Source organism: Hippocampus guttulatus, chromosome 4 (genome assembly GCF_054856545.1).
Source record: "Hippocampus guttulatus isolate MCC_2025c chromosome 4, RoL_Hgut_1.0, whole genome shotgun sequence".
In the NCBI taxonomy this organism is placed as follows: Eukaryota; Metazoa; Chordata; class Actinopteri; order Syngnathiformes; family Syngnathidae; genus Hippocampus; species Hippocampus guttulatus.
Genome location: NC_141264.1, coordinates 10304639 through 10376727, shown reverse-complemented (window position 1 = coordinate 10376727; position 72089 = coordinate 10304639). Strand labels below are relative to the sequence as shown.

General features: G+C 41.9%; 3 protein-coding genes across 6 annotated transcripts; 2 read left to right on the top strand and 1 right to left on the bottom strand.

Moving 5' to 3' along the window:
* Positions 1–3387: 3387 nt before the first annotated feature.
* nap1l4a (nucleosome assembly protein 1-like 4a) lies at positions 3388–14458 on the bottom strand. 4 transcript variants are annotated; one of them, XM_086109124.1, is made up of 15 exons: positions 14382–14458; positions 13516–13551; positions 13326–13398; positions 11051–11195; positions 10549–10635; positions 9466–9600; positions 9310–9381; positions 9092–9231; positions 8079–8224; positions 6949–6971; positions 6740–6853; positions 6622–6651; positions 6207–6275; positions 5010–5033; positions 3388–4679 (listed from the first exon to the last, which is right to left on the bottom strand). In XM_086109124.1, exons 2-14 carry the CDS (start codon positions 13529–13531, stop codon positions 5028–5030), a joined length of 1056 nt encoding a protein of 351 aa, XP_085965250.1. In that variant the 5' UTR covers positions 13532–13551; positions 14382–14458; the 3' UTR covers positions 3388–4679; positions 5010–5027. The 4 variants fall into 4 exon arrangements, with proteins under 4 accessions (XP_085965250.1, XP_085965248.1, XP_085965251.1 ...); XM_086109122.1 differs by lacking the exon at positions 5010–5033; XM_086109125.1 differs by lacking the exon at positions 6622–6651.
* Positions 14459–29517: 15059 nt separating this feature from the next.
* On the top strand, positions 29518–36488 carry th (tyrosine hydroxylase). Its single transcript, XM_086109670.1, has 13 exons — positions 29518–29659; positions 30172–30375; positions 30460–30634; positions 31524–31612; positions 31706–31773; positions 31893–31943; positions 32713–32858; positions 32955–33090; positions 33527–33596; positions 33972–34028; positions 34167–34262; positions 34360–34493; positions 35703–36488. Exons 1-13 carry the CDS (start codon positions 29576–29578, stop codon positions 35860–35862), a joined length of 1470 nt encoding a protein of 489 aa, XP_085965796.1. The 5' UTR covers positions 29518–29575; the 3' UTR covers positions 35863–36488.
* A 2125-nt stretch (positions 36489–38613) lies between these two features.
* igf2b (insulin-like growth factor 2b) lies at positions 38614–46988 on the top strand. Its single transcript, XM_086108722.1, has 4 exons — positions 38614–38861; positions 39444–39594; positions 40824–41005; positions 42202–46988. The coding sequence occupies exons 1-4, from the start codon at positions 38784–38786 to the stop codon at positions 42439–42441; spliced, it is 651 nt and encodes a 216-aa protein (XP_085964848.1). The 5' UTR covers positions 38614–38783; the 3' UTR covers positions 42442–46988.
* Positions 46989–72089: the final 25101 nt, after the last annotated feature.

Sequence of the window (72089 nt, the reverse complement as noted above, 5' to 3'; positions counted from 1 at the left end):
AACCATTGTGCCAGAGAGATCATTCGGTGTGCCGTGGGAAATGATCTAAATTCCCAAATCAGGCTTAAATGTCTGATACACTAAGTCCAATTTATGTATATTTATTCATCTGTTTATGCCAGCGACCTACAGTGACAGACAGAACAAGGAAATGATCTTCCAGTGCATGGCAGAATTAACCTTTTTGCCTTTTCTAAAAGAATAATACCTTCGGTTGCTGCTTGTTTGCGGGTCTTGGTGTCTTCACTTTGTGGTATACTTTGGATTGCAAGCTGTTCCTTTTCCTCTCGTGCTTTTCTCTTCCCTTTGTTCTGATGAAAGCTGTGCACGGCATTTGTTTCTTTTATTGAAGACCACCAAGCATATATACAGTGTGTGTGTGTGTGTGTGTGTGTGTGTGTGTGTGTTCGCAAGAGTTGTACTTAAAAGCAAATGCATTTACAATATATTGATTGTTTGGCCGAATGTTGTCTTTTCACAAACTCAGAATGAAAAGTCAGCATTATCCGGTCTGCTGAGGGCTCTCTCCTTGACGGCAGACACATACACGTTCAATCACAAACCATCTTTAACTGTAGCGTCTGCATAAGAGTGCGACCCGTATGTCAACACCAGCAACTAGAAAATCACAAGCGATGAGCTCTTCATCGCGCTCGTTGACTTCTGAAGGTCACGGCAAGGTCATCTGCATAAGTGACCCTCTATCACCTCATCCTCTCTGGAACTCAATTTGGCTCGCATCGCTTCCGACCGCACACAAGAGTCACACACAAACCTACTTATTCAACTGCTCCGCGCTCACATTCAAACAGTTCAGAAATGGTGCCAAGCGCACCTTGGAGCCAAAGAGCACGACAGTGGCTGCGACTGCAGCTGCTCGAGATGAAGAGAGCACCCTCTGTGAATTGTGCTGGTATGAGGTACAGAAGGTGGCAACCTCCCTCAATTTTTTAAAAAAAACGTATCAACACTAAAAAAATAAATAAATAAAAAAGCTATGTTGTTTTCCTGATCCCACTCGCTGGGTAGGTGAGGATTTTGAGTAGATTGGTTTACTTTCATTCAAGGTGGGGTTAATTCTTTTGACCTGGCAGATTGGGTTGAAGAGCGGATTTGGGCAGGCTGAAGAGTGACCGAAGATGGTCCTCCTTCTGGACAGTTTTGTGTGCAGAAGGTAACTGACTCAGTTTGTGGATGAACTGAATGGTGATTGAATCCCACAAATGTAGACACCAACAAGATCCAAAAGAAACATACTTATTTAAGAGAACAGGCACAAACAGAAATTGCTGGTCACAAGGAGCCAGGAAAAAAAAACAGGCAGTAACAAAAAATACTTTCAAAACGGTATCAAACATATCTTAGCATATCTAATTTCAGATTCAGATTCAGAATCTGAAATTAGAAGCGGCATCCTGGTGACCGCTGACAGGGGAAAGTTGCTTCTTCTTGAAGAAAAAAGGTTGGTAGCAAAATGCTTCTTTTTAACCAATGCTATTGATAAAGCGGTAACCCATTTCTTGATATCTTTACAATTTGAGCAAATATGTGTTTTGCTTTTCTGACTTCCGGGTTGAGTGAACGCTGGCGCGTTTTGGCTGCCGCTGCTCAACCCGTATTGTTTTGTGTTTTTTGTTATTGTAAAGTGTCCTTGGGTGTCTTGAAAGGCGCTTATAAATAAAATGTATTATTATTATTATTATTATTTTGACAAAATCTGGACTGAGCTGTTGTCGATCTGAGCCAGACGTCTCATTTTGTCACCTCAACTGGTTTTTAGTATGAACACACCCATCGGAGAGGGGATTCTGCACAAGGTGACATGATAAGAAAGGACAAAACTTAGGTTGCTAAATGAGACACAAGCTCAGGCCGCCTCCACCTCCAGAAACCTCAGAGCACTTGGCCATATCTCCCATGATGCATTACAAAGGTCTCTCACAAGAGCGGACACTCTCTTCTCTATCTGCGGGACAGAATTCCTGGCATTCTGGTTCTCTTGCATGATGCTTGGCAGCGCAGCAAATTCTTCAAGGGTGATGTCGGCTTTGCTGTGAGTGAGCAAGACCATGGTCCACTCCTGTCCGGTTGCTACTTGTTGACATGTGAAAAATGGTCAGTCACCCCGGGTAACAAGAACGTACATTTTTTTTCTGGATAAAGATGTTAATTATTTCAATGTTTTGGGACACTTCATACATCAGATGCTGGGCTACGGTCTCCTGTTGACCCTAAATCGATGGTGGGCAAACTACGGCCCGCGGGCCGAATCCGCCCCGTTGGTCTTTTTAATCCGGCCCGCCGAAGGTTGGTCCACAATTAAGGTTCAATGTGAATGATTGCATTCATTTCAATTGGACTTGTAATGGCAGGCATTTCACCACCAGGTGGCGCATTGACTTGAAGTTGCAGAACACAGGGGGGGGGGGGGGCGGGGCAATCTTTTCGACCACCTAGTACCTCTGTATCGCTCTACTTCTACTGGTCTGATCACAACCCATCTGCAGCGATGCACAGGCTAAAATAGGTCATCAACAACACTTTTGTCATTTTAAAAAAGTATATTAATACCGTACTTTCATGCTTTTGTTCTGTTGATGTTTGATATGGACTGTCAACAAATGCAGTTTTTTTTTTAATGTACCATGGCTCGTGCTGACCTGGCCCTTCTGTCAAATTTTAAAAGTCAATGCGGCCCCCAAGCCAAAAGGTTTGCCCACCCCTGCCCTAAATCATAGTATCAAGACATTTTGGACGATTGCATGCTTCCATGACTATGCTCCCAGTGCATGAGATAAAAGGCGGGCTGATGAGTTTGGTGCAAAAGAATGGAAGAACGGGCACTCGGTAGTGGTGAAATAAGGTCAAATTAACTTAACTTAACCAATTAACTTGGTCCAGAATTGGCTTAAGAGTGTCGTATTTTTAGGATCATCCGGCAATTTCCCATCTTTGTAGTCCAGGGGTCACAACATGGTGACCTCCGGCAACAGATAGGTAGCTCCCAAGGATCACGCGTAGCCGGAAATTAGCTCACCAGTGAGGGCACACGATTTTCACTGAATATCGTATAAGAAATCACTTGAAAATGTCAACTACGGCAGATTTTTACAGAAGTGTTGCATTTTCAATTTTTTTGTTTCCAAACTATTGAGATATAACATGACCGGCATCTTCACAAATAGCATTAACAGAAGGTTCATGTGATCCAAATTTTCATAGCGTCTATCAAACTGGTGCACCTTATCACTGACCAGTAACCAAGACGTAGCTAGGTTTCAAAAAGGTTGGCGCCCTGATGTTATCTAACACACATGAGCAGATTTCACTTTGAATTTGACCTGAGTAGCTAAACCGCATGATCTAAAGACATTCACAGACACACACTTCTCATTGGTGCACAACTTTAATAGAATATCTTAACTCTGTACAAATTGAAGAGAATAAAGCAAGATAAGTTAAGGCCATTTGTTAGCACAGGACCCTGTGAGATACATTTGAGTAGGACAACCACGACTCAGATGCAAGCAACCAGCTCAATACAATCGAGACAAAAGAGCGATTGGTTGACCGCTTCTGATGACCTCCCAACAGGGGGATCCAAACCAAACAAATTCAATCGGAAGGGCAGCGCAAAATACATTGGCAACGCTGTTTTCAGCAAATTATTCAAAAAGAATCCCATATACAACAAATAGTTGAGCAACTTTAAATGGTGATTACAATGTGGAAGTGGGGAAACAATACATGAAGATAACATTCAATTTGGCTTGTTTGGGGAGCAGAAAACATCCAAACAACCTGCATACTGTCAACATTTTTGAAAGGTTAGAGTTCGCTTCCATCTGCCCTTGTGCTGTGATACTGACTGGACTGATCTTGAGTGGAAGCATAAAGCGCTTTACTTTCGGAGGGCGGTGATAGTGGCGTCCATTCAAGTGCTCACGTTATGTGAAATGCTTTGTTAAAAATTGGCATCTGACTGCGGGATCGCATTAAACACCATCCCATAACGTTTAAATGTTCAAACTTGGAACATGGCAGTTATTTTATTTAATTTTTAAAATAAGAATTAACCCTCCACAATGCGGCTTCCTGAAATGCATCACCATACTGCTGCCTGAAACCAGGATAAATAATTAAATGACAAGCACAAGTATGAAAACTAAACTAAATTAGTTATATATTGTACAACAACAAAGCCCAGCCAAAGTCAACTTTGCTCAGCGGTGCCGAGGTGAATTAACAACTTTCACGATGTTAAAAACAAAACAAAACAAAACCCCTGAGTAACAGATCCATGAAAATTTAATTTTGGGTGTCTTTTACATTCCATTTTTCCTCATGAGATTCTTGACAATAATGTACTCAAGTCCATCTTACCAAAAGATGGCAATTACCAGGACACCTCCGTTTGAAGTGAGAAAGAAGCCAAACAAAGAAGAGTGGCATGGGCAGCGGGCGGGGGGCCTAAATAAAAACAAAGTCATGCACAAAACAAAAATTCAGTTTGGTGGGTATCTATTGCGTTGGGATGACCGTTCATAGGAGGACAAGAGGGGCAGGCAACAAGATGAGAACTTGCTGATTGGCTAAATTGAAGGATGGCAGGTCTCCTTGTGCATTGCTCACTGCAGTTACTGCTGCTTGCATTCAGCAGGCTGGGCGGGCACTTCTTTCTGTATGACACAAACATTAAACTCAGACAAGCAGCAACCGCGGTTTGGCTTCAAGGGAGCCACTGGCTGACAGCGAGAAGCAGCTAAAAGGAAATGCGACCGATTAGAACCTGGATTGTGCGGCACGGGGGTTGGGGCGCAGCCTGACAGAAAACAGAGAAAAAAAGAAGAGGAGCAGCAGGATGCGAGTTATCACCGAAACAACCCTTGATTACAGGAAAACAGAAGCCAAAAGAAGTGAGCGCAAAGGTCTGAGGATCCATACAGGCAATTTAGAATGGATGGAGAACGCAGAATGGGGAGGGCGGCCATCCTTAAGCTCTTCCTTACCTAGAAATGCATGATTGATTAGGCCTGTGGTGGGAGGAGAGACACTGTCATGCACATGTTCCACAATCACACCGACACTTTCAGCATCAAGGAGACTGACACCTCAGAAATGAGGCAAAAGCTCGGCAATTAAAGGGGCCAGAGTACTTCAGAGAGAAATGAATCGATGACAATGCTGGCTAATTTCGTTCATGTATATGATGCCCCTTCACAACTATGCACGGCAAGACAAAACGCTCCGTAAACAAGAGAAACATCAATTACCTCAAACTCTTGGCTTAAGAGAAACGCAAGATGCTTAGAAGAACAATCAGAAGTTGAGGCCAGTGATTCCCAACCATTGTGCAGGGATTTAACAGGTGATTTCACCTCACTGGTCCAAAAATTATTCTTTCATTTTTTTACGCATAAGATATATATTTTTGTTTGCGTGGTACTCGTGAAAAAACACAGCTATCAGTCCGAAGCGGTGAATGTATGTACACGTTTTGTTTTTATGGCTAAATTTAGTTATTGTAGCTTTTAATTAGGTGCGCTCTGTACTGCGGGAATTACAGTAGGATTATTTGGAAAATGGGGTGGCTATTCAGTTAGCATGACATTAAGAATTTGTTCTGAGATAGCACGAGTGTCTCAAGTAGGGTGTACGTGTACACACACACACACACACACACACACACACACACACACACACACACACACACACACACACACACACACACACACACACACACACACACACACACACACACACACACACACACACACACACACACACACACACACACACACACACTCAAGTCTGGCTGAATTTGAAAATTTGCTTTTCTGCACGTTCTTTCCAGTGATCTAGCAAAATATATATTTTTTAAAAAACATGGCATTTAGCAAGTGTGCACCCAGGGCTCAACCCAACGTGTGCTATGTTCCTGTTCTCTGTTAATCACGTGTTAATTACTTTGAGTGATTAGTGAAGAAGGCAACTCATATTACCGCTGCACTTCACCGGTTGTCAACGGCCTAGAAATGTCTTTTTCCATACATATACTGTATATTGTAGTTATGACTACTGGTGCCTCAGTATGCTTGTGACAGACTACTAAAAATTCAAGTAAGATCGTAACTGTCATAAACAGAACACTCCGTACTGACATTAAAACATGTAAATGACCGTATAATGTATGGATTCATACAGACCCTTGGATCAAAGTCTCCCTCGTCGTCGTCATCATCGTCGTCGTCCTCCTCCTCCTCCTCATCTTGCTCCTGATTCACATAACGAAGGTTAAGATAATGTACTCAAAACTGCATATTTAGGGAAGATGTTTTAAGAACTTTCCTCAGTGGCATAAAACTACACTGCATCAGTGTCATTTCTAATAAACCAGTGTAGCTGTGGGAACTGTGGTTTGAAAATCGCAATCAAGATTTCAAAGTGTCAATCATGAGATGATTTTATCTTCATAAAAGCTACATTTGTATTAGTTCATTGTAAGATAAGACCTTTATTGGTCTCACAATGGAGAAATAAATTTGCAATATTCGTAAATAGCTCTTTCAATCACATCTCAGAATTGTGCAGTGAATATGTCCAGTGAGAAAAATGACAAACCTCATCGCTTTCCTCTAGTTCCTCATCAAACTGCATTAAATACAAAACAAACAAACAAACAAAAAATCACGACACATCAGATCATGTTAATTGCACCAAACATCACATCTTTACTTACGCTGTCGTCATCTTCCATTGCCTCTCCAGTGAAATACAACACAGCTCGGGGAATTATTCTCTCACGGAAGAAATGACCAATCTCAAAGTCAAAAGCTAGCTCTGAGTCTTCGTCCTAGGTGGGGAGCGGGGGGAAATATAGAACAAAAACAGTTCAAACCAAATAGTGCACTTCATGTCACTGCTCAGGGAATTGTGACCTCAACTCACCATTTCACCACCGTCTGGTGGAGCTGGGGAAGAAAATAAACAGTCTGAATCATCTTTTTATAACGGCCAGCAAAGAAGTCATAGTGGATTCCAAATGCAATTACTAGCGTGGATACATGCAACTTCCAACTGATGCATAAGAATGACGTCAAATTTCAAATCAATTTGATGAAACCATTTTTCTCGAACAACTTCCATAGTTCAAAGTGTATCCCCACTGATGTGCACAGCTTCCACAAACAGCAGTGTGCGTTCCCTTTTTTACAGAAAAAAAAAATATTCGTCAGGTGCCTCATTTTATCATGTTGCCATGTTAATTCATCTCCAAGACATTCTGCCCAGGGGGGAAAAGAAAATTATCTCTTAATGCTGGGGGTGACAAAATTACAAGGGAAAGAGCAAAACTCCAGCACTAAATTGGAGTAAGGTAAGCCTTGCAACTCGTGCGGTGCAACAGATAAATAGTCCGAGGAAGCCCATGCCCTTCTCATGAGCAGAGAAGAAAGCACGATTCATATTCTCCAATCACAATTTGATAGCATGAAGACAAACACGGGGTTAACCAATCAGATGTCAGGTCAGCCTCTGAAGAGCCACACAACTTGCCCAAACATGTCTGATGTACAAATGGAGAACAATCTGAAACTGTGAATCCCCACTGACACAGTATAACAGCTCATTATGTGGAAATATGACTATTAGTTTGATGTGGCCTGGCCCTTGGCCTGACTACATATAGAAATTACGCACGCAGGTTGGGGCAGCTAGCATGTTGGTTGCTGCTTAAATTGATGGTGATTACAGGAAATAAGCAGTTGCACCAGTTTGGGAACTACCACACAGCTGACAGCGTTTCAACATCTACCCAGTAGTGGCCTGGTTCCAATACGGTCAAAGTTAAGTGTGGCGACCTCTGGTGTTGAGTTTAGCTTAACGCACTGAGTTACTTCTTGGCAAATGTGGACATGTAACATGTTAACTCCTCTCCCCTTAAAGGAGTCCTGCTCAAAGATGTGCAAGTAAAGATAGAACCAAGCTGCCAAATTTGTGGAGTTAATAAATGAGAAGTAGTGTATAACATAATTTTGAGTACTATAAAACCACGTGGTAAATGAATTCTGTGCACTCACCTTTGACAGGGTTGAAAAAGTTGAAAAACGAGGGGTTGGAAACCTGTTTGGTGACGGTGCGGACGGTGCCACGACCTTTGTGCTTCTGCTTTTTCTTGATCGTTTTCACGGTCACATCCTTCCCCTTGTGCCAATCTATCACACAGCTATGGGAAGAATGAAAACATCATTTATCGGTAAAATTGTTTCGCACCCGACAATTGTTTCTCTTTTTGTCTGTAGAATACAGCTTGTGCCATAAAGCGATTACTTTTTTTCTTACAGATACATAACAGCCCACAATTGTATGACTACCTGGTCAACTAAATTACAGCCTTATTGGAAAGCGTGCCTCTTATAGGAAAGCGTGCCTCAACTAAGGTAACACTTCAGCTTGCAATGACACGGTTAGAGATTTACTACTGTATTTTGCACTTTGAAATTTTGCAGAACACTGCAATTTAAACAAAGCTCACTTGAAACTATTCTACAAATGAAAGTGTCATGATAAGGAGGGTTTTTATTTTTCTTTTAACTTTAATTACATTGAACAACATGTTATGGTCAAGTACTATTTATACAAAAAATTGGGATTCAAAATGAAACAATCTAATCGGCCCAAAAAAAACAACCCAGAGTGGCATCCAGTTTATTGCAAAATCAAAATATCTGTTGAAGCTGAATGACTCCACTGTTAATTGAAATGTTAGATCACTCTATTTTGTTGTAACTATTCTCATAGATCAGTAGGAGACAGCCAAAATATCTCATGTGAAACATTGTGAAATCTTCCTCCCACTCTGTAAACCTATATGACTGGAAAGTTGCTTTCTATGACGACATTGTTTTTTTTAAAAGTAATTTTCACTACACTTTAGTTAGTCTGATTGCGTGCATGTTAACAAACCTCGCAATTCTTTCTGCTTTAACAATACGCGCAACATCCAGATTATGTCATCTTTGTTTCCAAAATGAAAATGGGTTTATAGAGTCCAAGTGACAATCCAAAGAGCCTGCCAAGTGCACAGCCTCACCCGCCACAGTCGACGATCTCTGGTCCCTCAAACGAGAAAGGCTCTGAAGAATCAGGCTCAGACTTCATCTTGTAGACTTTAGTGAGGACAGCATTGTTAAAGTAGCCGTTGGGCTCAAAGTGGAACTCCAGTGTGAAACTCTGGAAGAGCAAAACAAGATAAGAAGTCTTGCTGTCATATTTGGGATTGACCTTTTCATTTAACGTCTCAATACTGACCATGGGATGTCCTGGTTCAGAAAACGTCACTTGGATATCTTTCAGGTGCTTGAGAATGGGCTCGTCATGTTCCTAGCAGAAGGCAAACAGTGAAAAATAAGGTTAAGACAAGTGTTGCGAGATACTGGCCAACAAGTTAAGAAGAGTTCCGTGTACTTGGATCATATCAGTGAGCATGTCTGCGTTTCTGAATATGGTGAGCCAGAAGTCCGGGATGCCTTTTGGGTCTTCCATTGGTGTGGCCTCTTCCTTCTTAGCAGGGTCAATAGCTATTTTTTTCTTTATCTGCTCCTGCAGCAAGAGGACCAAGAATGGTAACAATCAAAAATCTTATTTTGAAACAGTGAGGGACAAAATCATAAATAAATCACAACATAGAGGCTCGATTTTGCAAGTCTGTTTTTTTTTCAATGAACAACCAAGAGGGACTTAACTCGCACATGAGTCCTATTGATTTGACCAATGACCAAAGAAGGGTATTTGACTTGATTTCATTTCCTTAGCCATGGGGAAAATTAAACAATTTCATTGATCAGAATAATGCAGAAGGAGATGCTTAGTGAATGTTTACGTGGCTGTACAGTAGCTTGACTTCCCATTGTAGATATTCTTTGGACCACAAACTACGAGGGGAGGTCAAAAATTATCCACACTTTATGCGATGATTCTGCCTAGTCCTAACATGCACTAGAAGCAAGCAAAGTGTTGACATCGCAGGGACAGGACACTGTTGTCAAGACAGTTTTAAACATGGTACAAAATAGCCAAAACGCATTCCTATTCACAAGTCCACTTTTCTAGCGTGTGTAACCTGGAAGTATCCAGCGTTGCGTTGCTGCCATTTATTTGCAGGCGTGAACATCTCCTGCTCTGGAGGGAGTGTTGCAGTTGCTAGATTTGTAGGTCATTACTTTTTGCAGGGTGACAGTCAATAGAGTTTCCCAATGCAGCAACAAATGCTAAGCTGTCAACATTAAGTTGACTGAAGCCCAGTCATCTTTTGGAAGGAAAAGTCACACTCTGCACACTTGCATGAGGCAGAAACCCCAAAAATAGCATACTTTCAATAATGTGTATATTTAAGTGTACTGGCATTTTTAATCCTATCTGTATTTTGATGGAGGCTTGTCAGACTTCTTTTTAAAGACACTTGGAAACTCATGCATTGTGGATTGGGGGTGGGGGTATTTTGTCTTCTTCGAAGATTTAAAACTGCCATAGGCTGAAAGCTCTACTTACAGACAGCTCCTCCTCCTCATCCTTGTCACTGTTCCACTCACACTCAGCATCTGTGGGTTCCACTGTGCCTGTGATAACATCTCTTCGCTGTCACACACACACAAAATCAGAACCAACAACAACTATTATTGACTACTCGGGTCAAACAGACCGAATGCAAACAGACATGGATAACTGAGACTGAAATACACATGCACATTGTAATCAAAACCCCTTTAGAGAGGCAAAGTGGCGCACGCACAGGTGCAAGCCAATTTTAACTGTCAATCATCAGAGCAACTGGGAATTGCTTCGTTCTTGTCACTAGCTCTGGAAATAGCCTTGACTGACAAGACAACAGTCAGCTACTCGTCATACAAGTATCCAATGTAGCACCAAGGATGTGATCTAACTGATTCCAGGTAGGACCAGAGATACATCGAGTGCCACTTAAGAAAATCATGTTTGCATCTGCAATGTGAGTCTGGTGAAAAGGCGTTCCGTCACAAAAGCGTGAAGATACCTTGTCATAAAATGGCCGATAGAGGGCAGCATACTTCCTCTCCAGTTCATGGACCTCCTCATAAAACTTGGCTTCGATGTTGCCACACTGCACCTGAAGCCTTTTCAAAGCATGCACTCGCCTCTTCACCGCTTTAGGCAGCATGCTGTGGTCGAAGGAAAAGCAAGATGCGGTTTGAGGAGGCACGGTTGTGAATTTGTCATCCCCAAATCATCAAAATGCCAACAACAACAAAATGTTATGTGGCTGTCAAACAGGATGTATGATTGGTGACACCCATCTTATCTTGCCGAAGATCTGGCAATTTTTGGTCCTGGCAAATGCTGGATTTCAACCAATCGGATCTCTACACTAACTTTTGCACTAGTGCGACCAACTTTTTCAGTCGGCCGGAGCAGCACAGATTTGGTCGCACCCTTTTTTAGGGGTGGTATAGGATGACCATAGTTGCTGATGTATAGTCATCTCAATTGGCATACTGTAGTTTCGTATGATGTTTGATAGCGAAGTTTGATAGCGACTGAAGATATATGCACAAAATATTTTACTGGTACAACTTTGCAACAACTAGTGACTTGACAAAACAGGTCAATTAATTTCTATAACCTTAAAAGAAGACAAAAAAAAGATACCATGCTAAAACCTTAAAACATCAGTAAAAAGCAGTGAAATAATATCTGACAGCTAAACAACTTCAAATGTGTCTTATTTGTATTACCGTGTAAGTCAGCAAAAAAGTACAATGATTCTAATTTGAATGTGGTCACAATTTTTTTTAAACATTTCTAATGGCTGTAGAATAAACACAATGAAAACCTGTACTCACCCCCCACTCACCCATTTTAAATAGCACAGCCACTTTGCATATGCATAAATATGTCTATATTTATATTTCACTCTGTACTGTGGACAGTGCATTTGTTTTTTTTTTGTGCATGCAAATACTTGTTTTGTTTTTCTACTTTCTCCTTTTCATAATTTGTGCTGGTGTAAATTGCCAATTTCTCCATTGTGAGACAAGTAAAGGTTTTTCTTCTTAAACGCTCAACATGATTTTTTAAAATTCACACTACTGATACTTTTCTTTATAAATGGGAGCGAGCTGAATAGAAACCCATTCTTTAGAAAGCAAATTAAGCTAGTTAAATTAAACAGCTAGACATTGATATATATATATATATATATATATATAAAACTTATTTTTTAATACTGGAAGGATTTAACCTGACACGCATTCCACCTTCTGCATGTAGTTTGACAGTGGACATAGAATTGGAGCGCCACTGCTGTATGTACTGGTAGAAGGATTAAAACACGCACCCGCGCTGTGTGATCGGCTGAAACTTTTACAAGCACATAATGAGGAAAAAAGGGCACATTTGTGAGCATAATGGTCGCACTTTAAAGCCCGGCTGATAGTAAATATAGCAGAGTACGATGTCCAATTTGATGTGAAATACCATGCTAAAAAGAGTTATGACTTACAAAGCAAAAGGGGACATAGATCAACTTCCCATCATTTTACCTGTAAGGGCATGTCATATCTGTATGTGAAATTAACCCTTTCAGGGACAGCAGTTATGACAGAGGACAGTTTATCATGTTATTAGGTTACAGGGTGCATGAAAGGGTAAAGTATCTGGGACATGTCATCCAGATTAAATGTCTGAAAATTATGACCATGTGTATAGATAGCAGCACATGTTAAATTCACAAGCTAACATGATGGTTAAGGAATTCTCACTAGTATTCAAGATACATCTCTGTAAAAGTTATTGTACTTCTCTGTATACTGCTCCCATGTAGATAAAGTTTAAAACGTCTAGCAAGCATAAGTTTAAGATTGCCGATGATGACATGTACAGATTTGCTGACAAAGCTAAGGTGGTGTAGTGCAAGGAAACTGTTTTGTTGTGCAAGGTTAGTATGTTTCATGCCTTGTTGAGGAATCCAATGTCTATTAAATTCCATCGTTTCCTGGTTTCAGTGCAGTGAGATACTAGTCAGTCACCTTTGTGGACGTGAGACTGCCTTTTCATTTGTTTTAATGTTTATTGCGTAGTGCATGTGCTTTCTAATGAGTCTGCAATAAAAGTTGATTGATTTCTCATTATTACTACCACAGGTAGCACTGCTTTTTATGTACAGTCGGATCCCCTTACAGTATTGTACCACGCTGATTGCATAGTATGATAGGGAAACAAAAGCATGACTTCAGCACGCATCTTTGTGTAATTTTGGTGTTTCATGCAACCTATTATGCAACTCAACCAACCTTTCCACCGCATGCAAGTGAACAGGTTTGTCAATCTGCCTGGCAGGATTCTGCAATCCCGGCTCCCCTTTACCTGTTCAAAGTTGCACGATAGAGAAACCATATTCATGAGGTCAAACTTGTTCAAGAGTGTACAGCCTTCGACTGAGTAATGTTTCACCGGGGTGAACAATGAAAACGTTGCATTTACCTTTATTGACCTCCATTACAGAGTTGCTGCTCCTTCCTAGGATTTAAAAAAAGGGTCAATCTAACACGGGTAGCGAGAGTGACTGCGTTTTACTTTCCGCACGGGATTACTCAAGTGTAACATCAGAAATCGGCAGTGTGAAGACATCCCCTTACGCCGCTGATTCCAGCTTGTGCCACAAAGGAAACAACATATAATTACAAAGCAGCATACGTATTTACAAAGAGCCCAGTTGTGACGGGATCAGAGTGGCGAGCATGCGTGGGCCGATGACGCACTGGAACGCGGCTGGCAGCTGGACTAGCCTACGACCAATAAAGTTAGCGTCTGCTCGCGAGTCAAGGCGCTCTCGTAGCCGATTGACAGTTGCATGGTGGAATTAAACAAACACAGAAAAGGTGGACGATTTCTGACTGTCTAAGTTTGGCTTCTTGACAAACACTTCTGAATAACAACAATTGGGCTGCAGCACACGTTTTGACAGGAGCTCAAGAGCTAGCTAACGAGTAACAAAGTACGAGGCAACGTGTTGTGACTAGTCACTTAGCTGACAGAGTAGAAACAACTATTGTGTAACAGTCATTGTGCAATTACTAAAAATCCAGAAGAACCATTAACAGTAAAATCGTAACTTCTTAACGTGACGTTGCCCTTGTCTTTACAAGATAAACAGACCGTTTCATACAGCTAAGTGTTAGCTCCTCGCTAGCAACACTGGCACGCTAGTAATTGCTGGCTATCGCTAGCATTGCACTTGCTAAAAGTGGACAAAAAGTAACTTTAAGGCAGTGGGAGTGTGCTAGCTCGCAGTACTGCACCAATCGCTTGTCACAATTCCTGAGCATCGATTAAACGGATCTTTTTACCTATGACGTTGGGCGATCAAGTGGCAGACAGTCCTCCTCACGCGTCTTGTATTCTTCTTCGGTTGTGTGACGCAACTGATATTTCACCGATGTACTACTGCCCTCTACCGACTCAATATAATAATTAATATTGCTTTGGTGACCACGGATAAGCGGAAGGAAAATGGACGGTTGCTCTTATACAGTTACTGTTTTCTTGCCTATTAATAAACATGTCAAGCAGAACGGCCCTGGCACCCTAAAATATGACATTGACACACACTTTCATGACGTAATGTAATTAATCTTTCATCGAAGCGAATCATTAATTTTCTTCTGTTTCCAAAACCTAAATAAATATTCTTCATTAAGAAAATGTAATTTTTTGATGGGCTGTTATGCTATTTATTACGTACCTAATTTAACAATAAGCGGAATAACATTAAATTAATAAATGAAGATCGTTAATTGGCTCGACACAAATGCTGCATTAGAGGAAGGTGGGATGTCAGCTTTATTCCATCCCGATTGTCCCACTTATGACCTCAAAACATTCAAAGCGAAAGAAAACAACAAAAGCCTTCTCCAGATTGCATTAAATTGTTGTTCAGTTCATAAATAAATACATTGCTCTGGTTCATCACAACACATTTTGACCTCCAGCAAACTTTCTTAAGAATTTCTCTTATTTGTAAAACTAAAGGAATATCTTATCTTCAAAGCATTTAATTCATTTCACCAAATAACGTTCTAACTGCATATCCTCACGCAGCAAATTAGTTTTTGCTGTGTTGCACTGATTTACACGGTGCAAATCATGTTGCAACACGTCAGTGGTTCTCAGTTATTTTCTGTCATGCCCCCCCAAGGAAGAGGAAAACATCTCGCCCCCCCCCCCCGCACAGCTATAAATAGTATCATTTGTCTATAAAATTGTTATAAGTACACCTTTGCATAAGACTGTATCCTTATTATCGTATAAGAGAATAAAAAAAAGAAATATGGACCAACTTTATGGATCAACTTACAACAAAGAATAGCGTTAGTAACTGGAACAGAAACGATTTAAAGTGTATCTGAAATTCAAAAATAACATTAAATCCTTAATTTCATTCATTCATTCATTCATCTTCCGAACCGGTTCATCCTCACTAGGGTCGCGGGGGTGCTGGAGCCTATCCCAGCTGTCTTCGGGCAGTAGGCGGGGGACACCCTGAATTGGTAGCCAGCCAATCGCAGGGCACACAGAGACGAACAACCATGCACACCCTCACTCACACCTCGGGACAATTTAGAGTGATCAATCAGCCTGCCATGCATGTTTTTGGAATGTGGGAGGAAACCGGAGTACCCGGAGAAAACCCACGCAGGCCCGGGGAGAACATGCAAACTCCACATAGGGAGGCCAGAGCTGGAATTGAACCCGGTACCTCTGCACTGTGAAGTCGACGTGCTAACCACTGGACTACCGGGCCGCCAAATCCTTAATTTAACAATAAATATTTTTTGACTGACCATGTCAAACCATACGATACTGAAAAATAAAATGACATAAACTCAATAACTAATAATGTATTCAAACTAATCACCAACATTATCTCAGGAGCACAATATACATAAAAAAAACTTTAACCAGCAAAACAAAAATATATAAAAGAATTTGTGCTTTTTTTTTTTTTTTTAATCAATGGTGACATCTGGATTAATGGCTACAATGAGCACGTTTTGCAATGCATAGCTTTTCGAAGCGAGGTTTGGAGCAGGACACAGCAACTCTCGGCTCCTGCTCAATGTGTAGCCGGGATCTGTATTTTAGTTTACTGAAGTAGCAGTCACAAAGCGGCATGATTGTTGGCAATATTCGGCACGTTTTGCTGAAAAAAACTCAAGCAGGTTTTCAGCGTGATTGGGGGGTACATGTAATGTCTTTAAGTGACGCCTTAATTTATTTGGATTCATGCTGTCCGCTACCAAATCTTTTAGACAAAGTAAGCACATCAATCTTCCCTCGTCTGCCACTGCAGGCACATTGAAGCCAAGCTCCACGTAGCTTCGTCATATTTCCTCCCTGAGAATGCTCCCTGCGCAAACTCTGCCAATGAGAGCGCCACTGCCCCTTAACGTAGTGGAGGTGCAACTGCAAGTTATTTTAGGACAGTAAAAATTTTTTTTATAAAAAAGCATGTTCCCCGAGGTCAAACGCGCCCCCCTGGGGGCGGGGGGCGCCCCACTATTTGACAAACACTGCATTACGTGAAGTTATGTTGATAACTAAATTAATGTAATAATAAATGAAGATCTATGAAGATTTTTATAATGTAAATTATGTTTTGCGTTTCACGATCAGGGTCTTCATGGGGCTTACCATTGTCGAGTGGCGTCACTTTGAAGCCCGTCGGTGAAGTGGGTCCCTTTTTTCCGACTTCGCAACTCGAACCACCCAGTTCAAAGGGGCGTTCTAGTGCACTTTTCCGAATTGGAAGTGGGAAAATTCCACCTTCCCACTTCGCTCGAATGCAGCATAATTTAAACTGTCGTGTCACAGAGTTGTGATCTCTGATAATCAAAATCAGAGAACAATTTAAATAATTTTCTAAACTTGTTTTGGTAGTGGTTTAAATCACAATTAGTGCTTCAATTCAACACTAGACCTCATAAACATAATAATTCACACGTGAAATTGTCGATGCACTTTCGATATTTATGGTGAACACGGTAATATGACTGCCAGAGGGCTTTATAGTCCTTTCATCTCATATAGTGAGTGCCTACAGCGAACGGACTTTTCCACGGCCAGATAAAAGGCTGACTGCAGGACTTTCTTTCAACACGTTGTCGATACTGTATATTATGTGTGATTATCATATATTTTTACGATTGATTAGAGAAGACACAGTTTTTTGCTTATTGCATTGTAAACCCCTTCACTGAACACAAATATGCTTTAATGATCAGTCTTTCCAATTGGTGGGTTAGGGAAAGTGATGGAAGCTCTTCTAATACTATTCAAATGTTTGTCAGATTACATTTTTTATATATAAACCCAAAACAAAGCGAGTGAGTATGATGTATTGTATGAGCGGCATAACTTTAGCTCGAGTCACTCTCAGTCAACATGTACAAACCTACAGTACCGTATGTAACCGTTTCCTCTTCGTTATAAATTACATGTCAAAACTAGCACATTTGCAGTCTATTGCCACCTCACTCATTTATGAATAATATATAGAATAATATAGTGACTCTTAATACAGTACACAAAACCAACAAAATACATACATTTAGATATGGTCATCATTTCTTAAATGATCTATCATGTTGCTGTTGTTGAGTTTTTTTTTTTTGTCAAGGAAATATGCTCTTTACAGAAATAGCGTATTCTGCAAAAGGCATAAAGTCACTAAAATCAGGCCCTCTGTTTGCTATCAACTGCTGCAAAGTGCGCACACTTGAGAGGAAGTGACAGTGCTGGGGTCCCTCAGGGTATGATTGTGGTGACCAGGCTTTGTGCCTGTCACAGTGTGACATTTACCAGAACAGATCTGTACTCACAGAAGAAATCAAATGTGATTGTAGCATTTGGGATCGAGCCACAGATGTAGACAAATGTACAATCATTGCTAATTTTGGAAAAGTGTGGATGATTGTGCTGCATTTATAAATTGAAGTGGTTTAAATGTACACACTTTGATTCAAGAAAGAAAAATCCGCAATCGTCACTGAATAACTTGAAACTGATTACTGTAGATGAATTTGCCAAAATGCATGACCAGCCTTGAGGCAATAATGAAGCTTCTTTGGTAAGTCACATGAACAATATATTTACGGACGCCACGCTGAAACATACAAAAGAAGAACCTCATACCTGTTGTTCAATGTGGAGGAAGCTTGGTTATGATCTGGAACTGCTTGCTGTGTCTGACAAAGGGTCTTGAATCTGTAAAGTATCCATTGAAATCTCAAGTGTAGTTCAGGCATCAGAGAAACTGCCAAGTGTAAACAACTAAAACAACAGAGACATTCAAAACAACCAAGAAGAATGGCTAGAAACAAAACTTTGGACTATTCTGATGAACCTTTTGAAAATCTGTGCTGAAACTTGCAGTCTGCAGAAGGCACGTTTTATAACAGACATGTGAAGTAGGGAACACACAAGGTATGCAATACCCGTTAACAGATGTACAAGACAGTCTTACTGAGACAGAGCTCTTTTTTGGGTGAGGGATTCAGCCCAATTTGTCTAAATTCTTCTTCTTCTTATTATTACTATTAATATTAATAATAATAATGTAATAATAAAACACAAGCATTGCACAGTTTTCATTTTTTTGTTTTGTTTATTATTAATGTCAATTTATTTTATTTTAATCCAATTATCATTTTAAGTTTTTCTTTCTTTCATGGTAGGGTGTAGTGTAGCAAGTATGTTGACATACTAGTACCTTATTGATGTGTGGAGCTCTGACTTTATTGACATGAGAGACTTATTTAAAAGCATCTTGTGAACATTTGGAGGCTAAGCTTTTTTTGAAGGCACCACATTCACTCAGACAATAGTAACACTTGCTGCTTTTGCACAAATATGTACTTTGTAGCATCAATCTTTGAGTCCCACAACCAGATGACGACCCTCTTATTTAAAAAAAATAAATAAATTATACCATGCCTCATTCCTGAAAGGACTGAGGCACACACATGGCTGTTAGGATGCAAAATATGACGGTTCATTTCCCATTGCCAGGGTTACAGGAATGCACTCACTTAAATTGTTTAAGGAGTAGAAATATTTACTCAGCAAGAACAGATCTGGTCACAGGTCCTTTCATTAAGTCAAACAGGTTGATAGCAAACATTCTTACGCACTTGTCGTAAGAAAAGACAGATGAGGCAAATAAAGAGTTTTTTAAAAATATGTGAAATGGATCATCCATCAATCCATTGACTGGACTGCATATTCTGTGCAGTGCCTATCTGAAATTGTCTGAGATGTATCCTCATACAGTTTCTTTTTTGGTTTTTCCTGTTTGGGGAAACTTAAAGTGTGTATGTATCCTAAACTTGTCAAACTTAGCACATCTCAGACTGCTGTTTCCATTTTTTGTTCGTGATGTTGCCTTTGGAAAATGTGGGTAACACAGCCTACCTCATTGCCCGTTCGTCCATCATTTAGACTTTCATTTCATGAATTACCTTGCAGCGAGGCAACATTTGAACAAAAGTGAATGAGGAAACTGATGTGGGTAAAAATGGTTGGTGAAATGAAAGAGACAGCGGTCAACCAGTCAGATATGTTGTTATTCATTGTTCAGTCTCCCACTTCATCTGTGTTGATTTCTTTGAATGCCAGCACTAATATGAAAGCTTTGGTCAATGCAATCAACCTGTTAACATCAATCTCCTGTCTCCCGGATGTTTTATTTTATTTTTTTTAACAGACACCTTGCTCATGTTTTAATGCACACAAAATGTTATGCATGATTTTTTTCCTCACGTATTGCAAAGATTTGAACAATTTTACCCAGATGTTTTAAGACGTAATTTTGTCATGGTCTGGGATAACATTGTCTGCATTCAGAACAAGCATCAACAGAAGACAAAAGAAAAAAAGAAGTGGTGATAGTACTTTTCTGTTTCTGGTGATTCAATACGCCATGAGCGTGCAACGTGACCCACCTCATTCCACTGGGGTATTGGTTTTTGTGAATGAAGTGGCCAAACTCCCAGATGGCATGGATGGTGTTATCGATATGACCGGAGGACGAGGCGGTGTTTACGAGCCGTCCTGCCCCTGCATCCTCTGTTGTCCATTAAGCCTCTCGCTTCCTAACATATGGGTAATGGCCTATTTGTACACCATAATCAGAGAGACACACACGTCCACACTGACTATAGAAAGCCATCAAAATAAGACACGCAGCGAAGCAGCCGCACTGACACAGCTGCAGTCATTATTCACAAGAGGTTTAGGGTGTGTGTGTGTGTGAGGGTGGGGGGGTTGAAGGGTGGCAAACGGAACTGCTATGTCTCATCTAATGTGTCTGTGTCACAAAGCTCTATATTCGTAACAAATTTAGCAAAATCATTAATCTGGTTTATGGCAAGCTGGGATCTCAACTGTGTGCAATTTGAGTGCAATTTGCTTCCACCCGCACCAATAGGCACTTGTAATCATAATTATTAAATAATCTTTATTTTGTATGCTTTCTCACTAACTACAGCCTGTGCTGTTTCATGACTAAACCTGATAGCCACCACCGATAATAACAGAAAACACCTTTGAGAACACGCAGCCACACACAATGAGCGACTGTGAGTGGACAAAATGTAAAAGACCAAGGTTATTGATTGCCTGTAATTTGAGGATACCTCTCTGGACAACAAAACAGAATGTGTTCATATTTTGACAGTTAAGGATTTTCAATGAAGGGCAAACCAACTTTCAACCATCATGGTTGTTAACTTTAATGATCTTCAAAAACATTACGTGGTAGAAAGAGAAGTACTGTATTAGTAGTGGTGATGTGCCGGTTAATCATGGTTTGAGTTTAATAATAGTCCCTCTTTCTGAAGGCCCCTTTCTGATAATAAGAACGAAATTGTATCTGGCTAAGAGGCAGATTTGAAATAACATAAAGGTGATGCAGGAAATGCTATTATATGAACATTCATAATTACATGAACTGAAGACTCAAACTTGTCTGTCAGTATGGATGTGACTGTGAATGGTTGATTATTTACAGTGCCCTGCAACTAGTGACCCATTAAGGGTGTGCCATGCTTTAAATTTACCTAAAGGGCGTGTCTGCAAGCAAAGCAGCGCCAACAAATATTTACAAACACAACTGTCAATGACATTCAGAAGCATTGCAAAGAAAACAAAAGCAGCTCACAAAAATGACCCGAGCTTACATTGACACCATTTAAACAGATTAACAGAAAACTTTAAAAACATTGAAAAAAATAAAGAAATAAAAGTAGGTTTCTAAATTTACTTAAAGAAAAAAAAATGCTTACACTAGAGGACCTGAATCAAAGCTATGGGGAAAAAAAGCAACATTTTTAACGATGATGATGATGACAATGCTTCAGCCCTGCTGGGTTTATATTCAGTCAGCATTTCTTGGTCTCATCTCAGAATGAAAGGCACTTTTACTCAGTCTTATCTCGGTCTCGGACAGGGCGGGCTCTGCAAGTGTTGCGGTTTTATTTTTTCATTCACTTCATTTAATTCCTGCATTGTTCCTAACTTCTCTTTCAAATTTTCTTTGCGAAATGACATTTATCATGGCTTCTCTAAACAATTCAGTTTTGTTAAGTACATAATCTGTATAAGAAAACAACACATTTGCTAAGATTTGAGATTTGTTTCTTTGTACTATTTGAAAAACAACATAGCAGAATTTGTTGTTGTTGGAAAAATAATGAGAAAAAAAGATACTAGTCATTTTGTTGCGTTTTCTTTTTGTGATTTTTCTTTGATAAAAAACTGGCTTGGTCTTGTTTCAGTCTCGACCTCCAAAAGTCTTGGTCTTGTCTTGGTCTTGACCTCCAAAAAGTCTTGGCCTTGTCTCGGTCTTGATACTCTCAAGTCTCGATAATGTCTTGGTCTTGGTCATGGTTGGTGTGGTCTTCTTAAATACAACAGGATCATTTTGAGACATTTCTTATTATATAGCTGTATGTCATCTGTGTTAACTGTGAAAGCCAAGATCGGCGTTCTCAAGCAATTACCCAAAGGTAACATATACAGACTGAAAAGAAGGGGTCAAAACTGACCGGGAATCCTGATTGGAATTGATCAAAAAGTCTGTTCAAAGAATTTGCTGAGTAGATAAAAAAAAAAAAAAAACACTTTCTCGACAATTTTGGTTCAAGAAGGGAAGGTTTGAGATGGATATATAATTTTGCTTAGAGGGAGACATCCAGCTTTCTCTTTTTTTACAAGGGCTTCGAAGGTGGCTGCTTTCAGGGGTTTAGGAAACTTGCCTAACTGAAGTGAGCAGTTGATTGTTTGCTGCAACTCGGTTTGAACAGATTCACAATAGTTTTGAAAAAGTCAGATAGTTTCGAGACAAGGCAGCTAGTTGATGGTTTCAAATGCTGAACTAAATCTGTGTAGTGTTTCTTATTGGGCTAGACTGCATTTTACAGTATCATTTTAAGGTTGTGTGAATCGGGACTTGATTAACATTGTCATCTGTACATGAAACCTTTCGAGCAAGGACAAAACTAGGTTGTTGGAGGGTAAAAATACTCTGAGACTGCTTCCCATTCGTGGCAAAGCATGGTTGGATGAGTTTGGTGGGGAAGAACTCTTTGACCTAAACCTCCATGTTTAAAAAGTCTTTATGGAAGAACGGAAGCTAGTTCAGCTTTCTACTGGAGTGCATTTTTTCATAATGCTTGGGAAGTCTTGAACACAACACAAATGAACTTTCTTGGGAAAAATAATTTTCACGGTCTGGCGTTGCATATCAACCAACAAACCAAAAATTCTGAAAGATGAGAACTTGTTCAAGGTGTAGGCAGATACATAGCACATGCAGGTGGTGTGTGTCTGCGGCCCCAGCTGCGTGTTGTTCATCAAGCGCTAGCAAGACGCTCCAGGCTGGTGGATGACAGCGGCCCATTAAGAAAAGGTAAATCCAATTGGGAGTCACTAGATCCACAGAGCTTGTGTGTCACTGCTAGAGGGAAGGTGGCCAGTATCAACAAACCATATAGTTGTTACTGCTATGACCCAGTCCCCAGTCGTGAGCAAATGGTTGAACGAGTGCGTAAACTATCTAAAAATAAGTGGGTGTGTTGTACTTCTGACAAGTGTTGCTGCAATAGGCAAAAAAAAAAAAAAATCTGTCAATTTCTTTTATGAAGAATGTTGTTGATTGTGTGGAATTCTGGTCATCTAGCATTTGTATTATGAAATCCAGGTTGTGCGGTCTGCAATATTGGAGCAATGGGGGCAAAATAAAACTGAATGTGATGTTGATTCACTGTCAACTCTCAACTGGTTTAAGTTGTATTAAAGATAGTGAGCTACAGCAACCACGTTGCTACGGCACATTTCTCAGGGAACATTACTTCACTCAACATCACAAACGTTTTGAAACCAAAGTTCAGAACATTCCCTTCCCTTGATGGCAACCCTTCAGACTGCAGCAAAGTGAATAGATGAAGGTTTGCAAGCAAAGTTGGCCTGTCAATCCTTGCAGTTGTTTTCAACTGCTTGGCCAAATTGGAATGCTCCTGTTACTACTACTTTTAAAATCTGTGACTGGCTGGCATTGCATCCAGGGTGTAGTCAGCTGGGGTAGGCTCCAGCACCCCCCAGGGACTCTAATGAGGACAACTGGTGTACAAAGTGGATGAATATTTGAAGATGTTATTCATTCATCTAAAGCAAATAATACTATTCAAAATACGTTTGCCATTTTTTGGTGTTCTGCTCCTATGGTCATGTGGGCTTTTCAGCTCTTTCTCAACTCTTTTCAGCTCTAAATCTTTACAACATACAATGGATCACTGCACTTTATTTTTATGTACAGTGTGTAAGCACAATTCATCCTCCAGACAAAATGAAAGTAGTCCACAGGTAAGTACATAATTGTGCTGGTGTCCAAGAACATTTTTTTCCTGGCCTGACGTTCTGAGATTGATGGAGCTCTTTTACTAGCATGACTTACTATAGCGCCTCCCCTAAAGTTGTTTTTTTCCCCCCCATCTTGCTGAGCTTATCGAACATGGCACATTAAGTAGATATATGACCGTAACAGGACCACAGTCAAGCTTATCAGAAGTGAGATTTTGCTCTGTTGTGAAACAAAACAAGAGATAGCCATGGCTAATGTTGTCAAAAGCACTGGTAATATACGGTGTGGATGCCTTGTTGCATTACTTATAATATCAGATCTATTCAAAACTGATGAATCAAAGCACTTCAGTGAAATTTTGCATGCATCTTTATGTTCTGTCATGGTTGTTTTGGATAACCTTTACATACTAAGAAAAATCAGTTACGCAGAGCTCTCCAGTTACTCGCAAAGTAAGTGTGCGGCAACGGCCACGATCGTCAAGCATGGTGTAGTGACTGGCGGAATAGTTCAATGCATCTGAAATCGTAGAGCATGATCTGTTAAAGAGGGTTGAGGACTATGGTAATAGAGACTACTTTCATCTTTCATCTCCTGGAGCTACAAGCGGCAAACCAGATGGCTATCTTTCTGTTCTTTTTTATCTGGATACAGCACATGGGGGGGTGGGGGGGGGGTGGGGGGGATGTTCCGATGCAAATCGCAGTTAAAGTGTAAATGACTTGGAATTTCCACATTAGTGTCTGTGGAAAATTGATTCTAAGTGACTGGACAAGACTCAAAAGAAAGTGAACATAAGTGCAGTCTCCTTCGGGAAAACTGTACCCACGCTACCATAGAAATGACAGTGCAGTCTGGCTTTTGTACCACAAATTCTCATACACGTCACAATAAATATTTTCTCTTGGGATGAGCTATTTCAGAAAACTGGCCGATTACATTGGTCAATTTTTTGGGGTATATTTCAAAATCGGAGATACAAGTAAACAATTCGAGATTTTTTATTTTTGCCCTGATTCCAAAACTGCCCTCATTTTATCTCTAGCACATCAGCTTTTCATAATAATAAAATAACGATAACTATAATGTGGTTTGCAGTAATATATTTAGGAAAAGGCCTATCTATGAATTCAATTTAATTCAAATTACAATTTACAATTTCAAATTACAATTTACAATTTCAAATTACAATTTACAATTGTACAATTTACAATTGTAATTTGTAATTTACAATTACAAATTACAATTTCAATTCAAATTACAATGCGTGGTAAAATTTGCTGTTGACCAGTGTTATTGGTTGATTTAATGCTGCATAACGTACCCTCCACAAGAGAAAGTCCACTAGGGAAAAAAAGGTCTCATGGAAATGTATAGAAATATGCTTGACATATGACAACTTGTTCAACCGTTTAGCATGGAAAGACTTATGCCATGAACTAATACCAACATGTTGTGTGGTGTGATCTAATTCAACAGAGACCCATTTTAAGACATTTCAATCAATCAGACATAAGCAATAAATAATGTGGGGAAACAGCTATGAATTAAACAATCATTTGCATGGATGTGTGTCAAAGCATTGTTTGAATAAATGAGAAGCTGCTTTTTGCACAAGTGACACTATGATATGGTGAACAAATAGTTTTGACAATCCATCCATCCATCCATCCATTTTGTCATCCGCTTATCCTCGCATGACTGAGAAAACCTTTATTAGGACCAAATCTTGTGTATCTGTTTCTGATCATCAACATGAGGTGTTGTGATGCTAAACTCAAGAGTGACTGATGTTGTTCAGCTGCCCTGCACAAAAAGAATTGTGGAGGATGATAGATAATAGCCCAGCTGGTCTCGTTAGGTACAATTAACCCGTCTGAGGTCCCACAATTATGCAGGCAAAAGCTGACACTTACAATGCAACCACTGAATCAATGCGTAATTGGAATAATTATCATCCTGGTGTCATTTGCAAGTACCTCTGAAACTTTCAAGACAAACACAGAGGGATGAACGGTGGCGAGATATCACATGTTCGCAATTCTGACAAAAGTTAGTCTCGTAACTCGATGAGCAATGGCTGAGGGTTGCTGCAAATGATCTAGCCTGGTCATGACTCATTTTGGATTTTACAACATTTATTTTGGGATCCATCCATCCATTTTCTTCTGCTTAGCCAACTACCAATGTTTATGTGGGCAGGTTGCTGAGGAAGCATGGCCTGCCACAGGAGGTGCTAAGACAGTTCTACACGGCAGTCATCGAATCAATCCTGTGTTCTTCCATCACGGTTTGGTTTGGGTCCGCTACAAAAAAGGACAAAATCCGACTGCAACGGACAGTTAGGACGGTGGAAAAAAATCATTGGCACCGCCCTACCCACTCTTCAGGACTTTCACACCGCAAGAACCAAGACAAGGGCACGGAAAATCCTACTGGACCCCCCTCACCCTGCCCACCCCCTTTTCCAGCTACTCCCCTCAGGCAAGCGCTACCGATCCATGCGCACCAAATCCAGCAGACACTTTAACAGCTTCTTCTCTCTAGCCATTAACTCCCCAAACAGTAACCCAAATCTACCTGTATAGTGGCTCTTTGCAATTTTGCACAACCCTGTGGAACAGCATGAACGCTATAATCATTGTAGCTCCAGCTCTGTACTCACTTGAACCACTGTCAATGATCTATATTCCACAGCACCAGACATGTTAAAGCGCTCAAGGACATCTGCATAATTGCACACTTGTTGCACCACAAATACTGCTACTGATCATTTTAAAATGGTGCAATGATTTTCTGCACCAACTGTACAACTGTTATGGTATTGTATTCTACCACTGATCACGTTAGCTCTGCTTGATACTTTGCACATTGTCTCACAGCTGTCATTGGGTGGTACCACCGCACAACGGTACACTGACATTACGGAATGCCCTCCCATACTTGTTTATCATGTCCATGTTTATGATGATACGAGTGCAGCGTATACTACCGGGGACAAATTCCTTGTGTGTTCTACATACTTGGCCAATAAAGATGATTCTGATTCTGAAACTCCGCTCGCAATTTTGCAACTTGTTCAAATGAATCAACGGGTTCTTGTATTGTCTTGTTTTTGACAACAGCGTCCTCCTCCACGTCGGTCTGGCATTACCGCCAGGGGAGGTACTTCTCTTGACAAAATAGCTTCATCTTCGGAAGTCATGGCTGCCCAGCAGCTGCGTGTTCACCTGTACGTTTGAAAAATTTGTTACGATTACTTTCTGTTTACTGCTTCTTCTTTCATTTATTGGCAGATTAGGTTCATTTCAACTAGTAAACCAAGGTTAGAAGGGGGACTCCGGTTGGCTAGAGTCACGCACATTTCCACCATGTCTGATGAAGCAAATCTGCTTCCAGCTCGCAGGTCCAAACGGGCTGAGGCCCAGTCCCGGTCCACGGACTGGTGGTTGGGGACCGCTGTTGTACACCATTCAGTCCCACAGGCCTCAATGATATGTGTCCCATCTTATTTTTATTTCATCTATCACCACACTGTGTCTGTTGTAATTATTTTAATTCACTTCTTTATTTGGCTGCCTGTCGGCTTGTGTGGGGCCTATGTGTGATGTGGAAATACGTTCTCAACGTCGCTTGGCTGTCGCTGACGAGTAACGGACTCGGCACATGCAGGCCGTGCCTGAAATACTGACAGAAAGAGTGACGGACTGATGGGCCGTCCGTCAGTCTGACGACATGTCCACCGCTGCTTACACACAAACACACACACAAACATACGCGCGCACACACACACACACACACACACACACGCGCGCGCAAACACACGCATACTTGAAAGCATCACCTATGTCGTGAATAATTATGCCTAACTGCGAATAAATGTCAAGCGGCACATTGTTTTGTCTTTCATAAAATAGCACTTTCAACAAAAGGTCAAAATAATAACATTGAATTTCTCTTCTGGAGGTAATTAGCGTAATTTTTTTCACATTAAAGTTTTATGAAAAATTGAAGAAGCGTTTAAATTTTCATATACTGATGACATGTTTGTTGTTACCATTTAATTAATGACCTCTGTTGTGTTTTTAAATATATGTTTATTTTAAGAATGTTAAATGTACCGGTAAGTCTCTTGACAATAGAAGTGTAAGAATAGGAAAATAAATGTTTGAGCGTTCTCTCACATCCTTCGACTGTACTGCCCTGGGCAATAAAGTGTCAACTGATTAGCCCATATTACATTACTGTTAGGACAAGACCCATCACTGCAATGCCCTTTCAGAAACTTTACTCCAACAAGGTGGAAAGATGTGTACATCCATTTCTGGACAGCAGTTTGTTTTATATTTTAACCTTCACTATGAGGGTGAAGGTGCTCCACAAAATGGGGCCAGAACTGTCATATGCCGGAGGTGATAGTCGTGCTCTTCAGCATTTTGAGCCGGTTGGCTCAGGTTGAACGAGAAACGTCTGAGCGCACTGTGTCACACTTGCCTCCTCTGCACCTCTTCAAGGTTGCAGCCATGGTAGCATTTGACCAGAGGTCCGCAGATAATCTTTTTACCTCTGCTTGCCTGGGGGCAATGTACATCACTCCACAATCACATTAAGCAGCTAAGTCTTCAGCCAAAAACAATAGGCTACAAATCCATGTAATGCGCTTGTTGCTGAGGTCAGACACAGACAGACCTAAACTGGGGAAGAACAGTGTCCATTGTGGGTGTATGTGTGTGTTTTATCGCCCCTCCACAATGAAATCTAATTTTGAGGAGATGCACCGATTGGATTGACTCTGATAAAGTGACTAATTTTTCCACGGTTAAGCCCCCGCAGCCCCTCCCAACTCAGGTCTACACATCTAAAGTAAAGACTTTGATTATCATGTCAGTGCACGGGATCTGCAAATATATATATATATAGCTGTTGCCCCCGCGACCCGGCCCCGGATAAGCGGTAGAAGATGGATGGATGGATATATATATATATATATATAAAACTTTTTTAAAATACATAAAAAATACAAGGGTGGCACGGTGATCAACTGATTAGCACCTCGTAGTGCAGAGGTGCAGGGTTAGATGCCGGTTCCAGCCTTCCTGTGTGGAATTTGCATGTTCTCCCCGTGCCTGTGTGGGTTTTCTCCGGGACCTCCAGTTTCCTCCCGCATTCCAAAGGCATGCATGGCAGGTTAATTGAAGACTCGAAATTGGCCCACGGTGTGATTGTGAGTGTGAATGGTTGTTTGTCTTTGTGTGCCCTGCAATTGGCTGGCAACCAGTTCTGGGTGTTCCCCGCCTATTGCCCGAAGACAGCTGGGATTGGCCCGCAGCCCTTGTGGGGATAAAATGATTAGAAAATTGATTGATGGACACGTGTGTGTTTTATGAAAGGTGAAGGGAAATATTGAGCTCTGCAAACAGAGCATGTTTAAATATACTTAGTGCACAGTGGTGGCGTCTTGATTGATGAGAACTGACCTCAGAGTTTGACGTCACAAACTCCAAAAAATGAGCCTATAAAAAGAAGGAGGAAGGCGGGGAAGGCACACTCAGACGCACACATTTATTTGTACATCTTTCTTTGACTTGGAAAAAAAAAAGAAGCCAGGAGAAGACCTAACACGAGATGCCACTTTCGAGCAGTTCCACGTCCTCGTCCAAGAGCATCCGCAGGGCAGCATCCGAGCTGGAAAGGTCGGACTCCATCACGGTAGGAATAAAGGAAACTTTCAAAACCTTTTCAAACATTTGCACAAGGGTGCGGAAAATGGGATTCTTTGAAGAGGAACAGTTAAGTGTTTTTATTGTGCGCGCAATTTTAGATGAACATTACGCACCGACATTCACGATAGCGTGCGCACGTTTATGGGCGTCAATACAAGCAAATAGTTAAATAAAGACAAATTCGAAAACATAAAGAATAAGCACAATTTTTACACGCGTTGTACTACATTTTGTTGGGTGTCTTTCTTCAAAACACCAATTATATTTAAATACGGCCCCCTTTAACTTTACAATTATACGACTACAAGCCTCACTCTATGACGGTTATCTATATAACTATGACGGTTTGTAAGCTTTTCAGGCATTTGGAAAAGTTGTTCATTTTTTTGCGCACCAAGTAATATTTGTGTATAGTCAACATGAACTGATAAATACAGGCATCAATATGGTTGAATAATAAAGACCACAGGGACCACATTTCCGTTTCTTTTCAAACAGTCACAGCGCTTCCTGGGACGACGGCAGAGCTTGATCGATGACGCACGGAAGGAGCGCGAGGCAGCCGCGGCTGCAGCGGAGGCTGCAGAGGCCAGCGAGCAGATCGTATTCGAAGAGGACGATGGAAGAGCCCTTGTCAACCTCTTCTTCACTTTAGCCGGCAACAAGACGCCGGTGCTTTCGAGGACTCTCAAAGTGTTTGAGGTAGGTTTTGCGTCAAATAGAGATTTTATTATTCCCCTTTCCAATGCGTTTGTGTTCATTGGGAGGTCATTAACCGCGTTTCAGACATTTGAAGCAAAGATCCATCATTTGGAGACGCGGCCGTGCCGCAAGCCCAAGGACAGTCTGCACAGCCTGGAGTACTTTGTCCGCTGTGAAGTGCACCTCTCGGACGTCAGCACTCTCATCAGCTCCATCAAAAGAAATGCAGAAGACGTCAAGACCACTAAGGAAGTCAAATGTAAGGCTCTCCTCTGCCTGTATTCAACTGCAGAATATTTTGCAGAATGTTGATATAATATGCAGCCCCCCCTCCCCCTCCACCCCACCCGGCCCGTCTTTGCTTTCTGGGTTAGTGAAGGGTCAGGTGACAGCCGAAAAATTGCTTCTGTCTGCATTGATTCCTTCCGTGTTTGAAAGTTTCGTTCAGCGAAACGGAAATCTGTCAGTGATTGACGGACCTTCCATTAGTACTGACGAACTGTTCAAACTGTTCAGAATTCCTTTCATCTTTATTCCAAGTCACCAGTTCAAGTTGTTTCGTGTGTGCCAAACATATCGTTTGGAATTATGGCCCAAAAATAAAATCTCAATTCCAAATGTCAAAGAGATGATTGCTGCAAATACAACACTGCTGATCGCCAAAAGAACACCATATGTATTAGAAATGTACTCGTGGCAGCATCATGTTTTGGGGCCTTTGACGAAGTCGAGGGAATTCAAAATAACAATTTGAAATAGCAGCAGCTGCTGCAAAACCTTCTGACTTCTAGTATGAAGCAAAAACAAAAAAAAAAAAGCCAGGAAAGTCCCAATAAAACAGCTGAAAGTCATTTTGGATGAATCAAATGCTCTTTTAATAGTGGCAGGGTGTGCTGATTTCCAACGAACATGATTTCGAATGTGATGAGTTTATTCTGAACACAGCCACATCCCAGTATGTGCACAGTTGTGTAACCACATTAGCCCCCCCCGCACACACAAAAATGATGCCCTCTTATACTGTCATGTATTCCCGGAGAACCACGCAGCACCTCATTTGTTCTCCATTCACAACTCTTCATTGTCCATCAAATTGCTTTTATTGTTACCTTGTTCACAAAATATCTGAATGTGTCCTTTTCTTCCAGTTCACTGGTTTCCAAAGAAAATAGCAGACTTGGATAAATGTCACCATCTGATCACCAAATTTGATCCAGACTTTGATCATGATCATCCTGTAAGTCAAGACCTCGCATGACTAATATGGGGAAATGAATGCCATCGGCCATGAAAATAAGATCAGTGTTTCTGATGAATTTGATTTGAATAGGGCTTCACAGACCCCGTCTACAGACAGAGGAGGAAAATGATTGGAGACATTGCCTTTGGATACAGACAGTAAGAGACATTTATTGTATAGCTGACTGGCTACTGCCCAGAAAACTTAAAAGATAAATTACTAAATGAACAAAAACATATGTTAGCGTTGATACAAGTTGACATCTGTCTGTCCCCAGTGGAGATCCGATTCCCAGGGTGGAATATACAGACGAGGAAATTGGCACATGGTGAGGGTTGCTGGCATCTTCTTATTTTAAACCCTGTTGCAAGAAAGTACACGAATGTCACAAGAGGCTCAAACGTTACCTAAGACATTCCTTTTGTTTTGTTGTCTCCGCTCGTTTCCCACCGAGAGTGCGATACTGTGACTGTGGACTGTGTGACGTGTCTTTCATGGCTAATTTGGTCGATTATTTACAGATGAACGACACTATCAAAGCAGTCCATTAGAGTAGGCAGCCTGTAATTTGAGGGGATTCTTCAGACATGGACTTCATTTTCTGCTCAGTTTGTGCCAAGTGCAGGCCACGTGTTCTGAGTTGCGAAAAATTGTGAGCCACTTTGTTTGAACTTGACACGAGTTCTAAAACAATGCTCGAAAAGAAGTCATGTGGCAACGCATTACCCTACTTAGGCGAAGCCATGGTTTTACTTTGATTGGAGTGGTCAGGTCAAGGAGCCGAACGCATTCATCAAAACACAACTTCCAAAATAGATGTTTTGGCTGAATTACAATGGATAATATTTATGCACTCAATTAGATTAAACATGGCATGACAACAAGCCTGGCTATACTTCTGTCACCAACCTACTGTTTTTCTTCACATTTGCCCTCATACATACTGAAATGGGTTTGACATGCCAATAAAAACGAATTGAATTTTAACACAAATCCAAATCAAGGCATTAGGCGATGGATGTCGACTGAAAATAAATGACAACAGTGAGACTGTGTTTTTACATGGAGAAATGATACAATTCTTCATGTCCTGCCAGGAGGGAAGTCTACTCGACACTCAGAGACTTGTACGCCACGCATGCCTGCAGTGAGTACCTTGAGTCTTTCCGTCTCCTGGAAAGGCATTGTGGGTACAGTCCAAACAACATTCCCCAGCTTGAAGATGTGTCTCGCTTTCTTAAAGGTAAAAATGGAGCAGCAGATAATTTTAAAAAAAAAACATTGCAGATGTGACACAGTGTGTGATTAGTACACTTTTTTTTTCATTAACTAAACACAGAGCGCACTGGCTTTCTGCTGCGTCCAGTGGCAGGTCTCCTCTCAGCTCGAGATTTCCTGGCCAGTTTGGCATTCCGGGTGTTTCAGTGCACCCAGTACATCCGTCATGGCTCCTCTCCGATGCATTCCCCAGAGCCGTGAGTATGCCTCTGTCATACCAACTGAACACTCTTTACCCAGAGTGCTTGAGGGGGAAAATCTGCAATCATCCCTTCCACATTTCGATTAATGTGCACATATGGACACAATTGTTGGTACGCCTCTTTAAATGAAGGAAAAGAACAACAAAATAAAGAAAATTAATAACACTAAATGTTGTTGAGTACATTTGGGTCTAAAAGACTATATTTCATAAGCAATGCATGGTTGTTGATGACCACGATAATATTTTATGCGATCTAATGTTACGCACTGTGGAGGTTTCTCCATGGTGGTTTAATCTCCCTCCTTTGCTTTGACAAGAAAAAGACAGACAATAGATTAAGCATGAACTATGTCCACAGAAGCAGCTTTAAAAAATCACATGAAAAAGTACATTATTAATGATCAAAATGTGTTTCTCTTTCCATCCAGCGACTGTGTCCATGAACTTTTAGGCCACGTCCCTATGCTGGCGGACCGCACATTTGCACAGTTTTCCCAGGTAAGGTAGTGCGCAATCCAACTGCAGTTCATTTATGATGACAGACATTGATGACAATTTGCTCTTAAATCCTAATATTAGACCTATGTTCAAATGTGCCAAAGATAAAATTCAGTTCTGGTCTAATCTTCAGGTTCCAATAGTGGATTCTACATTTTGATTACTTCATTTAGCCATTTAAAAATGTGTCAGACAGTATTGAGCATTATTGGTGTTGAAAAGGCAGATTTTATTTTTTATATGGAAGGCATTACAGTGCACAAGTGTTTAAAAAAAACAAAAACAAAAACAAAAAAAAACCCAAACAAAAATTAACTGGTGCTGAGCCACTTTAAGCGTCTCTGTATCAAAACCTCATTGGATTATTTTCTGCAGAATCTTGGCCTGGCATCATTGGGTGCGTCAGATGAAGATATTGAGAAACTCTCCACAGTAAGAGCGACAGTGCACGTGCCTTTGTATTGCACATACTAAATCTGTCAGACTGTAATGATTTAAGTTAGATAAACTCAAGTACTATAGATAATTCACTTTTCATGATACACGTTATTTGCATGGTTCTTCTCCCAGCTGTATTGGTTCACTGTGGAGTACGGTTTGTGCAAACAAAATGGTGAAGTGAGAGCTTATGGTGCAGGACTACTTTCTTCATATGGAGAACTTGTGGTAGGTTCCAACCTCGTCTGTGTTTTGACTTTTTTTTTCTTGATTAAAGATGATGCAGCAATCAAATCCACCTTGTATTCATTTCCTCTCCGTGCAGCACTCGCTATCTGATGAACCGGAGACGAGGGAGTTTGATCCAGAAGCTGCAGCAGTGCAGCCCTACCAAGACCAGACCTACCAGCCCGTCTACTTCATTTCGGAGAGTTTTTCGGATGCAAAGGAGAAATTCAGGTACTGCCGTCTTGCGTGGATGCAAAGCGTTTGCTAATGCACAGCTGAAGAAAGGAAGAGGAGCAGAAGAAAAAAAAAAAGACGCAGACAGAAGGGAGCGAAAAAGGTTATGCAAAGGCAAGGTCGGAAAACAGCCATCCAACCCCGGAGGCCACGAGCGTTTGTCGGTCAGCCAGAAGACAGCTGTTACTAATGTAGGCCCTCTCACCATAGCAAAATACTGCTGTTTTGTTTGGCAAACACATCAAATGCTGCCTTGCAAAACAAGTAGCTTTGGTGAGTGTTTTGACAGTATTTAGTCACACTCCATATGAAAATAGCAGCAGGGGAATGTTTATCCAAACAGAATTGATACGAACAAAAGTACAATGAATATCATTACATAGGAAAATATTTCTGATGTGCACATTTCATTTTCTGTATACGGGCATAGCGTGCTGTAAGGCCAAGTGAAACATTTATGCTCCACATTCATCCACCAATCCATTTTTTTTTACCGCTTATCCTGCCACAGGTGAGCTGGAGCCGATACCAGCTGACTTTTGTTTTGGGGGGGAGGGCATGTCAGCACAAACATCATATTTTTCTGAGAAATCAAACAACCCTGCGATACATTTATAACAAACAAGGAGAAAAAAAATGACCATGACAAAAAAAGAAAATAAAAAAGACATCCACGTGTCACCATTTGCAACCTTTTTACATATGCTGCTCAAAAAGGGAGTGGGAAGGAGAAAATTGATTAAATCCCAACCCCATCTTACATTTATATTACAAGTCATAAATCGTAACTTTCGCTTCCCGAACGGTGAAGTTAAATCTCTACAAGTCCTACGAATATAGGAAACAGAGTAAGAAAATTGATGTGTATTACATATGCTTATGATAAAAATAATGGTCTGCATATTTTTAAAAAACTGTAATGATTAGCAATAATTACATACGAACAATGGTAATAGAAACAAATATACCAAGATGGTAAACAATACCATACTTTAGGAAAGCCTTCATTCCCATTCACACCTATAGACAACTTAGACTGCTCAATAAACATAATATACCGGTACCTGTTTTGGGGTGAAAAATGTGCACACACACGGGAAAGTCTGAGCCGAGATTCAAACCCAGAACCCTTCACCGGTCCATTCAGAGTTCAAACGCTGTTTAACCTTTATTTTTATGGCTCTCTTTATGTTAAATATAAACCAGGGCATTTGTTGCTGGTATCCACCGTCCCTTCTCAGTGAAGTTCGATCCATACACCAGCAGCATAGAAGTCCTGGACAACCCCTTGAAGATCCAAGGAAGCTTGGAAGGAGTGAAGGATGAACTGAAGATGCTAACTGATGCCCTCGGTGTTTTGTCCTGAAATTTCACTCTTTAACTTCTTGTCCTCCCACCCCACCTTGCTGTTGTTTGCCTCTTCTCTGATGTGCTCTGCAACACCGAAAGTGTGACAAGATGTGTGTGTTTGGTACCTCCACTTGGATGGAGTTCATCATGAAAATGTCATCTCCCTGTAGCTGTTCTGAAAAAGACTGCAACCATTTAAACCTCAATGTCCACATTTAAGACGATATTTCCAAAGATGTTCAGTGCCTCTCATGTAGAGACAATAATGGCCATTCGGTCTGTAAAAAAAAAAAAAAGTGTCATGTTAAAAAATAAAATGAAATGTATACCAAAATCTATGATGTGTGTATAAGAAAAGAGTATAGTTTGATTATTTTATAACCAGCAACAAAATACAGTATCTAAGATGGGAAGGTGAGACTGTATGAAATAAGATCTAATTGTGTCTTCTGTATCTGCTATATGAAAAATGCTGTATGCAAATTAAGTATTTTGGCTATTATTATTTAAAATTGTCAATGTCTTTTATGTGTTGCAGTGTCAATGCATGATTTAAAAAAAAAACGCACACACAAACCAATATGATGACCTGTTTGTTGATTGCTGCTTTACTAAAAATCTAAACTACCAAGTAACAATGAATTCACGTTTTGGGCTTATTTCTGTCTCCAACCATTCAAAACATTCATTTTCCATGCCACTTGTTTTGTCCTCATTTGGGTGCCAAGTAAGCGAGTAAGCTGCAATCTATCCCAACAGAATTTGTGCGAAACACTGTGTTTACTCTGGACAATCGCAAAGCCTAAATTTAAAAAATAATTCATTTCATCTCACATGCATGTTTTTGGAACGTGGAAGGAAGCAGAAGTGCCCGAAGATAACCCATGCAAGCACGAGGCGAACATACAAACTCCACACAGGGGGGCCTGAGCCAAGATTTGAACCTGAGACCTCTCGACTACGATGCAGACCTGCTAGCAACTACCTTACTTTCTGCCTCAGCGTTCACATTTTTTCCACATGACATTATACATTATCTTGTGGTTAAGCAGAACACAGAATGAAACTGTGTCCTTATTATTTTGTAAAAGTTTGCAGTGGTGCCAAGCATGACATTTGAGAAAGGTGTACATTTGCGTTACTTTAGTTAGATGAGAAGGCAAAATAGAAAGAACTGTCGATAAAATGTAGTGCACCACCGGATGCTACAACCAAGCTATTAAACATATAATGAATGTGTATCACTGTCAAAAGGCAGTCAACACCCTGGACTGGCCACTAGTCAATCACAGGGCACATACAGTATAGAGCGAGACAAGCTGCCCTATTCTGAAGCCAGGCGAGTAAAGCTCCACCCTGTCCGTGACTACGGTAACTAAATCTCTTGCACACAGATAACAGTGGTCAACAGCAACTTTTAATCTGAGAATGTTTTATGTGACACTGAATGTATTTTTGATGCTGAATTCCGAAATATTTTACCTTTTTTCCAGCACATCAGGTTTTTGAGATTTTTTCATTTTTTGTGTGTTTAAGATTGACATATAAAAGCCTGCACATACAGGTTCTACCTTGCATTGTAATTGATGGCTCTAACATGTCAGGAAAAAAATCCACATGTTGCTGAACCTTAATCTTAGCTCAGAAATATTCAGAAATATATTACTATTCATATTCATGTTATTATTATTATATGATGTATTATTATGAGCCACCTGAAAGGTCATACAGTATTACCTCCTTGACAACGTACTTGCATTGCAATATTTTGCCACAGGAGGGTACTGTTAACCAGTAATTTTAAGGGCATGGTCCATCAGGGCAAAAAACGGCTTGTTGATGAACCATCCTGATACCATTCATGGGTTCTCAAAAAAAAAGCATAGGCAATGGAACGTGAAATTTATAAGCATCACTAATTAGTCATGAGGAATTGTGTTTTTTTCAGCTGCTCCTGTTGGTCCTATCCCAAGTCATAAAGTCAGAATTGACATAGGCAGCATAACTCCAGGGGGAACCGTTGACAAACAGGGGGGGGGGGGGGGGGTGAGGGGTTTCGATCAACGACCGCTCGATGACAAGGTAAGGATGACATCATGCCTACATCTTCACCTGCTGTGCTCGGCACTCTTAGATAAGTCAGTTTTGCACTTTGTGATTGACGTCATTCCAGTTTCTTGAATTATTTTGATTAAACACAATTTAAAGGTCATATTGAGTGTTTTCCTCATTGCTTTGTTTTTCTTACCTCTCCCGTCCTTCCTCACTGGGGGGCGGTTTGGGGGTTGTTTATGTGTGTGTGTGGGGGGGGGGGGCATCATGAGTGATACTCCCGGGCTCGCCTTTTGGGTGCATCAATCGGTCACTGAGAGGCACTGCTGCACCACTCTCCTCCTGGCAGCGTATCACCGCTCACTGACATTTTACCCCTTGGTCAGTCAACAAAGTTGACCTCATCAACCAGACGCACTGTTTTAACCTGGCCTGCGTGCAGTGATGTGGAGACACGGGCTTCATTGACTGGATGATGCGAGGTGTCCCGTGGAGATCGTTTTTCTCTGTGCGCAAACGTTGTTGAACATGATCATAAGATGTGATCTTCCTCTTCAAGGTCTTTCTTTTTCCTCGTGTTTCTCTTCTAAAGGACTTTTGTGTAAGTCATCTACGTGTTTTTTTTTTTTTAACCGCGACGTGAGGAGGAGGGGAGGAGCGAGGGGTGGAGTGTGGGTGTAAAGTGGGCGTGTTTTGGTATATAATACTTCTCCCTCAGAAGTTTGGTCTGTCGCCTCGGTCTCTGGGACAGCCTCTCACACACCATCTAACTTACCAACTGGGAAAACTAACTCACCTGCAAGCACCCGACCACCAAATCAGACAAATATTAATTTTCTTTCAGTTTTGTTATTTTTGTTTTGTGTGTAACCACTGCCCACTGTCATGGAGACCCTGCGATCGAGACCCGGACACAACTCATTTTGCCACACTTGCAGGACAACGGAGGAGAGCAGAAGGAAGGTTAGCAAGAATCAACAGTAAATTTGACATATGCATTTTGTGGTGACGTTTGCACGTGGACCATTAATTAAAATGAAATAACTTGAGAATATTTGAAAACATGAATGGACTGCTTATTACTTGCACAAGGTCAAGGTGCCCGTATTAAATAGGGACATTTAATGCAAAAGACAAACCGAAAGGATCAACATTTGTGCTAATTCCGTGTGCCGGCTGGTGCGGGACTTGAAGCAAAAAGCTGGTCTTATTTGCCGGCAGATAGGGGGCGGTAAGCGAGGGTCAGTTTGCTCAATAAAGGGTGAGCAAGGGGAAAACCAAATGCTGAGTCTCGCTTTTCTGATGGTTAACTATCGAACAACCGCGCTTGCAAAGTCTGGCATGTTGTGCAAGAGGTATAATGACACTTGTCTAGCAATTTTACTCCATAATAAGATCTTCTTCGGTGCCGAGTTGGGATTTCAAAGTGTGCAGAAAGTGGACTGTTCAAGAAAAAAAAAAAACGACAGACGCACCGTGTCGTCATTAATTAAATGCTTTGTCTGCAAATTCACCTTTGCCACGTGTGTATGTGTGCGGTTGCAGGTCAAGAAGATGTCTTCATCCAGCCGTTCGTTGCTCTTTGCACTGGCGCTCACCCTCTATGCGGTGGAGATGACCTCGGCTGAGACTCTGTGTGGGGGAGAGCTGGTGGACGCGCTGCAGTTTGTCTGCGAAGACAGAGGATTCTATTTCAGTACGTTTGTGCGCACGTTGGCCTTTAGTCATTTGCGTGCATGTGCTCAAAACAAACAAACAAACAAAACCCCACGGTTGTTTGCATAGGTGACTGAGACCGTTTACTCCGTCTGTGGTTCTGGGTCTGGCGCATACATGGACACACGCACATGCACAAGAGAAGGGGACAGCTGTGTCTTCAGTGTTATTAGTACGGATGAGCACCACGGGCCTTGCGCACCGCACTGTACCTCTCATTGCATATGAAAGTGAAGCCACATTCAACACAATGGGCTGCTTGTTAACTAGTAAAGTATAGGAACAGCACTCCAAGAGGCACATCTCTCACCACCAGCCCAGTATTCACGGAGCAGACCACCGTGGTCCGAAGAGTTTCTTTTTATTAATTTTTTAACCCTAGATCATTGGATCGATGTGGCATAATAATGGCAAACAGTGTTTTTTTGCGTAGAGATGGGTTGTTAATCCCCAACTGTCGCGACTCACATCCATATATTGTGTAGCCACTAAAAAAAAACTTCACTTTTAACCGACAAGCAATGTCTTATTACTTGGCTTTTTCTTTTTTTTAAATCACAGATCACTATGCAATTTGGATGCTTTCTCCTCCCTTGTTTTTTTTCCTCTCCTTTAACTTCCTGCAATCAAATCTCATCAAGTGTCTCGTGAGATTTCTCCTCCATTGTGTGGAGTGCAGGACTTCACACGAGTCCTTTCTTGATCATGCACGGCGGTCCCCTGTGGAACATTCAAAACGCTCACCCCTTTCACCTTCTTCCGTGGTGTTTTTCTTTCCCGTCATTACTCAGTTCCCCTTTTGATTTGCATTCGCCTTCCGTGTCTCAAGGCTCATACACTCTTGCACTGATCCCTCGGGCTGTTTTCTCTACCTCTCCGCCCCTCCTCATCCTTGTTATCGCTGCTGACTTGACAAAGGACAAGGTCACAGAGGAGTTTCCATTTTATGTATTTGCTCACCTAAGGGACAGGCTTCTCTGGCCCACGACATGTTTACATGCGCACAAGAAGGGACTTCCAGATAGCCCTCGTCAGATTATCTTCTGCAAACAAAAAGATTTGTTGCATTTGGTCGTAGATTTCCTTTTATCCTCTTTGCTCGGATCCCATTGTAATCCTGCAAAAACAACCTAGATTCATTTCTGATCAAAGTCTGCGGTCCCTGCAGTAGGCCTTCTTTGCCTTACGCTACCCTGTGCTTCTCCTCAGGTAGGCCCACCAGCAGGGGGAACACCAGGCGCACCCAGAACCGTGGGATAGTGGAGGAGTGTTGTTTCCGTAGCTGTGACCTCAACCTTCTGGAGCAGTACTGTGCCAAACCCGCCAAGTCAGAAAGAGACGTGTCGGCCACCTCTCTACAGGTCGTACCGGTGATGCCTCCATTAAAGCAGGTATGCGTCACGGCAACAACAACACGGCAGTCTGGGAACCAGTGAAATCCTATTCCTCCCATCATGTTGTCCTCTGTTCACCTCTGCCTCACCCCTATATCCCTGACACGCTGTACAGGCTGAAATGTGCGCGCAAACCGCTCTATCTTGTTAGATGGTCTAACGATAAGCAGTTCCATGCAAAGTGCTGACCATCATGGAAATCGACCAGACAGTCTTCAGCACATTGCGATCAAGAAAGTGCATGGTCGCGCAGTGACTGCTGGATGCAGGGAAAAAAACCCCCAAAAAAAAACCAGTGTGTTCAAAGTCAAAGATTATTCCATACATGCAACTTTGAGTTCTCTGAGTCTGGCGTGCGTTTAGATGAAATAAAAATAAAATAGAAATAAGCCCTGACCAAGCCCATACAGTCGCCTCAGTTGTTTAAGAGTTGCTTCACCAAGGCCACCAGAAGGCATAGTAATGGCTGCGTTCCCGACCTTTTACAATCCTTTTCTGCTTGGTCATGTTCACGTGTCAGTGACAAGCAGTTGAATGAACAGTGCCATCGTAAATCCATCGGAGAAAAGTAACAGGGCCTCCAATACGGAGGGGGAAAATGCCGATTGGGAATTAGTTTGGACATGTCCCTGGTTTGTCCGGGCAGGGAGAGTTGATGGGTACAGCCTGCTCTGAGGGCCAGCTGTTCTTAAGCTATTGAGCGACCCTCAAGTGAATGAAGGGGGATAAACACTCTTCAAGTGGCAGGACCAAAACAAGCCATTCACATGGATCACTGGCTACTGGCGCATAAATTCCAGCCCTCATGCTTCCGTTCCTACTTGTTTCTCATTCAGTGGTACTCAGCAAAACACCTAGCATTGTTAAATTTGCAATGTTCGTATTGTTATTCGCTATGCAGCAGATTGGTCATTCAGCCGGTCGTTTGGTGAGCATCTGCATGCCCCCTCATATGTAGATGAGACAAGCGCCCATCCTTTTCACAGTTTGTTAAAGAGGCCGAACTAAGCACTTGTTGACGGCTTTTCTCAGTCGAGGAAACCAAAACAAGTAGCGTTTGGAAGCGGGCCAAGACCGTTATGACGTGCCGCATTGAGAATTACAATTGAATAGCCTCAAAATTAAGCATAGCACTTCCACTGACTCCATCTTCTCCCTTTTTCTCCTGTGTTTTTACCGGCGCGCCACTAAAGGAAGCCCAGAGGAAGCCGCATGTGCCCATGATGTATTCCAAATACGAGCAGTGGCAAAGGAAGGCGGCCCAGCGGCTCCGGAGGGGTGTCCCCGCCATCCTGAGAGCCAAAAAGTTCCGAAGGCAGGCGGAGAAGATGAAAGCCCAGGAGGAAGCAAGCTTCCACAGGCCGCTGATCAGCCTGCCCAGCAAACTACCACCCGTCTTGCTCACCACGAACAACTACGTCAACCACAAATGAGCCCGTTGCCAGCCCTTTGCACAGACAAGAGTTTGGAAGGACAAAAAAGCCTAGGGGATTATAGCTTTGTCTCTGACGTCATTTCTGTGGCAGTCCTCTTTGACCTCCCCTGCCCTGTCCGAGCCCACCAGTACCCCCAGCCCATTCTCATCCACTACTTCTTGACCCCCTGTCCCCTTTCTAATACCCCTCGAACCATACCGCCATCCTACGGAGCACAAACATGCCTTCACATTCTTCCTGTCTGAACTTTTTTTTTTTTTTTTTCACTGACACAAAAGGCACAAACACAAATGATGAACAAAAAGTTCACAATTCGACTGAATGCCATTCAGGTGGACCTGTAAGCAAAAGAATAAATGGAAGAGAGCAAGAAGATGAAAGAGATCTGTGGTTTGCAAGTGTCAAGAGGACACCCAACGGAATGTTTTTGTTTTTTTGTGTGTCCTTGTGGAACTCAAAGAAATGACAAGCTTGCATGACAATATCCATTCCACATTTTTTTTCCTGAGACAAAAAAAAAAATCTGTTAGTTTTTTTTTTTTTTTTTTTAGTTTGCACCTCTACCTATAAAGGGACTTCCACACTGTAAGGAATTATTTTATAAAATTAGATTCCTGTTCCAGCACCTTTTGATCACAAACAAAAAGCAGAAAAGAGTCTGCAGAATTGCACATTGCCACGGATTACGTCAAAGTAAAGAAAAATATATGGCACTATTTTTTTATGAACAATGGACGCATAGCTTCAAAAATGCCATGGTGCTAGCTTTGGGAAAGGACTCAAAGAAGAGGTTGAAAAGCACGTTTGTTTTTTTTCTTTGAATATATTATAACTTTCCGTTTTAAGGAAAGTGTGACTTTAAAAAAATAGGGAGAAAGAATATGGGGGAGCTCCTGACAGTGGCAAAGTCAAGGGGGAAGTGTCACTGAGAAACTATGGGGGCGATGAGGGCATCAATGCTCAAGGGAAGTGCGAGTGGCTGCTCATCACAAGGAGGACAAGAGACCCTGGCCTTGTCCCTCCTGTCTCCCGTCCCGGAGGCAGATGGACACAGGGAACATAATATGGGACACTGCCTGGATTGGGACAGTACAATAGTCCTGGGACAGTACTTCCTGTCTGGCTTTGCGGACTGCTCCGGCAGGAGGTATCATGGCATGGACAAGTGGGATAATTGATGATTTTATTTTAGTTTCATCTTATTGTTTCTTGCTTTCTTTTCATATCAATATTTCAATGGAAAAAAAGGAACCCCACCCCAGCCGTCTGTTTCTGGTACCATGACATTCCTGTTTTTCGAAGTTAGGCAATTTCATGGTTATGTTATATGATGTTAAAAAAAAGGCACAGACATTTTGATTCAAAGGGATAAAACAGCAATAATGTCAACTAACATTTATTTTTATTGTATATCAGTAGTATTCACATGCGTTTGCCTGAAAACAAATACTTGAATATATCTATCTATACATATATAAATAAATAAATATATATATATATATATATACACATATATAAAATTAGTTTCCAGGGACGTCGTGTTATTTCCTATAGTCTGAGCTGTATCTTGCGTAATGAGCCGTCATGCTTTTTTGTTTGTTTGTTGAAATACAAATAAGGGCACTGTATAAAGGCATTATTTATTTTGTTATAAAATATATTTGAAAATTGGTCCAAATAATATGCGCAGCACTGATGCTCAACTGACGGATTTATTTTGTATGATCTCTGTTTTCCAATTGGAGCTGTAAGGCTTTTTTTCTAGATGCTTTGTACCAAAAATAATGTCTTTTATCCCCCTTTTCATTTGCCATAGTTATTTTAAATTAATATTTTAACAGTGTCATGTAGTCTGAATTTTGTAGGCATGTTATGTCACAAAATATTCACATACTCGTAATAATAATGATCTGCAAGGGTCTCCAGAAGCCTGTCAAGGTTACGAGAGAAACAAAAGTATCATCGAGTAACTTTATTAACTGAAACTGTTCAACAACAGTTATATTCAACCCACTATTTTTGAAGCCACTTTAGTATTGATGGCGGGGGAATGTCGAGTCCTTAATTAAATAATGTCTTCATAATTGTGCACGGTGTCCAGCGATCTTCTAAGGAGCATCTTGTCTATGTGCCAGAAATGCAAATGCCGTCATAAATAGTGTGTTGATCAGATCAAATGTCACTAGAGGGTCTTAATTCGCACTGTGCGCCTTTACCCTCGTTGAGATTAATGTCAGTGGTCATTGACTCTCTTGCTTTCTCTTTTCGCCTTCTGTATCCATCTTTCCATCTATCTATCTATCCATCTATCTATCTATCCATCTATCTATCTATCTATCTGGCTCTTCCACATCAATGGCCTTGATCTTATGAACCATCACCTCCCACTCATCCAAGCACTATGTGTTTAAATGAAGGGCTAATGCAGTCATAGGATTCGGGTAAAGAAATACGCACTCTGCAGGGAAGAGTGTCATAGTTACTGAGCCGGAGATAATTACGTGGCGGGGAATAAGGCGTTGTTATTTAGAACCTTTCATAATCATGTGGCAAACCACTGAAGCCTATGACATACACCTTACCACTTCCTCCGGAAATGGGTTATGCATCACCCAAATGAAGACCGAATCGATACTCGCCATACTGAGGTGAAGGCTCAAGCCAATACATTTACATTTGTTTCCACAGATATCTTCTATATCCTTCTCTGATTATATTCGATTTCCATTGTGCAAAGAGACAGACAGTGCAATTATTGTTGTTATTATTATTATGCTGGGACTGCATTCATTCACTCTTGTAATGTTCAAACAGGCTACTCTAGAGTTGTTATAATGAAATACAACCACTTCCTTTGCTAAATATGAAGAGCTATCATGCAGAGCAATGGCAACTTCTTCTTTGTCACAAGCTCACTCAGACTGTGTGTATTTTTTTGATTTAACCTCCGCACGCTAGAACGTCCGAAATGCACAATTTATGTACAATGATTTTTAATATCAATAAAAAAAAAAACATTTTATCAAACATACAACATGAAGCATAGTTATTGTATCCTTTGCATTGTCCGCCTTCTGTAACGGTGCTTGTTCAATACTGGCTTTATGAGTTCAGGCTTTATCAGGCCTTTTTGGACCTCTATTGGAAGCAATCAAAAGTTCTGTGCCGTCTAAATGATTTATTGTCTCGAGGCTTTATAAAGAATATTCTGCCGCTTTCATCATGCTACCCCTCCCCACCTTTTCTCCACCTCTGCCTGCCTCCGTATCTGCCCTTCTGTCTTCTGCACCGTGCACATCACCACTTACACGGTAGAAGGCAGAAAGGCTGGATGCAGTTTCTCTCCTGCGTACCACACTAAATGTGGCCTGTTGTCACCCCCATCCTGCAGTGGCATATTACTAATGGAGCAAGTTGCTATTCTGTGGCTATGTTTGGAGGCCAACATGTCTCAAATTATCAGCTGCATATTTGGAAAATGGCATGACCTGTTTTTGGAGACATGCATGCACATATACCCACCCACCCATGCTTTTGTCTGTTACCAGGCAGATTTACAGTAGAATGACTTCCCCAAATGGAACCGTTTCTGAGGAATGTTTTATCATGGAGTTTACTTTGGGCTGACAGTGTTGTTTAATTTTACTATCAAAGAGTTAAGGCCCGAAAATGAGAAATGCTACGTTTCCTTATTGCACAGTTGTGTTTCATGTTTATGTGATACTGTGTGGCCATAATTGATCGTGTCAACTCTGATTTGTGCTGTTTTAGACTGTCTCCTGCATGACAGAACAGTCACTGCAAATTTACTAGCTCTATGCAGGCGACTGCTTTCTCCATCACCTGCTTTGTGATGTAGCCATGTGATGGGCACTTCCTCTTCACATGGGGTGGTCAAATCAATGGTGGCCCAGGTTGGTCTGGCTCCTAAATGCAGCCAAACATGCCAAAATTAGACTTCAGTGCTTAAGTTGAGAAAGCCTTTAAAAATCCATCAATGGTGGATATCTCGTAGAATCAAAACAAGGTGAATATTATTTATTTAGTGCCAGTTGTTGTCCAGTTACTGGCAGTGGTTGTCAAGAGAAACATTTTGTGGGCTATTCTTGTCTTTATGCAGCCGCAAAGCGAGTAAATCGCTTTGTTCCTCATAATTCAACTCAATTTCATGCATGGGTATCTTTTAACTGGCATTTTGGCAAAAAGTTAATTGCCGCCAAAAGTGTCATAAGTTTTTCTAATACTATGCATGCATACGCAGTCCTCTATATTTGGCCACAGTTGATTAGAATTCTTAAAGTTAAGTTTTCTTTAGAATGGGTTAACCCTCTGGTTATCTTCCTCAAAATTGTCCAATACAATCAGTGAAATGACTTATTTTCAGATCATTTCTTTTTTTAAAAATGCATTTTTTCATGTATTTATCCTGATACAACTTCTCCCAGGATTGAGCCACTTTATTGTGTCTTTTCCAGACAATTCAAAATTTGACCTGACTCTAAATTTCCCCAGTGTGGGACAAATAAAGGATATCTTATCTTAAATGCCTTGGCCTTAATTGCATACATGAGTGTAATAACAATATAAAATACTGATAAATCATATGTGTGTACAATTAAATTAAGCAGAAGCATGCAATTTGTGAGCGTGCACTCCATAATGTTGGGTTTATTGTCAACAAATGCCTACACACATCTGCATTCAAAACGGCCATTTTACGTCCACCGTACTGTGACACCAGCAGAGCATAATTCTGATGACTGAAGAATTCCAAAACGCAGGGGCTATACAAACCATAATCTCAAATCACCACATTCATCCCATCAGAGAGGCCTCCTGAATGGCAGAGTGGAGTGTAGATGTGGGTGGCACAACTCTCCCAAGCCTGACACTGGAAACTGCCAAAGAGCACACTAGAGTTAGTTGTGGTTGGCCGGATGCACGGGATGCATGTAAGGCCCGGCCAACTATTGAGGCGCAGGGTTCGTCAAGCCCAGACCATCGCAACCCAGTGTGGCCACACAGGCCAATTAAGACTGGCCTTCCCTCTTTTCTTCTCCTCCCCTCGGTTGTCTCTCTCTCATCTTCCCCCTCTCTTTATCTCTCTGACTCTCTCTCTCTCTCGTACTCCCTCTCTCTTTCTCTCAACCTTCACAAAGCATGCTAACACATTCCTCTTATCCCACTTTGCCTCTCTAATTGCAGCAGGCTGAAAAGCGGGATGGAGAGAGGGAAATGAGATTGAGAGAAAGGGACGCAGAGAGGGAAAAAAGGGGGTCATACCACACACCCTACACAGGCAGGACAAACTGTACTGGCCCCTGGAAGAGTCCGTGTCACTGTGTGCAGTTTGCGTCAGGTGAAGCATGAATGTGAGCATGAATCACCTCTCTGTTCATTCATTACACAGATATCTGAAAGATTTGGCTAATTTTCAAGAAAACAAGTACTCCGCAAATCAAAAATATAACTCAGTCTGAACCCTCACATGGGCTGGGAGTATAAAGAGGGGATTGTGTTTCTTCGGCTCCCCACAAAACTGTCTAATTGTTGATTCTTAATCAACCCGTCGGTGTGAGGAGGCTTCCCAAATTATGTAACTGTTGGCTCTCAAATATATATTTACAAAGAAGTGGACATTTTCATTTTTTAAAATTTGGCGTGATGAGGGTCTTGGAATTTTCTCCTGATTATTCTACACCAGAGGCGTTGCTAGCCCAATTTGGGGGTGCTCAAGCACCCATCAACCCTGAAATTTGAGAGATAGTTTATTTATTTAGTTATTTAACATTTATTTATTGATTTATATGGCCTTCTAAACAAGCAAGAAAGGTGCTTAAACATAACACAAAGTACTGAATAAATGAATATTTTAACAACAAAAATAACGCCCCACATGATGCCCCACTGCAACATGTGGGGCGTCTTCAATGTGGAACATGGAAGGGATGTATAGAGGAGTGAGCAGGCACTTTAAAGCAAAGTGAAGCGAGACTGATGGCGAAACGGGACTGGAGAATTGAACCAATCCTTCTGTATGTGTTAGTCATGTGTGTTTCAACTGTTCGAAAGCGACAGTGGCTTGGTTATTTAGCTTGTAGCAAACGTCCGTGACGTCATGCATGCAGTGATCACAAATTCTATGATCCCAGCAACCTCCGCTGGTCAGAGGGGACTTCAAATTGCCCCTTTGCTGTTTCATCTAGAACAGCTTCTAACTTGTGGAACAAGGAGAAATACAATTTTGCATCACCTGTTTGCGAAGTGCCACTGTGAAATGATGATTTTGTTTGGTTATCCAGTTTTCTTCTTATATTTCCTGTACCTTGCTTTGGTACAGTTATGGTTGTTGTGAAAGCGCCAAATACTGTGTATAAAGTTGAGTTGAAAATTGCTGTTCCTCATTTTTGCTGCACTTAATTGTGGCCCACTGTTTAAATTAAATAATTAAAAACAGTTCTACACGGCAGCTATCCAATCAATCCTGTGTTCTTCCATCATGGTTTGGTTTGGGGCTGCCACAAAAAAGGACAAAATCCGACTGCAACTGACTGTTAGGACGGTGGAAAAAAAATCATTGGCACCGCCCAACCCAATCTTGAGGACTTTCACACCGCAAGAACCAAGACAAGGGCACGGAAAATCCTACTGGACCCCCCTCACCCTGCCCACCACCTTTTCCAGATACTCCCCTCAGGCAGGCGCTACCGATCCATGCGCACCAAATCCAGCAGACACTTTAACAGCTTCTTCCCTCTAGCCATTAACTCCCCAAACAGTAACCCAAATCTACCTGTATCGTGGCTCTTTGCAATTTTGCACAACCCTGTGGAACAGCATGAACACTATAATCATTGTAGCTCCAGCTCTGTACTCACTTGAACCACTGTCACTGATCTATATTCCACAGCACCAGACACGTTAAAGCGCTCAAGGACATCTGCATAATTGCACACTTGTTGTACTACAAATACTGCTACTGGTCACTTTAAAATGGTTCAATGATTTTCTGCACCAACTGCACAACTGTTATAGTATTGTATTCTACCACTGTTTGATACTTTGCACATTGTCTCACAGTTGTCATTGGGTAGTACACTTACATTACGGAATGTCCTTCCATACTTATTTGTCATGTCTGTTTATGATGATACGAGTGCAGCGTGTACGACCGGAGACAAATTCCTTGTGTGTTCTACATGCTTGGCCAATAAAGATTATTCTGATTCTGATTCTGAAATTATTCGATCCCGGCTCCGGCCTTCCAGTGTGGAGTTTGCATGTTCTCCCCGGGCCTGCGTGGGTTTTCTCCGGGTACTCTGGTTTCCTCCCACGTTCCAAAAACTTGCATGGCAGGCTGATTGAACACTCAAAATTGTCCCGCGGTGTGAATGCGAGCGCAGACGGTTGTTCATCTCTGTGTGCCCTGTGATTGTCTGGCAACCGGTTCAGGGTGTCCCCTGCCTACTGGCCGAAGACGGCTGGGATAGGCTTCAGTACCCCCCGTGACCCTTATGAGGATAAAGCGGATCGGAAAATGAATGAATGAATTAAAAATGTTTAAATTAGGGAGGTGTAAGGTGATGTATTTTTTCTAACTCCTTCTTAGGAAACATTTCAGGTGGTCACAGACAGTACTGCTGTCCTCTGTTTTGAATTGGAATGAGAAAAGCTCGCTGTTGGGTCAGGTGCATGTTTTATTATTTAGGCCAAGATGCTGTCAAACAAACTGACTGGGTCCCCATTAATATTATATAACTCTTATGAGAACATAGGGAGAGGGAGGAGCAAAGTTGAAGTAAAGTAGACCTCTGGTATTTGCAGGCGGATAGGGACTGGGTCAGAATAGCGAAAATACACGTATCATTGATGCCCTGTGGGAAAAAAAAGAAACAAATACATTCTTCAAAAACTCTGCTGAACTCTCAAACATGTATTCCATGAAAAATGGGCGTTGCCCCCACCCCAGCCCACACGTAAAAAAAAAAAAAAAAAAAAAAAAAATCCACTAACAGGTGGATCAGCGGGTACCGAATCGCAACTACATGGGGCTCCAGTATTCACAAAATCAATTTCGGAATGGATTTTACATGCTGTGCAGTGCATTTTATATACAAGTCCCCACACTAAGTCCAAGGTCCATTTTGGGTATTTTATTAAAACTTACTATCGAGGGATGGTTTACTCCAAATAAAATACTGAATTGAATCTCGAAGTGCTGGTCTATTAAAAAGAGTGTTCTTTCCCCAATTAGTGGGGTTACAGTGTGTGTTATTTTTAAATCCAATCCATTCCCCTTTTTTCAGTTAAAAATATTTATCAGATTTGATGGTTTAGTCAAAAACTTTCCCAAAAGGTCTCATGCTTCTCTTTCTTAGAAATTGTGTTAAAATATAAAACAAACTGTGAAATTGGATCCTACGCAGCTGGGCGCCCAACACCCCAAGCCTGTGATCCTATAATCACTCGTGATCTGAACAAATAAATCCCATTATATAGTAAACAATGAAACATGTTTACAGATTTGAAAATATGACCAAAACAAATGAGTTAACTTCATGTCAACAACTGCTTGTCCTTTTTATAGTCTGTGCCTGATTGCATTTGAAACAAAAATAAATAAAAATATGAGAAGGATACATAGAACCCACTCACAAACTAAACATAGAGTGTTTTGGATGCTGCATCTTAAAATATTGCAATTTTGAGGTTTCTGGTGTCACAATTGAACTGTCAGAGCTTTGGTGGATTTGACATGATGTGTACTGGGTTGTGGAGGGAGGCGGTTTAGCCATATAAAATCACCAGTAGAGGAAGTGGTTTTCTGTGTGGTCACTGGGTCACTCCATGATCATTTTCTTTCACTGGAAAACAAGGGGTCAGAGCTTAACACTACACTGAAACGTACTCTGTTTGTGGGGTCAACTCTGTTTGTACTCTGTTTCTCACAGGGTCAAACGCCCAGGATTAAGATTTCATATTGAGCAATAACAGATAAAGTGTGTTTCACAAAATCTGTCATTTCATTATAAAAACAAACAAACAAACAAAAAACGGAACAAAAGACATTATCGGATGGACGAGAGAAGTGATCTGTGGTGCACTTTTAAAGGCAGAACGCTGCACTTAATTAGACAGGGAGGTCAGCATCTTGCAACGCTTAAGGTTTCTGACTTTGTAACATTAACATTATGCAGGTGGGTCCTTACTTCACTCTCCCAGGGCATTCATCATTGTTGCACATCAGTGTCACAATGTGGAGGTCACCAGGGTACTATTTGGAGTACACACACACACACACACACACACACTATACACACGTGCACACACGAACGCACGAACGCACTTACACTTTTTCATTTCAGGATATCAACAGCAAGACAGCAAATGAAGTTGTGGCCTCCATGATGTCACCATCCAATGGCTCATTAAAAAAAATACATCTATTCAAATAATCATATGTAGGTATGTAATGTTAGTGCATGTTGTGTTGGAAGAGGAAAATAAATCAGACTGTACAATGAGCAAGGACACTCCCCTCTGTGTTTGAACAACACATAATTTCAGGTCAGCATAGGAGAGCCCATTTTAGGGGGAAAACAGCAATCTCTCTAAATTACAAGGCTCATATCACTTTAAAATAACTTTACTGGAGAGGCTATCATTATTATTCAGATTAACAACTGTCTATCTTCAAGTAAGTCACGGATATTTTGGGTACCTCGAATACAGTAGGTATTTTCGTCTTTTTAACAAGTAAAAATGTCACACGGGAGCAAAAAACACTGCCAACCTCTGTTCCGCGTATCTTGCCAGTTTAATAAGCCATACCCTGATCCCTGTGGATGTTATTATGTGCTTTTGAATGACAAGTGTTGACTTGGACCTTTGTGCAACTCAAGAGTTGGTGCCAGAGTGTGTTAAGCAGCTGTCATGCTCTCTCTCTCTCTCTCTCTCTCTCTCTCTCTCCCTTTCTCTCTCTCCCTCTCTCTCTAACGCACTCTCACACACTCACACTCTCTCTCACTCTCTCTCAGTCATACACACACACACACACATGCACACACAAAGGCATGCCCACGCACAATTAACATTTTAAGAACACAGCTACAGGGAAGGTTCCTCTCTTTGCAGCCAGATGAGCGTTCTGGTTATCTTCCCCACATAAACAAGATAAGCTCCATTTCGTTGGCCCCCACCAAAACCTTGGGGTGACAGAGTTCTTTCCCTTCTGTGCTTTTCCTCTTCCTCTCTTTGATCATTTCCCCCTTGTTTTTCAGCTTTTTTTTTTGGCAACGTCTGTGAGCAGGATTCAGTATGCGTTCTAAAAGACACCAAACATAAATATATAGTTGCGCTTAAGAATACAAATATATATTTTTAAATCACTCTGAATTAATTGTGAATTTTGGCTGCAGTCTTGTTAATAGAAAATCATCTGATCTCATACCCTACGCACTACTCGCACACACACACACACACACACACACAAGCAACCACAGAGGAGTGAAAATATTTGCTTAAGAAGGGCATTGCGTTGGTGCCATTTGGCTGCTCCAAACCATTGTCTGTTGAGACATGCCATGGAATCTGGCAACTCTTGTTTGTGTATGCCCTGCCATCTTTTAGCTGAAGACTGTCAATTTCATTCTCATGGTTCAGTAAGGTTGATGGGCATGGGTCCAGAAATACCACAACTGAAAGACAATGCCTGAATGTGTGAGCACTTTCATATATAACAGTAGTTCCGCCACTCTGGCACACACAAGTGATGGCAGATTGGCTGTGAAAGCGCTCACAGGGCATAAATGTACAAAGTATACTAATACAAATAAACAGGCATATGCAAACATAAAGACAATATACATCATGTTCACGCACTTGAAGATGTCAACAAAAACAAACTTGCACATCCAATGTGTTTGTGTTCACACAACTCCACTAATGATGGGTGGCAGTATGATGCTTGTGTGTGTTCCCAAAGAATTGGCATTACTACTTGGAGCAAATCTGCAGCCAACAGCCGACTATTAACAAAACGTTTTCTTTGTTTGCCTATTCCCATTTTTTTTCTTCAGTGGCAACCAAGCAAATAATGATCTTGCTTGTGGAGACGGCAGGCAGAAAATTACAACAGTTTGACCCTGAAACTGATTATTTGTATTGGCAATATTTTTTTCTTCTAATTGGAAAATATGTTTCAAAAACTACTAAATGTATCTAAAATGGACCAATCTGCAATTCAACTTTGCATCCAACTTCAGGGGAAAACTGATTTAATGCATTAAAATGTCACTTAAAAAGCATCCCTCCATTTTCCTCAAGCACTTATCCTCATTCAGGTCACGGGTGAGCTGGAGCCTTTCCAGCTGACTGTGCAAGACATGTTGTACACCATGGACCAGTTGCCAGGTAATCGCAGTGCCTAAAAACAGTTCATGGAAAATTAGGATCATCTTTGAGTAGTTGTAGTCTTCTTTTGTGTCACAAAACCTGTCGAGTATCATTATTATCCAAATTTGGTTTTACATTCAGATTATTAAGTGTTGACAGTATGTAGTGGGTGGCGCTCGTGAAACAAATACTAAAAACAGGTACTTGTTTTGACGTGTCCCGTTTGGATGGTTGGTCATGTAGGATGGTGGGTCTGTGTAAATGTTTGGGCAGGAACAGTTTTGCTGTGCAGCAGGTGAATTTGACATGCTACTGCTGTGGTTAGTTATATTTTAGAGAGGAAAAAGAGAACAGAAAAAACAAGAGCAAATATCCATCCATTTTCCGAACCGCTTTATCCTCACTAGGGTCGCGGGGGATGCTGGAGCCTATCCCAGCTGTCTTCGGGCAGTAGGCGGGGGACACCCTGAATTGGTTGCCAGCCAATCGCAGCAAGAGCAAATAATAACAGTATAAAACAAGATTTAAGAACTGAAAGTGACATAAGAGTTGGAGTCGATCTAAACCAGAGGTCCCCAACCGCCGGGCCGCGGACCGGTATCGGTCGGTCTGTCATTTGGCACCGGACCGCACAGAAAGAATAAATAACTTACATTACTTCCGTTTTATTCATTTCGGAATCTGAAAGATGTTTTATTTCGAAAATTTACCAGATTCTCCGTTACATCCGTTTACAGTATGTCAGTCTTGACGCAGGTCAAGGCGCGCTTCTCGGTCAGAAGAGGGGCCTACGACTTTCAAGAAAGAGAAGGCTACATTTAATAGACAGTATCAGGAGTCCTATTTCAAATACGGCTTTATCCCAACGGGAGATTCACACGCACCAGGCCTACTCTGCATAATAAGCGGCAATGGTGAGTCATATTTTTCATGCACTTTTTATTTGCGGCGTATCTTATTTTGAAGGCACATTTAAATGTTACCATAGCAACCAGATACCTATGTATGTATATATACTGTATATATATATATATATATATATATATATATATATATATAGCAAAAGAAATGGGGATGACTCTTGCGAGACTTTGGCATCCTGTAGGTTGATCCGCAATAGCAAATACCCAATTGTTTGTCAAAACAAAGCTGAAAAAATATTCACATTCCAGTAGGCGGAATCTAAACCAGCAATTTTTGCCCGCTAAAATATGCTTAAAACAACCATCTAAACCTCCCAAAGCCGAGGACGCATATAACAGATTGTACAATGAGCCTTGTTGAGGATACAACCGGTAGAGGATAAGCGTATCTTTAGCTATTGGCTGCGAGGAAAAGTGATCCCCCCCCCCCCCCCCCCAAATGCTATAAATATCCTTGCAGCAAAGTAAGGTGACATCTCCTCTTAGAGTGGTCCAATAGATACAATATGTCCCATGCATCCATTGACAGTTCAGGTATTGTTCTTAAAACCTGTCTTAAAAGTGAGTTGGGCGCAGTGTTCCTTTTAAGCTGCATGGCTGGGCCAGTGCGCAACCTAGTAGCCTAGCAAAAAAACTGTGTTGATCATTGAGCTATTTCGATGAAAACATGTCCTGTAAATGTTATTAGGACAAATTGGAACTGCTTGAAATTGTCGAAAAAATATCTCCTGGTGATATTTGGTGAGCGCCAATAAAAGGCCGAAGAATGCTGCGCCTGCAAAGTGGGAAAAGCATTGGGACACAAATTAGAACATGAAAGTAAATAATGATTTGTTCTACACCTTGTGGTGAGACTTTTTACAAGATTGTGGAGTGTGTCTGTGAAGATTTTTGCCCATTCATCCCGAAGAACCTTTGTGAGGTCATAGTTCACTCGTGCTGGGCCTGAGAGAGGGCCTGGCCCGAAATCTTTGTTCTGTGTCATCCAAGGGATGTTTGATGTGGTTGAGAGGGTTTCAAAGACGAACAGAGGAAACTCATCCAACTATTCCTTCAATGGACCTTGCTGGCCACAATGGTGAAAGCAGGGAATTATCCGATATCCTGGTATGTTGAAGACTTGTGAACCATTCATGAAATTGAAGACAGGAAGTTGGCCGAGGTCTCGTCTGCCAGTATAAAAATGATTGGAGATATTTATTTGCAGCACAGGTCAATGTCGTTGCTTCGATTGCGGCAATAAAGCTAATACATTTCCTTCCGTCCAACTCTCTCAGGCTGCTGCACAATCCTTCATTGTTTGTCAGACTTTCATTTTTTGGAGCAATCGAATACTGTCATGGCATTAGTTCTTCATTTCCATTCTCAAATTCTGCTTTTGTGACAGTGTGTTGTTTAGAGAGAAGTGTGTGTGTGTATTGTGTGTGCATGTGAGAACTACACTGGTAAGCAAGCCTACACTGTATGTTTTGGAAGAATTAAATCAAATCAACTTCCATGCTATCGCTATTCACAAATCATTTTATGAACCAACAAAAACAGCCGCTTGACAGTAATGTTTTTAACTATTACAATTTCATGGTCAAGTCAGACATTGTGGCCTGGTGTTCGTACACCGGCAATTCTATTGAAATGACAGAAAAGGACTGAGTCTATCAACACAATATCGACCAATTTGCAACAGGAGGTTCATGAGTACACGAGGGTACAAAAATCCAATGCCAATAACATCAGAGCTGACCTACTTTGTGTCCAAATACAAAGTATGACCTCCTAGGTATAAAAAAAATGTCTTCTGCGACTGCACTACGTAGTTTCCTTTTCACGTTCCCAACCAGGTAACACATGATCATAGTTAATGGCATAACGGCATGATTTTTGTTTGATTTTAATATAATCGCTTTTTTTGAGGCTCCCCCCACCCCATTTAAAAAAAAAAAAATCCACTTATTGTGTCAAATTCTCTGTTGATTAAGAGACAGTGATGTTGTAGTGGTCCATTTGCCTGACTTCTGTGCTGGTCGGATGGGTTTTGTTCCCACTTGAGTCTGACTGATAGGCAACCAATCCAATATGTAGTCTGCCTTTCCCTTAAAATTAGCTCGGATTAGCTCCAGCTCATTGCGACTCTGAACAAAATAAGTGGTTTAGAAAATGGATAAATTGCATTATTGAATAATCATGTCTTGATGTAAGTGAGGAAAAGCGAGGTTCACTTCTCGGCTGCATGAAACCAGAAGAGACAGTGTTGATTCAATATCAACAAGTCAGCTGTGAAATGTTGAGCAATATCCATGTTAATCTTGCTCAATGCAACACCAGAGACTTTCAGAAAATATTTTGTTATGACATTAAAGATTTTAAAAAAAAGTATAAAAATCCATTAATTCATAGCTAGTTTTCCCTATGGTCAATCTGATAAATTGTACCCATCCAGGGAAAGATTTTTCACATGCTGGGCAAGTAATTGAACACAGGTTCAGCACGGCAATTAGTGGTTAGCACAGTTCGACACTTGTGAGGGTTTAAATCTTGGCACGGACCTTCCTGTTTGGAGTTTGCATGTTCTCCCTGTCCTTGAGTAGAGTTTTTCCAGGTATTCTACCCACATGCATGTTAGGTTAGTTTGAAGGCTTTATTTGTAGGAAAGGAGTTATTTTGTGATCATAGGAAGTTTTATGTCTGATCGAATGGCCATGACATGTGAGGTCACTCATGGATGAATCCTTTTTGTCCACCTATCCTCGGGTAAAGTTTTTCAGAACACCAACTTCGGCTAGGTAATATGCAGCTATGTGTATCAATGCCCGCAAGTGACAACCATTTCAATGGTGCTGTATCATTGTCAAAAAAAATAAAAAAAATAAAATGAATGAACCAACATTTCCAAAACAAAACTCCGGCCTTCCTGTGTGGAGTTCGCATGTTCTCCCCGTGTCTGCGTGGGTTTTCTCTGGGTACTTCGATTTACTCCCATTTTCCAAAAAGAAAGATTAATGGAGCACTCTAAATTGTCCCTACGTCTGAGTGTGAACACGGATTGTTGTTCGTCTCTGTGTATACAGTAGTATCTCCCCTGCAAATAAGTGAAGAAGAAGAAGCAACAATCTTATAATTGGCTTTCGTGACAGCCAACAAAGAGCAGTGAGTATCAGCAAGTTCACTTTCAGTCTTGGTTTTTAGGCTTGAAAATTTGCTCAGAATTCACATTTGGCTCCCACTACCTATTTGGCTATGTTTCATTGGGAGCGTATGCATGTTCCAAGATGCAGGTCTGTGGACCTGCACTCGGCTTTAGAGTGTGACTTGTACAGTATTTATTCTCAAGACACATACAGTAAATGCCATGTGTGTTGACAGGTAGCAGTAATTTTCCAGAGGCTTGCTCCCCAGACATAGCTTGTGTGTTCACAGTGTGCTACGCTTGTAATTGTGGTCTCAGGGGCAGAGGTTCAAAGCTACTTTCTAAACTGCTGAATGCAAATCTGTGAGGATTGAGGGTGGCGTGTTGATGCAGGGAAACCTTAAAATAATTAATTGCAAAGTAAATCATGTAAATTGAACTATTCGCTTCCAGGGTCAAACGGTGACAAAAACCTTGATAGGCAATGTTTTCAGGAATGCTCTAAATTCTAATATTTACGATTACTGATCAAAGTGCAAAACATTGGCAAACAACTGTACATATTTATTTATTTTTTAACAATAAAATGCTCTGCATATTAACAGAACTTTAAAGGTATGCTTCACATATGTACACCATTTGCAGCAGTTAAAAAGGTTATATTTAATAAATAAAAAATAATAGTTTGTCTACAATTCATTTGCTAACTATTATTTTTCAGGTGCATTTAATAACTTCAAACGTAATGTAAAAATAACGTACTTTTAAATAGCTGGCCGGCATATATATACAGTATATATATATATATATATATATATATATATACTACAGTTCAAAAGTTTGGGGTCACATTGAAATTTCCTATTTTTTGAAGGAAAAGCACTGTACTTTTCAATGAAGATAATTTTAAACTAGTCTTAACTTTAAAGAAATACACTCTATACATTGCTAATGTGGTAAATGACTATTCTAGCTGCAAATGTCTGGTTTTTGGTGCAATATCTACATAGGTGTATAGAGGCCCATTTCCAGCAACTATCACTCCAGTGTTCTAATGGTACAATGTGTTGCTCATTGGCTCAGAAGAAAACCCTTGTGCAATCATGTTCAGGGCAGAGTGGCAAAGAAAAAGCCATATCTGAGACTGGACAACAAAAGAAAAAGATTAAGATGGGCAACAGAACACAGACATTGGACAGAGGAAGACTGGAAAAAAGTGTTGTGGACGGATGAATCCAAGTTTGAGGTGTTTGGGTCACAAAGAAGAACGTTTGTGAGACGCAGAACAAATGAAAAGATGCTGGAAGAATGCCTGATGCCATCTGTTAAGCATGGAGGAGGTAATGTGATGGTCTGGGGTTGCTTTGGTGCTGGTAAAGTGGGAGATTTGTACAGGGTAAAAGGGATTCTGAATAAGGAAGGCTATCACTCCATTTTGCAACGCCATGCCATACCCAGTGGACAGCGCTTGATTGGAGCCAATTTCATCCTACAACAGGACAATGACTCCAAATTGTGCGAGAACTATTTAGAGCAGAAGCAGGCAGCTGGTATTCTATCGGTAATGGAGTGGCCAGCGCAGTCACCAGATCTGAACCCCATTGAGCTGTTGTGGGAGCAGCTTGACCGTATGGTACGCAAGAAGTGCCCATCCAACCAATCCAACTTGTGGGAGCTGCTTCTGGAAGCGTGGGGTGCAATTTCTCCAGATTACCTCAACAAATTAACAGCTAGAATGCCAAAGGTCTGCAATGCCGTAATTGCTGCAAATGGAGGATTCTTTGACGAAAGCAAAGTTTGATGTAAAAAAAATCTTATTTCAAATACAAATCATTATTTCTAACCTTGTCAATGTCTTGACTCTATTTTCTATTCATTTCACAACGTTTGGTGGTGAATAAGTGTGACTTTTCATGGAAAACACAAAATTGTTTGGGTGACCCCAAACTTTTGAACGGTAGTTTTATATATATATATATATATATATATATATAGAGAGAGAGAGAGAGAGAGAGAGAGAGAGAGAGAGAGAGAGCATGTAGATCTGTCTATCTTTCTAAATCTATAAATCTATATATCAAGGATCAAGTACAACTTTATTGTCAAATGTGCTGTAATTGTGCTGTATGAAATTTCCTCCCTCTTCGACAAACAACAAGAGGAGTCGCTGCGGGTGCCTGCGCCGTATATCTGTATATATCTATATCGATCTTGATATCTATGTCTTGATATCTATATCTACATCTATATCTATATCTTGATATCTATATCTATATCTATATCTATATCTTGATATCTATATCTATCTATCTATCTATCTATCTATCTATCTATCTATCTATCTATCTATCTATCTATCTATCTATCTATCTATCTATCTATCTATCTATTTATATATATATATATATATATATATAGAGAGAGAGAGAGAGAGAGAGAGAGAGAGAGAGAGAGAGAAAGATAGAGATATAGAGATATATGTATAGATATAGATATATATATATACATAGGGCGGCCCGGCAGTCCAGTGGTTAGCACGTCGACTTCACAGTGCAGAGGTACCGGGTTCAATTCCAGCTCCGGCCTCCCTGTGTGGAGTTTGCATTTTCTCCCCGGGCCTGCGTGGGTTTTCTCCGGGTGCTCTGGTTTCCTCCCACGTTCCAAAAACATGCATGGCAGGCTTATTGAACACATCTCACTGACCCCGCTTGCATAATGGATATAACGACCCAGAAACCGCCTCCTGTGCCAGGGAAGCCAAGGATTGACAAAACGCACCAATCTTCCCTGGGGCAGTTCAGCTCAGTTCTGACCTCTGGCTCGTTAAAAATACTGGCATTGGTTTTTAATGTCACCTGTGTGGCATGTCCATTCTCAAACTGTAAATCAATCCTTGTCGTGGAAACGTTCACTGCACACGCACGCATGTCTGCCGCTCCTTGTACACACAGAGGGATTGACAAAATGTGAGAAAACGACATGTTTTGCAAAAATTGAAACATGTCAGCATTTGTTTGGTATTTGTGGTTGACCCCTTGCAAATATTTGCATTGCACGATAGCATGGTTTTTCTTTGTGTCCTCCTCATTGGCCAACATGTATCTATTGTTCAGCGGTAAATTAAACATGCTGTGTCTCGTTAGACCCAATATGGACAGACCGACAGATTTTTCCATCCTGAACCAATTAATTTATATATACAGTATATATATAAGCTCCTAACCATGCACGGAGGGTTCCATCCCAAATCCAGCACCCTGAGACTGTACGCAAGCCGAAAGGAAGGAGGCCGGGGACTAGTGAGTGTGAGAGCCACTGTCCAGGATGAAACATCCAAGCTCCATGAATACATCAAGGAGAAGGCTCCAACAGATGACGTACTCAGAGAATGCCTCAGACAATGGGGAACAGAAGATGAGGCGCTGGAAGAGGGACCATCATGGGAGGACAAGCCCCTACACGGGATGTACCACCGGACCATAACTGAAGTGGCCGATCTCAAGAAGTCCTATCAGTGGCTAGAGAGGGCTGGCCTGAAGGACAGCACAGAGGCACCCATCCTGGCTGCTCAAGAGCAGGCCCTGAGCACCAGAGCCATTGAGGCCCAGATATACCACACCAGACAAGACCCAAGGTGTAGGTTGTGCAAAGAGGCACCTGAGACGATCCAACACATAACTGCAGGGTGTAAGATGCTGGCAGGGAAAGCCTACATGGAACGCCATAACCAGGTGGCTGGCATAGTCTACCGAAACATCTGTGCGGAGTATGGACTGGAAACCCCAAGGTCAAAATGGGAAACACCTCCGAAGGTGGTGGAGAATGACAGAGCGAAGATCCTGTGGGACTTCCAGATCCAGACTGACAAGATGGTAATGGCGAACCAACCAGATATCGTGATCATAGATAAAGGGCAGAGGAAAGCCGTTGTAGTGGATGTAGCGGTCCCAAGTGATGGAAACATCAGAAAGAAGGAACACGAGAAACTCGAGAAATACCAAGGGCTCAGAGAGGAGCTGGAGAGAGCCTGGAAGGTAAAGGTGACAGTCGTGCCTGTGGTGGTCGGAGCACTTGGGGCAGTGACCCCCAAACTAGATGAGTGGTTGCAACAGATCCCGGGAACAACATCGGACATCTCAATCCAGAAATGTGCAGTGCTGGGAACAGCAAGGATACTGCGCAGAACCCTCAAGCTTCCTGGCCTCTGGTAGAGGACCTGAGCTGAATGAGGGACGGACACCAGCCGAGGGGGGGTGAGACGAGGAATTTTTATATATATAAGATAAGATATCCTTTATTTGTCCCACACTGGGGAAATTTACAGTCTACAGCAGCAAATTTGGGGGGTAGAAAGAAGAAAAACTATAAAAAACTATATTAAAAAAATCCTCGTCTCACCCCTCGGGTGGTGTCCGTCCCTCATTCAGCTCGGGTCCTCTACCAGAGTCCAGGAAGCTTGAGGGTTCTGCGCAGTATAGTATGTTCCCAGCACTGCACATTTCTGGACTGAGATGTCCGATGTTGTTCCCGGGATCTGTTGCAACCACTCATCTAGTTTGGGGGTCACTGCCCCGAGTGCTCCGACCACCACAGGCACGACTGTCACCTTTACCTTCCAGGCTCTCTCCGAGCCCTTGGTATTTCTCGAGTTTCTCGTGTTCCTTCTTTCTGATGTTTCCATCACTTGGGACCGCTACATCCACTACAACGGCTTTCCTCTGCCCTTTATCTATGATCACGATATCTGGTTGGTTCGCCATTACCATCTTGTCGGTCTGGATCTGGAAGTCCCACAGGATCTTTGCTCTGTCATTCTCCACCACCTTCGAAGGTGTTTCCCATTCTGATCTTGGGGTTTCCAGTCCATACTCCGCACAGATGTTTCAGTAGATTATGCCAGTCACCTGGTTATGGCGTTCCATGTAGGCTTTCCCTGCCAGCATCTTACACCCTGCAGTTATGTGTTGGATCGTCTCAGGTGCCTCTTTGCACAACCTACACCTTGGGTCTTGTCTGGTGTGGTATAGCTGCACCTCAATGGCTCTGGTGCTCAGGGCCTGCTCCTGAGGAGCCAGGATGAGTGCCTCTGTGCTGTCCTTCAGGCCAGCCCTCTCTAGCCACTGATAGGACTTCTTGAGATCAGCCACTTCAGTTATGGTCCGGTGGAACATCCCGTGTAGGGGCTTGTCCTCCCATGATGGTCCCTCTTCCAGCGCCTCATCCTCTATTCCCCATTGTCTGAGACATTCTCTGAGTACGTCATCCGTTGGAGCCTTCTCCTTGATGTACACATGGAGCTTGGATGTTTCATCCTGGACAGTGGCTCTCACACTCACTAGTCCCCTGCCTCCTTCCTTTCGGCTTGCATACAGTCTCAGGGTGCTGGATTTGGGATGGAACCCTCCATGCATGGTGAGGAGCTTTCGGGTCTTAACGTCCGTGGTCTGAATCTCTTCCTTTGGCCACCTTATTATTCCTGCAGGGTAGATACCTGCTATGCCCTGGCAGGGCAGGGTATCATCTGTTTATTGCCCGGGTCTTATTCTTGCCTTTGAGCTGGCTTCTTAGGACTTGCCTCACTCGCTGGAGGTATTTGGCCGTAGCCGCTTTCCTTGTTGACAGTTCGAGGTTGCCATTGGCTTGTGGTATACCGAGGTACTTGTAGCTGTCCTCAATGTCTGCTATTGTTCCTTCAGGGAGTGAGACCCCTTCAGTGCGGACTACCTTTCCTCTCTTAGTCACCATCCGACTACATTTCTCAAGCCCGAATGACATCCCGATGTCGCTGCTGTAGATCCTGGTTGTGTGGATCAGGGAGTCTATGTCCCTTTCGCTCTTAGCATACAGCTTTATGTCATCCATGGAGGTGAGTGATCGTAGCTCCATTTCTGAGGCGGTATCCATAGCCTGTCTTGGTGATTACTTGTCTTAGGGGGTTCAGTCCTATGCAGAACAGCAGTGGGGAGAGTGCATCACCTTGGTATATGCCACATTTGATGGACACTTGGGTGAGTGGCTTGCCATTGGCTTCAAGTGTGGTTTTCCACATCCTCATTGAGTTCGCAATGAAGGCTCTTAGGGTCCTGTTCACCTTATACAACTCCAAGCATTCAGTGATCAGGATCGTTCGCCCTTCGGTTAGCCATCCTGGGTGAGTCCCATCCCTCAGGAGCTGGTTCATTTGTGCTGCTAGGCGCTCATGGAGTGCTATGAGTTTCTGCCAGTAGGTGTGGACCATGTCCAGGCCTGGTGCTGTCCAGTTCTTCACATCTGAGACTCTTTCCTGTATGTCTGCCACTGTTATGGTAACTGGGTTCTGTTCAGGGAGGTTGCTGTGCTCCTCTCTCAGGGTCACCAGCCATTGTGCACTGCTGTTATGTGCAACCTCTTTCTCCCATATGCCTTTCCAGTACCTTTCAGTTTCCAGTCTTGGTGGGTCAGCTCTGTTGTTAGGACCCTGCCACTGAGCGTACACTTTTGCAGGTTGTGTTGCGAACAGCCTGTTTATTCGTCTGGCCTCATTCTCTTTCGTGTACCGCTTTAGGCGGCTGGACAAGGCCTTTGTTTGGCAGTTTCGAGTGCTTCGGGTATGGTCATCTGGATGTACCTCTCGGATATCGGCCTTTTCATCACACCTCTCTGGGCCTCCGTCAATTGACTCACATCTTTCCGAGCCGCCTTGATCTTAGCCTCCAACCAAGCATCTCTAGGATCACTGATGCTGAAGCGTATATCAGCTCATTGGTTTCCGTGATCGTTACGGTCGGGATCGCCCTCAGTGCTGCATTCACACTTTCCATGAGACTTTCAGGTGGTACTTCACATAGCCGTTGTAATCGGTTTCTAAGTTGCCCAGCTTTCATTCTCGCCATGATCTTAGCTTTCAGGTCAGTTGCTGCCTCGCTCAGCATTTCATTCATTGGGGCTGGCCTCCCAATCTCATCATCTGCATTCATTGGGGCTTGCCTCCCAATCTCTGGTATGACCTCCTCCTCTGATCTGGCAGCCTGGGGCCCTCCACCATGGAACCTGCGTTGTACCTCATCAATCTCAAGTTGTGACAGTAGTTGCCGTTTGTGGACGTTGGAACACTGAGCTACTAGTTGTTTCGTGGTCAACCGTGACTGTGGGTTTCGAAGTAACCGTTTAGCCCACATTCTCTGCATGTAACCCTTCTGACTAGGGTTGCTTGAGTAGTAGCATTCCAACTGAGCCATGTTATCGCATCTCGCCCATCTCCGCTTTGTTCCAGTAGCCCATTTTTCATCAAGGTGCTCTGGTTCCCCAGCACCTGACGCAGACCTTGTTTGGCCGGGCGACGTCTGAGCCGGCATGTCATTCGTTTTATTGTCTCTCATCAGTGTTCATACACTGATGAGAGACATACAGGCATTAGCGTGAAGGATCAGGCATTAGCGTGAAGGATCTTGCCCAAGGACCCACACTGGATGGTGTTATGTGCTCATTTTTGCCCCAAGCGGGATTTGAACCACCGTCTCCCGTATGCCAAACCGATGCCTTACCAACTGAGCTATCCAGCCCACATATATACACACACACACACACACACACATATTTTATATATACACATTATATATATATATACACCAGGGCGGCCCGGTAGTCCAGTGGTTAGCACGTCGGCTTCACAGTGCAGAGGTACCGGGTTCGATTCCAGCTCCGGCCTCCCTGTGTGGAGTTTGCATGTTCTCCCCGGGCCTGCGTGGGTTTTCTCCGGGTGCTCCGGTTTCCTCCCACATTCCAAAAACATGCGTGGCAGGCTGATTGGATGCTCTAAATTGTCCCTAGGTGTGAGTGTGGGCGTGGATGGTTGTTCGTCTCTGTGTGCCCTGTGATTGGCTGGCAACTGATTCAGGGTGTCCCCCGCCTACTGCCCGGAGACGGCTGGGATAGGCTCCAGCACCCCCCGCGACCCTAGTGAGGATCAAGCGGTTCGGAAAATGGATGGATGGATGGATATATACACCAGTGCATTATGTACCCTTTAAGGCATTTCAATATTCTTCATTCCTCACTGTCAGACAAGTGTAAAAAAAAGTTAACCACAAAAACAATAAGTCTTGAGTCACGAACATGCAGAGGAAGGTTTCTGCTTGTACCTTTTTTTCCCACACCTTGATCTCATTAAGTTCCATTTTCAATTCTTGTGTCAGTCCATGCTGCCATCACGCTTCTATAATGGCATCTCACAAAAAATCCAAAGAAAAATACAAAACACAATTGTGAAGTCAGTTCTTAATGTCCTTGGTGAGGAATGTGGAAATCTGGATGTACGTGTATTTTCCTGGTATCATGTCATATAGTGGTTAGTCTCTGATTCGGCTTCTTTGTCCTTGCCCTGATAGCTGCAGCAAACTCTTGAAGTTTGAGTTTGTCTGACGTCAGTTGTTAGCCCTGAAGGTTTGGCCACCTGCTGCGATAAACAATGAGAGCTGCTCAGCTCCCACTTCTGTGAATGTCTGTGTGGAACAAACTGTACCTGTCCATGAACTCTGGTTTCTTTTAACACCTGTAACTGCACAGACATCTGCTCTCACGAGGATCATGAACGTTTTTTTTGCTTTGGGTTTAATGAAAAATGTTTTCAATTCATTTCAATGCCCTTTAATGGGTGTCAGTTATACTCAGATTTTCACTTTTTACACACCGGCCCAGTCTCTATACCCAGTGAATAGTTGGCGTCCCCTGTATCGTTTTAAGTTGTAATATCAACATTCACCACCAGAGGCAAGACATTGCTCGTGTTGTGCTTGCATCAGGTCTTATACCGCCCAATACTACAATGTCAGTTGGCTGAATCATTTTTTTGCACATTAGGAATGACATGCGGGACAAACTTAGCAGCTGAATATTACAATTTTGAGTGAAGGGATTTTTGAGAGAAAAACAAAAAGGATTTTATTCACTATTCACAAGAACCTCCACACTGGAAAACAAAATACGGTATGTGGTTATTTTTTTGACTGTTCAAAACCTTTCTTGTTGAAGGCTGGAAATTTGATGCATGCATTGAAAATTAAATAAGTGTCCTATGTGGAAGTCCTATGTGGCGCCCCAGTACCGCTGATGAAAAATTGTCGGCCTTCCATCATTTAATGTAAGGTGCCCCTCCCTGCAGTACACAATGTAAAAAATGAAACTGCAAGCTTGACTGCTCTCATTTGTTCGTGGCAACATTGGCCTCTTCGAGATAGCATTCTAATTTTATAATCAAAGTTTTACAAGTCAGAAGAAAGACAGAGATCTTGCAATTGGCTGTCAAAGTAAACAAAGAAAGCTAATAAAACATCCCCACACCGTCGTCAACGTTTATTAATAAAGATGTTGTTCCATGACAACTTTGGCCAAATAAAACATTCCAGGGTTGTCGTTAGAGGTTTGGCAGCAAATCATCTTGGAGGATTTTAAGCAGGGATGGCACCGGTGGACTTACCCCCTTGCCACTACCCCCAGTCCTGCCTCTTAAATATCCTCATCCACCTGTCCCCGAACACATTCCAGCACTATTACATGCTGATGTGTGTTCCCTATAGGGAGAATGCGGATCATCGAGGGGTCCTTGGCTGCCCGGGAGCCTGATGGCGTATGGAGCTCAGCTCTCAGAACAACTCGGCTCCCCCGTATCAGAGGCCCGTTTGGCAAGTGGGGGGAAGGGCTAGTGGGACAACAGCAGAAAAACAGGGAGATTAAGGGACACAATAACACTTTTTTGGTATCATTTACATGTCGACTCGAGACGTCTCGCTTGCACAGGATGAAAGGAAGAGGCCTAGGCGGACAAAAACAACACATTGGAGAAAAATAACATGCAGAGGTCACTTTGTTTTTAGGAACGATATCTCCCCTTCTTCAGCGTTCATAAACAACACTCTTAGGACTGTTTAAAGTTGGTATACTACAGGATATGATCATTTGATATCGGCATGTAAATGTAACTGCCTGATGTTTTCAAAGTTTAGATGCAGCTTAATGTGAAGGACAACATAAAGTGTTGTATTAATTGTCAAAGAAAAATGAGGAATTTGTGATCTGGTGAGTTTATTAATAGCACAAGGCAAAGCGGTAACAAGTGGGACTTAGTGGGAGAAATGTGTAAGAGTTTTGAGCCCATAACAGGTGCCAAACAAAACAGAGAAGATGAGAAAAACATGGTGGGGTTAGCTCACAGCCGGGCTTCCCGCTAACAAAGTGTCACAAACAAAACCGGGACCGTGCATTGATTTGAGTGTGCCTGGATGATGTTAGGGTGCTTGTGTGTGTTTGCATGTGCCAGTGTCTGCAGCTGCATGTGTGCAATGAGTAAAAACAGTCCAAGGAAATGAATAAGGTATGCTCGCTGCTCTGCTATTTTCATTATACCACAGTGTGCGTGTGTGTTTGTATCTGTCTGAGTGTGTCTGCTTTGCTTTAACACAAATTCCTAGGAAACAGTACGTGGTACGAAGAGTATTCCCTGCACAGTTTTTGAGGTTTGCTTTTCAGTGTTGTCAGTATGACATCGCTGACACGAAAACACAAGCGCGGTACTCACATGCCAGTGTATTATCCATCCATCCATCCATTTTCCGAACCGCTTGATCCTCACTAGGGTCGCGGGGGGTGCTGGAGCCTATCCCAGCCATCTCCGGGCAGTAGGCGGGGGACACCCTGAATCAGTTGCCAGCCAATCGCAGGGCACACAGAGACGAACAACCATCCACGCTCACACTCACACCTAGGGACAATTTTAGAGCGTCCAATCAGCCTGACATGCATGTTTTTGGAATGTGGGAGGAAACCGGAGCACCCGGAGAAAACCCACGCAGGCCCGGGGAGAACATGCAAACTCCACACAGGGAGGCCGGAGCTGGAATCGAACCCGGTACTTCTGCACTGTGAAGCCGACGTGCTAACCACTGGACTACCGGGCCGCCCGCCAGTGTATTAGCCTGCATTTATTTGGCCCGATTGGCAGTTAACTCCCACTTTGCACTTGTCCTCTGCATGTAAGCAGGGTGACATATTTTTTCCTACATTTCATGGTCGAAATCTGAAGTTCAGTTTTACAGTTGCTCACTTGAAAAGTGCAAAGTCATATGGAATGAATGCCTTAAAACTGCATCATGTGATAGCAGACTACAACCATAATAAACAGTCATTAAATGAATGCATTCCTTACTTTGTCACCTTGTCAGTGAAAAAGGAGTGTTATTGTATTCCTTTCTTATTTTACTTTTATTCAACGAATGATGAGAATGCCAATCAATCATTCATACCTTTACACTGGTACTATAGTGATACATACCTTTCGGACAGACGGCGCAGGCTTGAGTAGTCAGCGTGCATCCAGTCAACAGTCCGTCACAGGGCAGTGAATTCTCACGAAAATGAAATCAACCATATTCTTATTGCATGCATCACACTAGGGAGGGAGATGATGGGCAGGTTCCATTGGTAGTGTCGTCATCTACATACCGGTACTTGGATAAGCAAAACAGAAACTGAATGGCTTGACGATATGTGAAGTAATCTGAGGCCTCACAGACTTGGCAATGCTCAAGAAGAAAGAACATCTCCATACATCAATCTCCTGCAACGCTGGTGTGCTGGGGCCTATCCCAGCTGACTTCAGAAAACTGGTCACCAGCCAATCACAGGGCACGTGTAATCACACAACTATTCACACTCACAAGCACACTTAACATACTTGTTTTTGGAAGGTAAGGAAAACCCACGAAAGAACAGGGGGAACATACAAACACCCGGAGCCCACATTCAAACCCACAGCATTAGTACTGTGAGGCTGTCGTGCCAACCACTCGTACATCGCGCCACCGAAAAGATCTGTAATTCCGATTTTTAACACAGCTCCCGCATTGGCCCGGATTCATTGCTGTACCCAACTTTTTCGCCAGTGGAATTATTTCCAGCAGGTAGACCATTTTCCGAACTCAATATGTATTCCATTAGATGACGCCTGTGACATTCCTTCTATATTAAATACTTGCGTAACCTTTATTTTTGGGGCTCCAGAACATTGCGCCCTAAACCCTTTATTGTGTCTACCTCCTCATACACAATATCAACTAGCTCCCATCCTATCACCTAATCTTTCACACATATCTCTGTAATTTTACTTGTCTTAGACAGCAGGCAATGGCAATATGCACAATAAAGTTTAGAGGGGTATTAAAGGTGTCAAAACAATGTATTAAATCTATAAGGAAAGTATGATAGGTTCCTCACAAGCATTTTGTGGACATAAATGAGATTCTAATCACTGTGTAGTTGTGACATTTTTGCCAATCCCTTTCAAAGTATCCAACACATGTACTTCAGTAGGTGATGTTGAAAGAAAGATTAGCGAGCCTTTGTGCCAGATCTTTTAAGAAACACATTTTACTCCCTTAAAGCCAGAATGTCTTAACATTGTTAAATGTATGGTCCTTGTTAGAGACACCATTACACCCAAGTTGTTTTCCATATGAGCCTTGACTGTCCTCAGGTGCCTGGACTCCGGAGAGCTTCAGGACACAGAGGGCCATACTGCTTGCTGCCCTAGAGCTGACATTTACAACAACAATATATCACATAACATACAGTAGATATATGGCCAAGACATCGGCGATGAAATATATCATGCTGAGCATGTGTTGTTTTTTTTTTTTCTTCTTCTTCCTTCAATCAGTTGACTGGGCTCATTCACGGACACTTAAGCGCGGGTCACAAAGAGATCAAATTCCTCAGTAAAAGAGAACAACATGGTGTCCTGACACAACCTGTAGCAGCGATCCCTGGTGGTGTCATTAAAAGCAGGGAAAGTGCTTTCCGTTCTCAAGCTGCTTGCCTGCCATTCAACACCTTTGACGGAGTAGAGAGTACATCTTCCCTCCCTCACAGACTATAGAAGGCCCCACTGGATAAAAGTGCTGACTGAAAGTTTTTCTGCAACTTGATCGGTTGTAGGTGGTGTTGGCTACGTAAAGCTAAGTCAAAATTGTAAACGCTGCCACTAGACCACATGCAAAGCTTACTGGGTGCGCTGAAGCATTTTTTTTTCCATTTGCCGGCCTTTCACAGATGATCGTTTTTGTTCTGTAAGTTTCTTGCCTCGCAAACCAAACTTGTCTGAGGGTTTAGTATTTACATCGATGATAAAATATTATTTTGATTAACTATTATTATTATTATTATTATTATTATGGAGCCTATCACAGCTGTCTTTGGGCAGGAGGCGGTGTCCACCCTGAACTGGTTGCCAGTCAATTGCAAATTCTTCTTCGTCTTCTTCTTCTTTTTATTATTATTATGTCAGCGCCATGAACAATTTCTCTGCCTCACAGTCATGTCTTCTGGGTTTGAGTCTCAATCTGAACATCATGCGTGTGGACTCCCACGTCTGAAAACCATGCAGTATAAAATATAATGGATGGATTGATGGAAAATAAAGTACAACCTCTGAAGTTGGACAGTTCATGAGTCAATTATTCCCAAATATGGTCCGAAGTTGCACAACATTTTGAATCAGCGGTCACACACGATTTTGGTACCTCTCTTAAGATTTGTAGAAGTGCTACAACTTTTCTAATTCAGTTTCTGTTGTTAATGGTCTTTATTCCAAATAGCACCTAAGGATACCACTGATGATGACCAAAAAATGAATCATAAATCCCAGTATTCCGGTGGAGGTCTAATATTTATCTTCATAGTCATAGATGCAATTTTGAACTTTTCTTTTCAATGTGAAGTTCTTCTTTTAACTTGTTCCAAATGAGTCTGGGGTATTAAACGAATGACAAGATCTTGTTTGGATCACCTGCAACGTCTTAAAATCTCGGCCTTTAAACCTTAGGGCAACACATTGCTGACATTTCCCAGATTGTGCGAATTCCAAATGCCCTGCCAAATTCCTAAATTAGTGCAAGAAAGAACTTGTTTGTTGTTTTATCTGATAGCTCTGCATCAGAATGCATGACAGCCAGCAGCACACACCTTGTACCCATATGAGTAAACACTTCCCTTACAGAAGCTATTTGTTTCCACTGGCTGCTGAAGATCCATGATGTGTGTATTGGGGACTGGAGCAAGATAATCAGATGATCACTCCTCGCCCCAAGGCCCTGGAATTCCAGGGCCGGCATTTGAGGAACACACCATTCCAGAGCAGGCGAGCCCCAACCCCCTGCTGGATAAGTTCAGACTTA

What these genes read in the sequence shown, in the direction of transcription:
- nap1l4a (XM_086109122.1), bottom strand. An exon ending in ATGAGGAGGAGGAGCTGTCT is followed by an intron (nt 9,601 to 10,548) that starts GTAAGTAGAGCT and finishes CTCTTGCTGCAG; the next exon opens with GAGCAGATAAAGAAAAAAAT. An exon ending in CTGAACCAGGACATCCCATG is followed by an intron (nt 9,232 to 9,309) that starts GTCAGTATTGAG and finishes TTGCTCTTCCAG; the next exon opens with AGTTTCACACTGGAGTTCCA.
- th (XM_086109670.1), top strand. Translation starts at nt 29,576, where the DNA reads ATGCCACTTTCGAGCAGTTCCACGTCCTCGTCCAAGAGCATCCGCAGG. An exon ending in ACTTTGATCATGATCATCCT is followed by an intron (nt 31,613 to 31,705) that starts GTAAGTCAAGAC and finishes TGATTTGAATAG; the next exon opens with GGCTTCACAGACCCCGTCTA. An exon ending in CATTTGCACAGTTTTCCCAG is followed by an intron (nt 33,597 to 33,971) that starts GTAAGGTAGTGC and finishes TATTTTCTGCAG; the next exon opens with AATCTTGGCCTGGCATCATT.
- igf2b (XM_086108722.1), top strand. Translation starts at nt 38,784, where the DNA reads ATGGAGACCCTGCGATCGAGACCCGGACACAACTCATTTTGCCACACT. An exon ending in CGGAGGAGAGCAGAAGGAAG is followed by an intron (nt 38,862 to 39,443) that starts GTTAGCAAGAAT and finishes GTGCGGTTGCAG; the next exon opens with GTCAAGAAGATGTCTTCATC. An exon ending in TGATGCCTCCATTAAAGCAG is followed by an intron (nt 41,006 to 42,201) that starts GTATGCGTCACG and finishes GCGCCACTAAAG; the next exon opens with GAAGCCCAGAGGAAGCCGCA.